Genomic DNA, 72089 nt, shown 5'->3' with positions numbered 1-72089 from the left:
TTTATAGACAATTTGTCTTACAGATGAACATGAAAGATTAAGATACTTTTATAACCCTTTACAGCGTTATACAAGTCAACAGTTCTTATTTTTAAGTCTTCTGAGATCTCATTTGTTCAAGGCATGATTCACAGGCAAAGCTTTCTGTGAAGAGCAAACACCAAATTTGTGAGTATTTTTTATAGGGCAGAGCATCTCTAACCAACACCTCCAACCTTGTCTCATTGATTGCACTCCAGGTTAGCTAACTCCTGATGCCAATTAACTTTTGCTTAGAAGTCATTAGCCTAGGCGTTCACATACTTTTTCCAACCTATACTTTGAATTTTACAAAGGGGTATTCAATATTGACAAGAAAACTACTGTCATTTGTGTGTTATTAGTTTAAGCAGACTGTGTCTGTCTAATCTTGTCACTTACATGAAGATCAAATCACAGTTTATGACCAATATATGCAGAAATCCAGGTAATTAGGTAATTGTAACTCCATAAGCTAAGTGATGAGGGCATAAAATATGATATGATGAAATAAAATATTACATTGAGACATAGAAGTGAACATGATTTTCTCCTCAGATAATAGTTTGTTTCCTTTTTTAAACATTTGGTCAATTAGCTCAGTAGGAGGTAATTAGGTTGAGCAGACCCTCTGTGAGGAGACTAGCATAAGATATGCAGATGCTATACATCCATTGTTTTGATCCTGTATTCCACTTCCTAATTGACTTCCTTTCAATAAGTAGTTTAAACACAAAAGAACCACTAGATATAAATTAGAGAGCCATATGTCTAGTTGAGAATCTTGCAGACAAAGACAGTATTTGAAGGGTATATAGAAATACGAACTTCAAAGAAGATTGCTTCAAATTTCATATTTTGGAAAATCTGTGCACCACTCCATACTGAGAAGCAGAAATCAGACCAGGGTTGTGAATTACGGGTATTAGCGCTATCAGTGTTAAACTATAATCACATGCAGGGCTGCCAAGAAGAATTCAGAGCCCGGGTACAACAAATTCATGGGGCCCCCCCTCATAGTCAAGTAAGCCCCAAAATTTTTTGCGCCGCCATAAATTTAGGTGTATGGTCATACATTCAGGAGCGTGGCTAGCCAAACGGCGGTGCAAAAATTTTGGGAGGTGTGGTCATGCATTTGGGGCAAACGTGCCATTGGGGTGTGGCTAACATCAAAACCACTAGGCTCTCAATTCGCCGGAGTGTCACATATGTTCAAGCACTCCTGACTTTCAGGACATCTACCACCACAGTGTAGTATACAAACAATGCAGTGTGTACACAAACAGTTCAGTCTTGGCCTACACCTTACATTGGGCACAACATTCACCAAAAATTGGTATTGTCCCTACTAGAATCACAACATTTCACACACTGTGCTGCTCTCTCCTACCTGTTCTTCTCACTTTCTCCACCTGTGGCTGCTGGTTTCTCTAGTTGTGGCTTGTCCGGATCCAGAAATGTTGAAGGACCTATTTTGAAAAAAAAATGGCTACATTTAGAAAATTACAGCCAGCCCCGGCGTTAAATCAATAGCACCCACGATTAATAATTAGGCCTTCCTCCAGCCCCAACATTAAAATAATACTATTCACATTTAATAAATAAACCTATTTCCCTTCCTGCAAACAGCCCCAGCAATACCTATTTCCCGCAACCATCACTGCCATTACATAATTCATAGTCACATTTAATAAATAGACCTCATTCTCCCTAAACTCACCCCAAGATTCAATAGCCCCCAAACCACCCCATCTTAAATTAATAGTCCCCACTATTAAATTGCCTCACCATCACCCTACAAACAAAATAGCGCCCATTAATTAGCCGCCACCTACCTCACACACACTACATTGCAACAAGCCCCCTGTGCCATCACACACACAATACTGTGCCCCTTCATCACAACTACACTGTACCCCCTTATGCTCACACTGCGACCTCCATGCTGCTTTTCCCCCTTCTTTTTTACTTTGTGCCTCTCTCCCACTTTTTTTTTATTCCTCTGTTCCTCTCTCCCACTTTTTTTTCCTCCTCTGTTCCTCTCTCCCACTTTTTTTTTTATTACTCTGTGGCTCTCTCCTTTTTTTCCTCCTCTGTTCCTCTCGCCCACTTTTTTTTCCTCCTCTGTTTCTCTGTCCCCTTTCTTTATAGTACTGTCCCTCTCTGTTTTCCTCCCCTAGCCTCTCCGTTTCTTTACTTACCTTTTGTCAACTTCTTTCTTTTCTTTTCTGCTCTTCTGTCTCCTCTTCTGTCTTCTTTCTTCATGCTGGCTGCGGCGCTCCTCACTGACTGACGGGCGTGACTTGATGACGTCACGTCCGGCAGTCATTATGAATGGAGGAGAGGAGGGACACGGCGCCGCGCGATCACGTGAGTATTTTTTTTTTATTATTATTTTTTTTTTCTTCCAGCTCCCAAGAAACCCAAGACCCCCCCCCCACCCCCCCCCCCCCTCCCCCCGCGGGAAAAAAAATAAAAAAAGTTTAAAAAAAAATAGCGCAAAAGAGAAAAATAAAAAAAATAAAAAAAATATTAATTAGCAGCGAGGGCCCGGCCCGGGCCCCCTGGTATGGCCGGGCCCGGGTAAACTGTACCCGCTCCCCCCCCCTCTCGGCGGCCCTGATCACATGTTGTGGGAAAGGTTTGTCGCCTTGTTATAATTTCCTCATGTTTGACATTTAAATGTGCGGGAGATTATGACCGGTTTATTGAGGGGGGAGTTATGTCTCTGGGGTATATCTGTGGAGAGTTATCCAAAGGGCAAAACTTTTGGAATATCTGTGAGCAAACTATAGTGACACCCAGGGAACATCCCTGCCCCCCTGTTAGCATTAATGTCACCCCTGTGAATTCTGTCCCATTTCACTTGGCTTAAAAACCTGTGTTGTGAAGGGACAAATTGTCAGCTTCTTGGGGATCAATTTAATTGAAGGACTGTCCATTTTTTCTGCCTACCCCAGGCATACAGATTATTATATGTAAGTGATGCTCTGTACTTTTCTCCCATTTGATTTTATAACTGTTTGCTATTTTTTATTTATATGTTAAATTGTTATCTAATTATTTTTTATTATCTGTAAGCATTGTACTTTTTGTATATTGAATCTAAGATTTAATAGTTCATGTCCTGATTGCTCTATACGAATCCATTGCCTGTTTAGAAGAGACAGATTACTTGGCTGGATTAACTCTTTAGAAACCAGAGTGTGAAGGGTTAACTGTTTAGCTACCAGAGCAGCGTGCGTGCAATTGGGCCTTATACGTAGCTGGTGACAGTTGCTGAGAGATGTGAAGCGTGCGTATGTGTTGGGAAAGGGACCAGCAAAATCTGTAGCCTTAGAGGAAGAGGAGAGAGTGAGATTTGGGCTGGAATCCTATGTGTTCCCTGGCAGTAAGCTTCCAAGTCACGAGTACACAGAGGGCGGGTTGTGACCAATAAAGGGGTTCAGGAGCAGTTTCCTGACAAAAAGAAGGTGATATATTGTATGACTGATGGAGTATATGATAAGATATCTAATCAGGGGGTAGCTAGAGGGGCTTATCCCTGACAGTATATATTTATATCCACATTAATAAAAGTTAGTTTAGATTCATCCTTAATAGTAGTGTATAGTGAAGAAACCTGTGTGAAATGTCCATATGAGGAGAAAGGAGTGGAAAAACCGCACTAGGTATAAATGACTAAATGCTGCCTCCTAATTTGTCACAATATTGCTGTTAAAGAAAACCACACATATTCTTGAAGGGTGCACTCGACACATTAGTATAGAAGCATCAATTTGGAAAGAAAAGAATGTTTATCTGCCACGACTTTCACTAGGAATATCACTGACTGGTATTAGCACAACTAAACTGAGAGGCGCGGAGTCTAACGCACCACCGGTGTTCAACAGGAACCCCCGCAAGGAGGTTTGGGCTTTGCTGCGTGTGATGCACAGTTCGCGGTTCTCCCAGATAGTTACCAGCGCAGTGAATGGAGAGTAGTCAAACAGGCAGAGTCGAAACCAGAGGAGTGCAGTACAAGGCAAATCATAGTCAGGAACAGTCCAAGGGTCAAAACCAGTGCGGGCAGTGAAGAACAAGGGATGATCCGGAAGAGAAGTCAAGCTATAGCCAAGGAGTCAATACACAGGAGTAACACAGGAACAACAATGCTGGAGCTGGAAGAACCAATACTCTGGCACTAGACATGTGTCAGAGGCTGCTTTATATACCCTAAGATGCCTCCTGATTGGGTTAGGGAGATTTTGGCGGTTAGACATGCTGGCTGCAGACAGGTGAACAGAGATAGCGTTCTGCTGCTAGGCAACAGGACATGGATTGCGGAGAGAAGGTGTCTGTCTCCGGCGCTTGTGGAGAGCGCGGAGACGGCACCTGACAGTATCTATGAGGCACTCCGAGGTAGATGGTTTTTAAAAATTCAACTTTTATTGGGTACATAGTAAAAGGATTGGAAAAGAGAACGAAATATTAAAAATAGTGAAAACAAAATGAAAATAAAACAAAACAAATGTGTACTGTGATCTAAACCTGCAAAATGAATTGCATAGCCTCACTATATTCCAATGAATATTTGGCAGCTAAGCCTATGTGGAATTTATTGGTAAACACTGTAAAAATTATTCTGTGGAGCTCTGCATAGCAAGCATAGTTAATACTAACAAATATGTCTCTGCATTTGTCAAAGGCTCCTAGATCTTAGAAGAAAAATTACCAAATAGGTAATAGGGTATAACTTAATATCCCAGTAGGTTTCTGAAAAAATAGTTCCTAAGTAGAAAGATCAGAGACCAAAATTAGGGTTTAATTATAATGAAGTTTGTGGATTCCAACCCCTGAGATCGTTGGATTTTGTGTATAACCCTGCCTAATAGCAAACTGGGGAGCGATTCAGGGAGGGAGTAGCAATCAACGCGCGTTTCGCTCCTAGGCTTTTTCAAGGCACCTTGAAAAAGCTTTGGTGTCTCGCCTCACTATACCTTGAAGCTGCTACTCCCTCCCTGACTTGTACCCTACTATCACAACTATCCCAGATATCTTCTGGTCTGGTACACGCCTTACACAGTTCTGCTAATAGTATTCACAATTATATATTTATCTAAATAAACTAACTTGTATTGCAGATTAAATGTCCATATAACAGTTATATCCGTGTTGGTTTGCACTTTAAATAATGTGTAAAATCAGCCCGTGCTGCTATGATGTACACACACACATGCTCCCATTGCCCAGCAGCTTTACACATGTACATGCCCCCTCTGCCCAGTAGCTTTACACATACACATGCCCCCACTGCCCAGCAGTTTTATATATACACATGCCCCCTCCCATCACATTACCCCTTTTCTTACCTTTTTCTCCCTTAGTGACAGCACAGAAACAGAAAGATTTTCCGCAGCTCCTGCATAGTGTACCATGTGCTGCAGCCACATGACCTGTGATGTCACAGGGTGAAGAGGATCTAGCTACTACCTACAGTGATTCTATGCAGGTAGCCTGCACGGTGTGTGCACAGACTGTCACATCACATACTACTCCCTGCAGCAGCACAATCCATTCATAGAATACTGTACTACAAGCTGTAGTACAGTGTTCTATGAATGAATGATACAGCCACAGTGAGTAGTATGCGATGTGACAGCCCATGCACAGATCGCACAGACTGTCTGCACAGCTGTCACACTTCTGGTATTACAAATGGAACCCAATAGCCAGGTAGTTCTGTAATAAACAGGATTTATTTTGATATAGAAATAAATCTCAAATGTCCAGCAAGCAAGTCCAAAGTATCAATAAGATAAATGTCTTGTAGAGGTATCAAGGAATTGTATTCCAAATCACAAGGGAGCAAGGTCCTGTGGAAGCATTTGGTTCAGACAGCCTTGGACTGGCCTGCCGGGCAGCCGGACTATCCACCAGTAGGCCCTGCGGGGTTGAAGCTCCGCCCCCTCTGCTGTAAGGGCGGAGCTTATGGAAACACATCTGAACGGGGTAGGAACATGAGGAACGTGAGAGAGTGCATTATAGTGACTCTTACACTGTTGTATAATCTCAGCTCCCCCGCCCCGCGAGTGCTGACTAAAGGTAGTGCAGAGGAGTGAGCGCAGTGCGTACTGCAGACCGACTCTTACGCGGTGCTCTATTACAGGTCCCTTTGAAACATATTAGGGCTCATTTGAATACATTGCATTTAGATGCAGAACTTACAATGAACCACAGCTACCGGGTCAGCAACCAATCAGGAGTCATTAACCAGCAGTCATTCAGCAGTTGGCAACCTGTAAGCAACCAATGACCAGTGAGCAACCAGCCAGCAACCATTCAGCAACCAATGACCAGTGAGCAACCAGCTAGCAACCAATAACCAGTCAGCAACCAGCCAGCAACCATTCAGCAACCAATGACCAGTGAGCAACCAGCCAGCAACCAATGACCAGTGAGCAACCAGCCAGCAACCATTCAGCAACCAATGACCAGTGAGCAACCAGTCAGCAACCAATCAGCAGTGAGCAAACAGGCAGCAACAATTCAGCAGTCAGCAGCAGGTAAGCAACTAACAACCAGTCAGCAATAAGTCAGCATTTATCTAACTGGCGCAAATAGACAATGTAAGTAAGAGTGTGAATATTTACTATGATTCTGTTACAAGCTTGCACTTACATGCAATGTAAGTATGAGAGTCCTTGTCTCTTTCCCAGGACCCCATAGCGGTCGGTCTATAAATGTATATATATATATATATATATATATATATATATATATATATATATATATATTTACCAGATGTCCTTGTTCTTTACGTTGTAGCTTTCAACACCCTATAGCAAATTAAACGCTTTTTTATACCTGTCTTACTAAATTCCCTCCCTTCCCAAAAATACTCCTTTAGTATTACTAATTCAGCGTTACTCAGCTCCCTCCTCACTGACAAACACACAACACAACGAATAATACAGCTTTCCAGAATATTTTTTATTGATTGATACATATTTTATCTATAGTTTTTTGTACATGATACATGTGAAACACGCCTAGTTTGCAATGTCCACTTTGTTCTTTAAAAACCACACTATAGTGCTATAAGTTGCCCTCCATGGGCTGACCACACCCCCTTGACTGGCCACACCCACTCTCACAGCTGGCCACACCCCAAATGTAGTGGGCCCCTATCACTGCATTCCCCCAGTGGGCCCTTCATGCCCCAGTCCGACACTGGGTTCAGACACAAACACAATACTCGAGCAAAGGCTGCATAACAGGAAGTGCCTTTTCTAGGCCCAAACAGGAAATGAGATCCAAGATGGAATCTTCCTGAGACAGTTCTGGCCATCTTGGATAAGGGCTATTGTAAGGGCAAGTGCATATCAGAGATCCAAGATGGAAACTTCATGAGGCAATCACAGCCATCTTGAATGAGGGCAAATCTAAGGGCAAGATCATAACAGCATTCCCACTGGACCACCAGGCATAAAAAAGCAAAAAATAATTGGTGTTGTGCAGCAAGGGCTCTGGCCTCCTGGTGAGTTTGGGCGCCATACGCTAGTACCCCCCATAATCCCCTGATGGCGGCCCTGCCTGGATTGCATCATACAAGTCTGCTGGTTCTGCATCTACACGCTATTCATATATAAGTCTACTAAGAATCCCCAGGCTTGGACTGCAGTAACTATATATTACTCTCTTGTGTGGCTTCGCAGTGACTACTGCAAATTTCACGAACATTGTTTCAGAGACATTGTTCATATCGTTGCATTGCCTCAGACTATGTAAACATGTAGCAGTATGTCTTCAGAGATATAGTTTATATCTGTGTTGCAACAAAAGACTGTTATACGACTCTATGATTCCTGCATTACATTGTGGCAAATTATTCCTGCATTACCTCAGAGCTTGTGCTTTTCCTGTCTGTTCTTGACAGCCAATGTCGCTATTTCTGTGATTTACTAACAGATTCTGACAATCTGTGGGACTCTATGGGGCATATTCAATTAGCTTTTGGATTTGCGGTAACGCGCCGGAACAGCCGCGAAACGTAATACACGGTACCGCAATAACGTGGATTTTCGTTCGCAGCCCATAGGGTTGCGAACGAAAATTCGCGTTAATGCGGTACCGTAATAACCGCAAGAACGCGCACTTTTCGCGGCAACGCGAGTTACCGCGAATCCAAAAGCTAATTGAATATGCCCCTATGTTTGAGTGGCTTTCATTCTATCCCTCCAGTTCATGCCATATGTGAAGTCACATCCTGTGATTTCTCTCCTATGGATATGTACCCACAGATCAATGTAACTGGCAAACATCGCTCCGGGTAAACATCTGCATAGATGATAAATCATACTATGCAACTGTACTGAAAATCAGAATATCTATTCCTATGCAGCCTTCTATTAGAGGATTATAATTTATTTTTTAGAAAAACTTCCCTTTGTATAACAAAATAAATAACATAACTCAGAATTACCTTTAAACTAAATCTTTTAGTTATTATTTTTAATTACCCTTACCCCTTACAATAACAAATTGTCCTTGCAATAACAATATGAAGTGGATATGTGCATTATTTCACATAATTTCAAGACCATATAAAAACTTGGACTACAATGTAGTAATTTCCTAACATATTTTTACAACAAAACCAGATATATTACATTCAGAGTATATTATTTTAATAATAATGAATATTACTTTATTTTTATTTTTTATGCAATATTCAATCTCGGTATAATTGTGTTATATTGTACTTTCAACATGTTGTTCAATAAAGAAGATTTCAGTAACGATCATATAATATAATGAAATAAAATGTGTTTCATTTGAATTTTGTGTATCTTAATAAAGAGGTTTTATAGGATGAGGCCAGATCATAATATAGGATGTATATAATATTTCTGTGTCGTGGGGAAGGAGTCTTTCTTATCTCCTGTAAGGGAAAACAGTTTGATTTTTTTTTCTTTACACAGTGCAGAATAGCCCTGGATATCAGTTGCATCATCTAAAATGTTAGAGCATATTAGCATGTGCTCTAACACTAGGGGGTAAATTTATCAAACTGCAGGTTTGAAAAAGTGAAGATGCTGCCTATAGCAACCAATCAGATTCTAGTTATCATTTATTTAGTACATTCTAAAAAATGACAGCTAGAATCTGTGTGGTTGCTATCAGATTCAGGCAACGTCTCTGCTTTTTCAAACCCGCAGCTTAATAAATTTACCCCTAGGAGCGCTGTGGGAGAGCTATTCTCTTTTTCCTGCTGGGAAACACTGGTGCATATGTTTCCATCATCACTAGTGTTTTAGATAGTCCCCAGAAGTGACTGCAGCAGTGCATGACAGAGCGATTAGCAGCATGGTGTGAGACAACCGCCGGAACATAAAAATGTATGCTTGTAGCCTTCTGGAGGGGTAAATGTCAATGATACATTTATGAAGCTGAAAGTGTTAAATGTTAAATTTGCTTTTCCTAAATTGTGGTCTTCCCAACCTGTTTAAGTTGGAAAAAAGCACAATGGTTCCTGCTCCATTTTTTGTATACTAGTCTTCCTGACTTTATTAAAACATGCTGCGGTATTGTTGTTGGCACTCCCCTTCTGCACATGTAAATCATATGCCTCAAAATGACAATATTATAAGCTAGAACAACAATGACTTAGTTATATTTGTGTGACTAATAAATTTGAGTCAGAAATTTTACGTATTTTACCAAACCACAAGAATACATTTAAATCACCTCTGAAATGAGTTGTTACATTGAGATCAAGCAGCAGCCAATGCAACTTTCACGACTGTGAAAATTAAGATTGCACATCTCTTTAGGAAGTCAGCACACACGGAAAATTTCCATGAACGCAGCTTGTAGAATTTATGGTCCGTTAAAGATTTTTGAATATTGTCAGTGTATTCTGGAATCCAATACCCTGTAGATATATTTCTTTGTACTATGTATATAGACAGATGCATATGTCTGTGCTCTAGAATAAAAACCCAAAGTAAAATCTTTCAAGGGAAAGTGATAACTAATTTTATGTGTATTTTCCTTTTTTTTTATCCTTGCAAGCACAAATTCAAGAACATAAAGAAAGACGACATAGTTTATCACATGCTGCAAATAAACAATCTGATAAAAACATGTGTATACATTATGGAAATATTAAACTTATACGTACTGCATTAAAAATAATCATGTAATGTATGATATTGAAAATGTTATTTTATAAGACACAGTCACACAAAACACATTACTTACTCTTTCGCCTTGTATTTTTGTGGCATTTTAAATATTATTGGCCAATAACCTGTTTTTGTTTTTTTTAAGAAAAGAAAAATCATTTCACAATACTTTGGTGTCCAATGTCAACAACATGTCAATATCTTAACAAAATAGGTTAAAGACTAGTGATTTAATGTTCATGAATTCTGTTTATCTAAAAGTATAGTTAAAAAACAACATCGCTAACATATCCAAGCAGTGTTATATGAAGTATGTTTTACAAAGATATTTATGTTGCAGAGGTAATGTCAACAAATAATGTTTTTAAAAAATTATATAATAGCATGAAAAGACTGGAAAGGAGTAAATGACTCAACATTGTGTTACAATAATTGTAGAGATGTTTATATGTTTACAGAGGCATTTATTTTGACAGCAAATTGTATTTAAATTGTGCTACTCTCAACTCAGGGCCCTTATTATTCTAAAGTTCAGTAGGTAAATTCAGGTCACACAACATGGCCAATAATTTGTACCTTACCTTATTATATGCTGATTGAAACAATTATTAACATGTTGCTTTACTTACATCACATCAAAATCAACATTGCACAAATTGGCTCTATATTGCTTCGTGTGTGGCTTCAGAATGAGCTCAATAGTCAACAACTCCATTGAATAATAATTATTTGACATATTGGGAAATGCAGGTTGTCAATTGATCAGTTTTTGTGATTATCTTTCAATTACATGTCCTATTTAATTTATTGATCCATTGTCCAATGATCTATTGATTTTATTGGCTGCTCACAGTAAGAGGTAACATTGTGTCCTTTGTCCAGCGTAGAGGACCATTAAACCTCTAAACTGAAATTTCTAAACCTGTGAAGTGAAAATTGTTCAATGTTAACATAACGGCTCCTCCCACAACCTTAGGGCAGTGTGCTGATAGGATATGATACAAGTCAAAAAGCTGAGTCTGAGTTGCTATGACATCACTGGACCTGCCTCTGTAATTGGATCAAAAAAACTTACACTGTATTTCTGCAACGCACTTCTACCTAGATGTCAGTGTCAGCCTGTTTATTTAGGGAAGCGCCTTCCTTCTTGCATGGCCATCTGCTGAATGGGGGGGCAGAAAGATTTTATCATTATTATTATTATTTATTTATTTATAAGAATACAGAAGTAACAAATAGATGATGTAATACACATAAGTAGAACATATAACTATGAGTAATGCTATGGGGACCTCACACAGAGTGCATTAAGAGACATTACAGGACATATGAGAGAGATGGACAGTAGACAGACGTGAGACAATAGGTAGAGAGGACCCTGGCTGTGAGAGCTTACATTCTAGAGGGAGGGGTGGTGAGAGACAGTAGGACCAACTGGGATAAAATGGAGATGGCAGGCGAAGGAAGAGGAGATGATGGACAAGATGGTCAGGAGATGGCAGAATAGGCGAGCGTGAAAAGGTGAGTTTTGAGTGAGCATTCAAACGATTGTTGGTTGGGGGAGAGTTGTGTGAGGCGGGGTACGGAGTTCCAAAGGTGGGGGGCAGCACGGGAGAAGTCTTGGAGGTATGTTATATATGTAGTGGCTCTTTAAATGCTCTTTAAGAGCCTCATTTAAAGACAGGAATATATCCAGCTCAAAGGTGCAAATTTGTACCTGGACAAACCATGTTGCAATGCAATGCAGGAACAAAATGGCTGCTATTGCATGTAGCATACAAACACTGGGGAGCTTTATGTTTACACTACAATGTGGAGTTGAGCTAGGACATGTCCCCCCCAACTCTAAATCTGTCTGCACATTTTAAATCCCTCCTACAGTTAAAAATGTTGTTTTTTTTTACCATTGAGCACAATTGCACCTTCTAGCTAACTTTACTGCTAACTCTATTGGGGGAATTCAATTGCCGGCGATGTGGCATGCAGATATCGCGTCATGGACATTGTTGGCAATTACAGTAGAAATCTCCGCTCATTTTTCCTTCATGAGGTGCAAGGGAAAATGAGCAGAGCTTTCTGTCAAAATCTCAGCTGTCAAGTGTCTCCGGAACATTCGTGAGACACTTTGTGGCTAATTAAATTCCCCCCTAAATGAAGTGTTTCACGTCTCTATGTTGTTTTGTTGGATCAACAATGGTATTTCCCATTGTCAGACAATAATTTAAATCCCTAGTGTGGTTGGCACCTGGAAATGAAACACACTAAAGGAGTGACATTGAGTGTTTCAGATGCCCCCCAAATATTGGCGCTCTCGGGTTCAAATGAGTTCAACTGATGTTAGATTCATCCCTGCATCAAACAATGGCAAAGTATGGGCATGTGGGAGACATGAGCACATGTGATGATTCTACTGCTTTACCAGCACTAAACAATAGGATGTGCAATTGTAAAAACAAAAAGGTAAACAATTTGTAAAAGATACACCCTTTCAGGTAGTCATCCCAAACAAAACTATTCATTTCCAATGGCACTAGAGCCTGTTAAAGTGATATGAAGATGAATGCATGCATGTCATCAGCACCAGCCGCTATTTATATAGCGCCACTACTTCCGCAGCGCTGTACAGAGAACTTGCTCACATCAGTCCCTGCCCAACTGGAGATTACCGTCTAAATTCCCTAACACACACACATAAGCTCACACAGAGAGACTAAGGGCAATTTGATAGCAGCCAATTAACCTGCTATTATGTTTTTGGCATGTGGGAGGAAAGCAGAGCCCCCGAAAGGAAAGCCGCGCAAACACAGGGAGAACATACAAACTCCAAACAGATAAGGCCATGGTCAGGAATCGAACAGTGTTGTGAGGCAGAAGTGCTAACCACTAAGCCACTGTGCTGCCCACAGATGGCAATTACTGTCATCTACTAATTACAATTAACAACATGCATGATAATTAAAAAATCAGTGAGTTACTATGAGGATAAAAAATGACTTGTGTTTAAAAATAGATTATGTTGTTTGAAGTTTTACATCACCTTTTCATATTGTTATACTATGTTGCATGTGTAGGTCTTAGAATTGCACAAAGCACTGGAAGTTATTTGTTAACCAAATACCCAACACAGTAATCTTTTATTATCTCTTTATCATGCAAGTTAAAAAATAAATAATTCATTAAGTCTTCTCTATCAATAAAACTGTCTAGTTTATGATCCATATGTTCCCCTCTTTATTTTAATTTCTATTGCCTGTTGAACTGTAATATTATGAATAGCTCCATATGCAACAATTACAATTTTTTAATGGGCTATATGGCATACTGTCTCCTATAAACTTTATCAGAATTTAGATTTCAAGACACTAAACTTCCCCTATATACCTATACATATCTGTTAACAAGCTTTGTTGCATCTTTCATCCCATAGTAATGAAATTCTGTGGAAAGGTGTCCACTTCATGTTCATTAACTAACTAAAATATATCATATTTGCCAACTTTGGCAAGTTGTGCTCCGGGAGATTGGAGGGGGGAGTGTGAGAACGGGGGGAGGCGAAACGCGTCATGTGCTCCCCTACACTGACATCACATTTTCTGACTTATTACTGTCACAATGACTTGCAAATCGCGTCCTATGCCCCCACCAGTTAAATAAAGAAGCAACCAGTAACCAGGAGGTTGCCCTGCGCTCCCAGGAGTATGGGAGGACTCCCAGAAATTCGGAAATTTGGGAGTCTCACAGACATTCCAGAAGGGTAGACAACTATGAAATATATTATGAATTATATACTAAGATCTACATTAACTAATAAAATTACAGATGGTTGCACACATATATGCTAGTATAAATAATATATGAGGTTTTACATTCACTAATAAAGCCTCATATATTTTGCAATGATATGCAGACTATCACCTTCTGATGAATCTTGAGCGGCAGCTGAAGACAATCTGGGATTGCATAAGAAGCCAGATAGCTACATGTTTACTTTAATATCTGTATTTTCTGTTGTTCTATGTGGTTGTCTAAAGGTACAAATGTAGAACCGAAACGTTGACTTATAATGTGAGATATGGAATTGAATGAAAAGAAAATGAAAGCAGAAATGGTGATTGTATCTTTTAGCAAACTGCCATGCCGTTTTCCGTTACTAATTTAAGCCAGCTAGGTCGCTGCAGGCTTTGGCCAAAATTAGGGAAAATTTGGACAGTTGTGAAGAGATCATTAGCAAATAGACTGTAAATGACTGTAAATGAATGTTAATGCTATAAATAATAATATAGGAGCAAAAACAGCTCAAAATCACATAATTTTACCTGATTTTCACAATTTTTAATTAAATCTAGATAAAAAATCAAATCATTTCAGGATTTTTGGGCAAAACCTGTAGCAAAACCAAAATACAAAAACGTTTTGGAACCAAAACCAAAACACGGGGACAGCGATCATCTCTATCTTGTACACACACAGGTATTTTCTAGTGATCGAGTCAGTAGAAGGGAAACCTGTCATTGTCACCGAGGACAGAGCAGCAAGGATAAGAAGAAATGCAAAGTCCTGCATTGTCTGTCAACTTCTATATAACACCTATAGACTGAGAGATGGAAAGCTAAAATAAAACACCTGTAAGTGGAAGAATGTGAATCCAGAATCTTTAGAGATTAAGAGGCTTTAAGGAGACATGTGGGAGCAGCTGAAACAACTGCAAGATAAGCAACTGCAGAAACAGAGGGCGATGAGATCTAACATTTCTGTAAAAGTCTGATTAATGACCTGTGAAACTTTCTGCCTTATGGGCTGTTTAGCATTAAATTGAACATTCTGCTGCCTATTAATGTGGATTTTTCCAAAGGTACCCACCACATGCACCCACATACTCCAATTGCACAAAACTGGCACCCATGCCATCAACTATTCCCACATCTGCACAATAATTGCACCCATATCATGGACACACCGCCTCCTCCACCATAACATATGTATACTACACAACACATGCCACAGCCAGACCACATAGAACAACATAGATCTACCTTCAGTTGCTGATCATGTGTCCCGTGATCTGTACTACTAAAATATTTATGATAAAGTACTTTTATACAGGTCTTGACATTCCCCGTAGGTTTTTAACAGACTTTATTATTCTTGTAAAGTATTCACTATAATATGTGTATTACATAAGTATAATATGATGGGGAATATTATATTTACAGTAAATTACCTTATGTTGACCAGCAGCCTCTCCGCTGCAGATATAATAGTTTTCATGTTTATGTTGTTTTCATGAGGTTTTGTTGTATCTCCTGGAGCTCATCAAAAGTGGCAATTGTCATCCTCCCATAGTCGTTAAATTGTTGAGGGTACTTCGAATTCCACGAATATGACAATAAAGTGCCTCTTGCTGAGACACCAGCGGCTGCACCCAGTACCTCTTACTTCTTGCGACTTGCCCACTCAAAAATTCATCTTGAAATGAACATAACCCCCAAAAACTGGCTATATTTCCCGCATTTCTCACTAACAAATTGCTTCCATATACCCAAAATTCCACATCCTGGAAGTACGTCTTTTACAGATCTGTGTTGCAGCCTAAATGTGTTTCTTTGTTTTGTTTGGTGTTTTAACTTTAATTAGTGTTTATTTTGCTTTGTTTTTAAGCACCCCTATGTATGAGACATAGGGCCTGATTCATTAAGAATCTTAAATGAAGAGGATTCTTATTTCAGTCTCCTGGACAAAACCATGTTACAATGCAAGCGGTACAAATGAGTGTTCTGTTTTGCACATAAGTTAAATACTGCCTGTTTTTTCATGTAGCACACAAATACTTGATAGCTTATTTGTACACTGAAATTTAAAGTTGATATGTGTGTGCTACATGAAAAAACAGTCAGTATTTAACTTATGTGCAAAACAGAACACTCATTTGCACCCCTTGCATTGTAACATGGTTTTGTCCAGGAGACTGAAATATGAATCCTCTTCATTTAAGATCCTTAATGAATCAGGCCCATAGTCCTCAAACTCCAATAATTAATAAAGTAATGGCTACAGAAGCTCCTGCGTGCTAACTTGGCTCATCCGCTGCATATGGCAGAAGTTTATATATAGTGTTGATACGGCTTAATGGTGTCTGTGTGACTATTGTCAGAAATTAGTCATGTCAAAATTGATGTATGCGTATTATAAACACTATATAAGGTATTACTATCACAAATATTGCTTATGTGCATGTATGCAAACACAAAGTAAAATCAATTAAGAGACACACGCATCTATGTGAAACTTTTTAAACTTTTTTTAGATGGAGTGGTCAGCATTCATGCATTTCCTGGTTTTGTTTCACGTAGGCATCTCATTTACCAAAGTTCCAGAATATCATTGTTATATTTATGTAGGTGAATCAAATGAACCCCATAATTAGGATGCTTGATTGAATACAAAGTTATGTCATATTGTTAAGTATGTAAACTTATTAAAACACATTAAACACACAAAGTAGTGAAGCATGTTTATATTTATAATATGTTGTATATGCTATACAATATATAATAAGTACAGCTATTACTACATTCATGCTGTGTCGGCACACATGCAGTGAATATAATACAGGGCAAAATGCCAGAGCGCACTAGAAACTAAAGACATACTAATTACAATAGCAAGAATCTAATATATATAAGCCTAGCGGCATGTGTTAGTGTGTGTGTGTGTGTGTGTGTGTGGAAAAAACTATTTTCTCAGAAAGGGCTCATCCAATTGACCTGAAATTTGGTATACTGACATTATTTGACAAAAAAATTATAATAGTGAAGTCAGTTAACTTCCATCATCCCCCCTTCCCCCCGGGGGAGGGGTAGTAAAAGCTAAATTTACCAGTTGAGGGCTCAAACTCTTGACCGTGTGGGTATTTATTTACGAGCTTGTGTTTGGTCATGGACAATTGAATGTCGCATTTTCACGAGTACGGAGAAGCAGTGATGTGAAAGTGCAGGTTATGAATACTGCCCTTCAAGGAAGACTGATTGAGCACAGCGATAAGGTGTTTAGCAGAAACGTTGTGTATCGAGAGGTTTTAGAACAGTAAGACGATGGAGATTAAGGATGTGGCGATGAAGATGAAGGATGAGGTGATGGAGAAGAATGATGAGGTGGTGACATGTGGACAAAACCACGTTAAAAAAGGGCGCTTACGTTCGGGAAGTAACGCTCTTCCCCTGAGGAGGCCTAGCCTAGCCCCAAATGCATGACAAGAACCTTTTTAACACCTTAAGTAGCTTGATTTGACTAGAATGCATGTGTATCATGCACAGGTTAACTTGTATTGGAATAAGATTCTGTAACATTCCCTTATAAGGGTACAGTATTAAGACGCAAGTTTCCAGCTGGTTTGAAAAGTGGAGATGTTGCTTATAGCAACCAATCAGATTCTAGTTAACATTAATTTAGTACATTCTACAAAATGATAGCTATAATCTGATTGGTTGCTATAGGCAATATCTCCTCTTCACAAACCCGCCGGAAACTCGCAGCTTGATACATTTACCCCCAGAGTATCTGAAATAAACATGAGATTTTAACTGCACATTTTGATCAATTGTGAATGCCCACCCACTGAAACAAGGTGATCTCATTCAGATGGATACAATCTCTCTGTTGCATCTTCCTACAGGTTACAGACAATAATGATAGGACATAGCTGAAAGCTATGCTAATTAAAACCCCCTCTGAATAAACGGCTGGGGTGCTGGGCCAAACGGAAGTCACAACCTTCAAAGGGTTAAACAAAAAAACTGGGATTTGGTACATAAACTGAAATTTGACAAATGCATGAAAAGGTGCATCACCTCTGTGACTGTGCGACTGACTTAATGTAAATCAGGACTTCAGACACTATAGCCATACCAATCAAAAAACACATTTATGTATTCAACTCTGCAATGTTCCGTACAATATACTATCTGCAATAAGCATTAGATTCTTTTGTTCACATTGTGAATGCCCATTTCGGTATGCATATTACTGCTTATGTTTGAAGCATTCAATTGTTTAAGAAGCAAAACTTGGTTTAGAATAAATTAATTCTACCAATTACTATATGACATCTAAAACATGTACATTTTCAGCAATGCCAGTTACCAATGTGTAAAGGTTACATTTCAAAAACACAAATCCCAGCTTTCATTTGAAATGTCTCAAATGATTTTGTTTAGACAAATGTTTATATTTTAAAAAATATATATTTTGTTATTTTTATATCTTTAGTTATAAAACATAGAGGTCACAAAGTATTTGTTTTAAAACAATTATTCTCACGTCACAAAAATGGACATTGACAGACAGCATAATTAAAATTGGTAACATTTAACTCTAGCCACTGGCTAATTAGTCTCTTTTAAATAAAGATATATGTATTTTTTTTAAAAAAACATAGAGAAGGAAAAACAAACAACCTGTATGTGTATTAGGACATTGCAAACAATTATGTATTACATTTGTGAGAAGAAGAAAACCCCCATGAGGGGCGCCGCCTCCACACCCCTCATAAGTGCCGGAGACGGACGCCTTGTTCTTCTCACTAGCGTCCCATTGCTTAGCAGCGGAATGTACTTCCAGGTCTCTTGACAGTGCAGCGCACGCATGCGCTGTGCATTGTGCATCGCATCCCGTTGCTAGGAAACGGGACGCCGTCTCTCACAGCTTGTCGGCGGTCAGCTGCATTCTGACAGGTGGAAACCTCAGGCTCCAATCAGGGAGCACCTTCCTGTATTTAAACCTCACTCTGGCGCCATTAGGGTGCCAGAGTATTGGTTCACCCTGCTTCAGCGTTCCTGTTTGCTATTGCTTCTTGGCTCCTGATTCGGCTTGTCTTGACTCTCCCTGTGGATTCCATTCGGTACTGCTCTGCTTATTCTGGTTTTGACTCATGGCCCGTTCCTGACTACTCTTGTGATTATATACGTTGTACTGCGCTACCGATGGTTCTGATTTGTACTGTCCGACCATTCTTCTCTCATCGCTGCACTGGTGACTATCTGGGAGGTCCGCGACCTGTGCACCTCACACAGCCAAGTCCATACTTCATTGTGAGGGTCCCTGGTGAACACCAGGGGTGCGTTTGACTCCGCGCCTCCCTATTTAGGTGGGATAATACCAGTCAGTGATAATTCCTGTGTTAAAAACTTGACAACAGTGTGAAAAAACAGGAATAAAATAATCCATTGCCCCCTGGTGGAGGCAGGACAGTTGCTGTTGAAACTAAAACAGAATTATACATGTAAGAAAGGACATTGTGGTCCACAAGGATATTCCCATTATAACAGGGAAAAGCGTTGGGGGCCTTTCAGAGCCCCTGCATCATGGAAGTCTGTATATTTTGGAAGCAGGTTTTCTAGAATGGAAACTGCTACTTATTGTATGTGTTGCCTACACCATGGATCAGCAATCTGTTCTCCCCCTCCCACTTACCACAGAGGTAGCTACGGCACATGACTGCTGGACACTCTGCCATAGTGGTGGCCAGGCAAAGCCACTATCAGGAGGCACAGGCATGGCCCTGCCTCATGCTGATTGGACACCGGCTGCCAAGAACTCTAATCCATCCATGCACATATCAGTTACATAAACTACACACCACTTCCTACCGCTTCAAAAAAATATCTTTATTTAAAAAGTTCATAATAACCCCTTTGACATTTTTTTTAATATCATGTTGTAATATTCTTTGAAGAATGCTCAACTTTGCCTAGTTGTAAGTCAATGTAGTTCAAAGAGACCCCTGGAAAATCCTTGTAAAGTATAACCTCCCTCCATGCCCAAATTAAGCCATCTTGCACTAAATGAACAAAGTTGGCGTTCACTTGATGCCCCTTTTGCTGACCAAGACTTCCAATTGGTTGACTAGTGTAACCAATCCTATGGAATATTAGCTACTTCTTGATTCATTCGTAAAGCTATGTTCATTCAGGTACTTCAGTGAATGAAGCTGTAAGTACATGACTCTCTATGAATGTTTGTACCAGCCAACTATTCAGAAGTACAGGGAAATTCCCCACAATCCTGATGTGTTAGCCAGCGAAGATATGTCAAGGTGACTCCACATTTATTCCTTTAGCAGTTGCCAGTGCTAGTGAGCTGGCGTGCATGTGGGAGAAAGTTGATTTTTTTTTTTATATATCTTTGGACATAAATGAAGTTATAAGAGTGAGTTGTTGTGTGCCTTGGAAAAATCAGTCGGAGCATTGGGCTACATCAGATGGAAGGAAAGAAGTTTTTTGTTTTTATGTACTTTTTAATAAAAAAAACATATTAACAGGGTAGAGTGGTATATATTTTTGTTGAAATACATTTTGTATTTTAAAAGGTGTTTGTGTCGGGATACAGGGGTCTTGGCAACCCTTTATCCTTTATTTGGGTACACTAAGTGGGCCAAAGTTGCCACTTCAGAAGTTTGATTATCTCATTATCCATACCTCCACCACTTAGGAGAGCCTGGAAGAGTATCAGCACTTTCCAGCATAGGGCTGGTACCATTTATGGAGGGGCATGTCATTTCCCTCTTTCGTCTGCCATAGAAGCACCAGTCATGCACTGACCATCATGGGAGGTAGTTTTCACAATGAAAGAAGAATCCCATATTTGGGGCTTCCCAGTAATATTGAGAATCAGCTCTATCGTCCGTTTTTGTAGGAACGGTCATGCTGGCCCTTTACAAAAAATATATACATTGTTGTCATGGTAGAAAATACTGCAGTCGGCTTTAAATACCTTTCTTTTCTTGGCAATTTTCACCAAATAATCCAGATTATTAATTCTGATTTGCATACTAGTATATAATTTGCATTTTTTTCACTAGGTTTTTGCAGTTATCCTTAGTGTCCACTTTGAACAGCAACTTGATTGTTAAGATGAGAAACGTTTGTCTATATTCTGAATTTGGTGGATAGATTTATCAATGGGGGTTTATAGCAATTTTGAATGCTGTCCAAAAACGCATATTAACTTATCTACTACTTGTGCAGTTATTAATTCTACAAGCTTTTTGTACAGGCCAGTGGTGCTTTTTGTAGTCCAAGACCCCCAAATCATGAGTTATATATCCTGTATGTGAAGGTCATTAGTGCACCGAGTGAGAAACCGTGTACAACACTAGCAAAAAATATTACACTATACCAGCAATTTACTTCTTAATATCTACTCTTGTAGATATGCATAAAACTGTGATCTAAGGATCAGAGTGAATAATGTTGACAAAGATTTTATCCAGTCACTTTGTTATTCCAATACACCTAATATGAAGTTAGGGAAAGAACAGCGAAATAGCATCAGCGTTTTTGTTTCAGAATTTATACTTCTTCCCCTGAGCTTTATTTAAAGAGTTCAATTGGTTTTGTTTGATGATTTCTATTCTAGCACTAATGAGCACCAGCAATATTTAGACTGCAATTTAGTAACTTATTATGATTACTTTTTCCATGTATTTCACATGCTTGTCATCTTCCGAAGCTTAATCAGTAAAGTTTGAGAAGTGGGATTTTTCTGCCTATGTATTGATCGCACTATTTTCCTCTGTTGTAAAATATAGTCTGAATAGAGTCTGTAATACAGGATGTAAACAGCATAACAGTGTAAAGCAAAATAAGAAATGCAGGATGAATTGCCAAGGAATATGTACCAATGGTATCTGATGGGGATTTCAGTAGACTGTATTTTTCACAGGCTTGGCGAATTGGACTTTGTCACCACCCTGCTCAATCAAGTGTGGGGGCTAAATACTGTGATATTGTGGGCAGCACAGTGGCGAAGTGGTTAGCACTTCTGTCTCACAGCACTGAGGTCATGAGTTCAATTCCCGACCATGGCCTTAGGAGTTTGTATGTTCTCCCCATATTTGCGTGGGTTTCCTCTGGGTGCTCCGGTTTCCTCCCACACTCCACAAATATACTAGAAGGTTAATTGGCTGCTATAAAAAAAAAATCTCTCTCTATCTGTCTGTGTGTATGTTAGGGAATTTAGACTGCAAGTTCCAATGGGGCAGGGACTGATGTGAATGAGTCCTCTGTACAGCGCTGCGGAATCAGTGGTACTATATAAATAAATGGTGATGATGATGATATCTAATCTACCCTTCCATCCCCTTGCAGCACCTTTATTAGTCTCTTCTCCAGAGACTAAATTGCTCAAGCTGCAAATCCTCCACAGCAAAACTATGGAAGGAGGCAATACCTGCTCCTACCCTATGGGCCAATCTAATGTTAGCATTAGGAGTTTGCCATATCAGGCACCTTCTACAATTATTTAATACAGTAATCAATTAGTGTAAATAGTTTATCTTTCAATGACAAACAACTGCAATAAAAAAAAAACAGAAATGTAAAGTTCAACCGAAGTCTGCCACTACTGGGAAGATTTATTCTGTACATTTCATATGACAACCCAACATCTCTTAAAGCTAAATAGTAAGGTCTAAACTTTTTTTTACCTAAAAATGTTAAGTGCCATTTTATTCAATATTTGGCTGAATGCCTATATCTGCTTTGCACGGTCACAGGTAAGGAGTGACAGTTTCCCGTTTATTTTTGTTAGCTTTTCTATGACTTTGTACTACTTTTGTGGCTTTTTAATTTTGATCCAAAAGGAGATGCCACCTCTTGTACTTTTCATGAAAGGCCTCTGTCTATTTTGTCCAGCCAGGTAGCAGGTTCTTAATTTTTGCCTCCACCTGCCTGGGAAATCCTGCAGAGGTGTGATCCATTCTTGTCAGATGTCACCCAATATGATTCCATAAACGATGTCCTTCTTTTTGCCGTATCTCTGTATTCAGCAAGTCATTTAACAAGGTGATGATAGATCATAAGAAGGCAGACTGCAAATTCTGTTAAATACATGAAGTCAAATACCATAGGCTTTCAGCCTTTTAATGCATACTTGGGGAGCCAAAATAAAGCTTTGGGGCACAAATATTTAAACATTTGTTTACAGATACATTGGTATTGGCTTCTAATATTGGTTTAATAAACCATATTTTTCAGTCTGCCTATATGTACGTACACTATAAACAAGACCAAAACTGTATTGGAATCTTATTAATTTTTACTGCTTTAGACCTTCATTTATTTATATAATTATTTTTTGAACTTCTACTATCTGCAACCGACTTTAAAGGTCCAACCGCAATCATAGTCTTTTTGAGGATTCCAACAGTTTCTAATACATACTGAGTTCTTCCATATGGCCCTTGTTATCTATTGAACTTTCACAGGAGAGCAGCCAGATAATCTTAATTTAAACATACAGTGAGTGTCTAATGGAGCCCACACACATGGCTGCTCAGTTTGATCACCTAATTACAAGCTCTGTGACCAGTGGTTCGGCAAACGACTTCAACTTGGTATGCGCAAAGCACTCTGGTGTCACTATTTCCAAGGAAGTTGACAAGATTCTCAGTATTGGATTAATTCAGAATAATGACCAGTAATTGTCACTTAAGGTCCAGTGAAATAAAAGTGTAAGGCAATTAAATGTGAATGACCATCTTGTAACCTTCAGAAATGTATATGTACATGCTCCAATACTATGACAGAAGTTAAAGTTCATCTACCATCCGGCATGAACTGTTAAGAAAATAAGTAATTCCTCAATGTTCCAGAATGCATTATGAATGTGCATGCCTGTATATGTTGTGTTCATCTATTATTTTCCTTCCTGTAGAATAAACAATTATGTAAATAAACTATTTATTATCTTTCCATCCAAGATATATAGTATAATACACTCTCTACTGTTGATTATAGGGGTATTAAAAGAAGTTTTGTGACCATTGTCATAAGATCGAGTTAGGGGTGCCATCTCCTGCGGTTATACGACTGTACTTCACTCATTTCATCCAGATAAATTACACAAGTCCAGTGCTTCGGTTTAAATATCCTGAGCTAGTTTTTTCACTAACATGAAAACAAACAAAGCAAAAATAAAATACTTGCCGTCTGGCTTCTAACTAATACACATGAACTCCCTGGCTAAAGTGAGGGACCTAGTGAGGGACCTAGAGCTGAACTTACAGATCATAAATTGCTGTATCTCTCGGGAGCCATCTGATCTCCTCCCCAGGTGTTGAGAGACTGAATGAGCTGCCTAGTAACCATTTAACAGCACCTCATCAGGTGCAACTCCTGATTAGCCAGCTACTTGCTAGCTCTCTGGAGAACCCAAAATGGGCCATATAGATGGAGCCCATCCTTCACTCTCCATTCATACCCCAGAGACCCTTATACCAGCTCCTCAAAGCTGAAGACAAATTATGAGAAAGTTACAACAATCTTCCTGCGGTTTTAAAACATACAGAAGCCTATGAGATATATATTTGCCTTTAAAAGCTTTCCCAGCACTTATGTAACATATACCCACCCTTTGTTTAGACCTGTGGAGCAGAACACTACTAGTCCCCAAACAATAAATTTAGGACAATGCATCCTGGCCTAGGCTCTATGGAAAAAATAAAATTTTGCAGACCCAAAAACCACCTACTTATTCTACCATTGGTTTCTTTATTCTGTGCCATCCATTTTAACAGAGCATGATCTGTGATCAACCTAAATTTTTCGGTCCAACAGGTAATACCTTAGTGTTTCCAGCGCCCACTTAATTGCCAGCGCCTCTTGTTCAATAATGGCATAATTTCTCTCATGTACATTTAATTTTCTGCTTAAATAAATAAAAGGATGCTCCTTACCATCTTTATTTTGGGATAACACTACACATATCCCTACAATTGATACATCTGTCTGCACAACGCAATCATTTATACAATCAGGCGTCATCAAAACAGGTTGAGTGCACAATGCTATCTTTAATGCCTGAAAAGTGTTTTCTGCTTCAGGACTCCACTTAATCATAACTGACATCTTACCCTTGGTCAGGTCAGTCAATGGGACAGCAATGGTGGCAAAATTGGGAATAAACCTTCTATACTACCTGGTGATTCTCGGGAGCGTTCTCACCTGCTTCTTGTTTAAAGGTCTTGGACATTTTTGTATTGTCTCAATTTTATTAAATTTGAGCTTTATCAGACCTCTCCTTATGGTGTTGCCCAGGGCCAGACTGGCCATCTGGCACTTCTGGCAAATGCCAGAAGAGCCGGTGGCTAAATGGGCTGATCTGGCTGGCTGCCCACCCCAGCAGCAGACTCTACTGGTAACATTTCTTTCCCCAATCAAGTGACACTCAAAGAGACCAGAAACCCCCCTCTGGCTCTGGACTTGGATGATTGACAGGTAGGCTGGTCCCCTGGGACCAGCCGCCATAGAGCGCTTGTTACAGATCCGTTTCTCCCCTCTCTGCCCGCCCCTTTCTCTACATAACAATAGTTGCTCCCCTCCATGAAATTAAGCTGTGCAAGGCCTACCGCGGAATGGAAGACTGTCTATGTGAACGGCATGAGGTGAGTACATAACAGAGCTGTCTGTGTTTATGTCTTAAATGGTAATGTCATGTGTGTCTGTGTGGTATAATTTTAAGTGGAGGCACTACTGTGGCATAGTGTAAACTGTGGCAGTACTGTGGCATAGTGTAAACTGTGGCAGTACTGTGGCATAGTGTAAACTGTGGCAGTACTGTGGCATAGTGTAAACTGGGGCACTAATGTAACATAGTGTAAACTGGGGCAATACTGTGGCATAGTGTAAACTGGGGCACTACTTTGGCATAGTGTAAACTGGGGCCATACTGTGGCATAGTATAAACTGGGGCCATACTGTGGCATAGTATAAACTGGGGCACTACTGGGACATAATATGTACTTGGGGTAGTATTGTGTGGCATAATAAGAACTAAGGTGGCATAATAGGATCTAGGGACACTAAATTGGCAAAATAGGAACTGGGGACACTATTGTGTGGCATAATAGGAACTGGGGGCACTAAAGTGGCATAATAGGAACTGGGGGCACTAAGGTGGCATAATAGGAACTGGGGACACTAAGGTGGCAAAATAGGAACTGTGGACATTAATGTGTGACATAATAGGAACTGGGGGCACTAAAGTGGCATGATAAAAACCTAAGACAATATTGTGTGACATAATAGGACCTGGGGACAATAATGTGGCAAAATAGGAACTGGGGACACTAAGATGGCATAATAAAAACTTAGGACACTATTGTGTGGCATAATAGGACCTGGGGCACTAAGGTGACATAATAGGAGCGGGGGACACTAAGGTGTAGCATATTAGGAAGTTATGACAATATTGTGAAGCATAATGGGAACTGGTTGCACTACTGTGGCAGAATATGATCTTGGAGCACTACAATACGGTATAATATGAATTGGTGGCACTAATGTGTGGAATAATATTAATTGGGGGTAAAACTGTGGCATAATATGAACTGGGGGCATTACTATGGCATCATTTGAAGTAGAGGCATTACTGTGGCATATTATGAATTGGGGCACTATTATATGGCATAATAGGAACTTAGGACACTACTGTGTGGCACAATAGGAACTGGTTGCACTACTGTGTGGCATATTATGTTACCTAGATGATGCTAGACATGTCCCTCCAGCGGCGAGCTGAGGCGCAGAGTATCCTTCTCTAGGACACCCATGCCTAGTGCCATTAGTAATAGGGTAAGAGGAGGATAGGAAGACATTACTAAATGACTTTGCGGAAGGTCCCTGATATAGGGCCAGAATGGAGTGAAGTATATTTCCCTGTATACCAAATTCAAGTAATACTTCTTTCATGTAGAGCCAGTGAAGCCTGTCAAAAGCCTTCTCTGTGTCTAGAGAAAGCAAGAAAAGCTCCTCCTCAGTTCCAGCCAGGAGGTCCACAACATCTAAAATACGTTGCGTATTATCTGACGCCTGGCAACCCAATATGAAGCCAACCTGGTCCGGATGGATTAACTGTGGTAAAAGAGGGTTCAAATGATCAGCTATCATTCTAGCATAGATTTTCAGGTCAGTGTTGAGTTGTGCTATTGGTCTATAATTCTTGCAGTCAGAATGATCTTTACCAGGCTTTGGGATAGTTGTTATTTGCGCTTCCAGCATTTCAGCTGGGAAGCAACCGCCCATCGAGACATTGTTATACAGGTTGGTGAGCAGCGGGGCCAGCTCTGACCTGAATGAAGTGTAGAAAGCATTAACAAATCATCCGGACCAGCGGTCTTGTCCTTCGGGAGGCATTTGATGACATTGTCTATCTCCCACTGGGACCAGGGGAGGTTAACTTGCTCTAAACTATTTGAATCTAGTGAGGGGAGGTTCAGGTGTTGGAGGAATGTAGAGAATGTACTGTCTATTTGTCCTCCTGCAAGTTATAAAGTCTAGCATAGTATTTAGCAAACTGGCTAGTTATGGTAGTGAGATTGTGAATCTTATTGCACTTGAAGTCACAGAGAGGTTTTTTTTTCTGTTTCTGCCTTGTTTACCTCTAAGTTTACAGGCCAGGAGCCTGCTGGCTCTATTGCCCGTGGAGTAAAATTTCTGTCGCAATTTAGTGAGGGATTGTGACAGGCCAAATAAAATGGCAACTAAACTCTATTTTATTATTCTTGTACTTTTATTGTGTGTATTTATTGTGTGTATTATGAAATAACCAAAGCAAAGCCGGGATATGTCTATATACATATATAAACTAGGCATTGTCCCAGTGCTAACTGCGCATGTACTGGAAAGTCCCGTGTAACTTCACTGCTTTGCGCCTGCGTAGAATAAGTGAAACTGTTTATTACTCATAGCTGTACCAATAAGAAGTTCTTAATTCTGTTTACACCTTATATGTTAGTAATATCCAACACCTTTAGTTTTCTCTCTATAAAAGCTGGTCCTGGACCGTCGGCTATTCTATTTAAGTATTGCTCCCATCTGTACTGCCGCTGAACCAAGGACTCTCTTGCTGTTGTTTCCAGTTCCAGCTACTCCATTGCTACTTCCCACTACACCATCTTTGCATTCCTATGAGACTGACCCTATCGTCATTACCTTCAGTGTCTCTCTGACTGGCCATTACCAATCTGCTGTATCAAGCTCCACTATTTACTCGACTCATTCAGCGAACCGCGACCTGTGGGATAGGAGCAGCGAAATCCATACCGTCTTGCGGGGGTCACTGGCGAAAACCTCCTACTCATTAGACTCCGCGCCCCTGAATGAGCTCTACCCTTTGGCAGATACAAGGGATCCACTAAATATCATTCGGATTCGTGACACAATATAATTGGGATGGACATCCTAAGGGGGCAATCCATTGATACCCCCAGTGGACATTATATATTTTTTTGCTTTATAAAAGCCCTCACAAATACTGCAGTGAGACCAGTAGTTAGAAGGAATGCTCAATGGCAACCAGTTTACATTCCACTGCTAGCTGCATCAGTGAACCTCAAGCAATATCGCAAACATGGAGGTCATAAAGAAATTACACAGACTGTTGAGAACTTCTGGGTGTTCAGAGACGCAAGTAGCCCCTATAACTCACCTCTCTTTCCAGTCCACAAACAAGACGGAACATATCGCCTCACTATCGACTATAGGGGATAGGGAGCTAAACAAAGTAGCGCCTCCTCTGGCAGCAGGAGTTCCTGACATAATAACTATTGTGGAGAAAATACAAGACACATCAGGAGAATGGCATGCTGTAATCAATCTGGCTAATGCATTTTTCTCTATCCCAATAGCACCAGACAGTCAAGATCAGTTTGCATTTACCTGGGAAGGAAGACAATACACCTCTCTAGTAGTCCCCCAAGGCTATAAACACAGTATCGAGAGATTTCGAAATGGTCAGTCCAGAGCTCAGCCGCAGTGTTTACCACTCCATTGATGACATCATGCAGTCAGGGAATACAGCAGACCAGGTTGCAGTGGATCTACAGACACTGATCAAGCACATGGAGAGCCGAGGGTGGGCAATCAACAGAGACAAAGTGCAAGGTCCAGCCCAGTCTGTGAAGTTTCTTGGGATGATCTGGACAGGACCAAAGAGAACAAAACCTGAGCCAGTCCGAGGAGCAATATCATAGATGAAGACTCCCACCAGTGCCAAAGAATCACAGAAAGTGTTGGGTGCACTTGGCTACTGGAGATCGTTTGTTCCTCATTTGAGCCTCATCTTAAGGCCTATATACAACGTTACCATAAAGAAATTAGAGTTTGTATGGACTGCCGAACAAGAAGATGCTTTCCAAGCAGCCAAGCAAGCAATCCAGGCGCATAACGCCCTGGGCCCCATCCAGGTGGATCAGCTATTCTATCTGGATGTGACTGACCAAACCATATGCTATACTTCCAGAAGAACAGCTGAAATATGCTTGGTTCATAGATGGCTTGGCCATACTGATATCGAATCACCGCAGCTGGACAGCAGCAGCCTACCAACCACAGACACAAGAGATCATCTATGAGTCAGAAGGTGGAGGTTCCGGCCAGTATGCAGAACTTAAGGCTGTATTGCTGATATTGGAAGAAACAGAAGGCTCAGTAATAATCTACAACAATAGCTGGGAAGTATTTCAAGATCTGGCAACCCGGATGCCAACGTGGCAACAAAACAGTTGGAAAGTCCATGACAAGGTGATCTGAGGAGGAACAAAGGTGTGCACTGAAATATGGAATCAGTGTAATCAGAGACAAGTGTCAGTGGGTCATATCAATGCTAACACTGGACTTGAAGAAAATGAAGTTGCTGATGCATTGGTCCAAGTCAAGACAGTAGAGCTGTCACCTCAAGAGAAGACAGAGCTGTACAACCTTCAGAGAATGGACTCATGCTCAATGGCACATATGCATGGGCACAAAGAAAAGCCATTGCAATAACCCAGTTAATGACAAGAGAAATTGTGGAAAAGTGTGAAACATGTAAACTCTTGAATTTTAGAAAGAAATTGACTGGTGATATTGGCTCATTATATAGAGCAGAAAGAGCTGGACAGGTGTGACATATTGACTTCATCGGACCACTAACAACAGGCAGAGGGGGAGTGAAATATTGTTGTACTGCAGTAGACACCTAATCAGGAGTATTAGTTGTCAAGCCCTCTGCCAGTACAGATCAAGGAGCTACAATCAAAATGCTGGAAGATCTGACAGTCCATTATGGAGTGCTGAAAGAAATCCGATCTGACAATGAAACTCATTTCACTGGCAGACAAGTCAAGCAATGGGCAGCTGATCAGGAAGTGTATTGGCTGTACCACATTTCCTATTATCTTCAAGCAGCAGGCTTAATAGAACAAATAAATGGGCTCCTGAAGGACCAGAATAAGAAAAGAACAACCATGCATACTTTGAAGGGGTGGGATAAGGTACTTCAGGATGCAGTGTGTCTGTTGAATGAAAGGTAAGAGGGAGGAGACATATCACCCTTTGAAAGGCTACTGACTCCCTCAAATCCTAGGCCCCCACTTGCTGTAATCAAACGTACAAAGAGATATTTAGACATTAATTGTCACCATGCCATTTCACTGTATTCACCTTTTACACAAACGTATGGGGAAGATATACCTCCAGTGGAATACATGGATGAAGGAGTAGTTGCTTTGTTTTTTGATACAGGTATATTACAGGTAGAAGACATTGAGATTCTGTATTTCATCCCCATGCCAAAAATAAAGAAAACATGTGAATGGGAAGATAGAGCTACACAAGATGAGACAGGGGGAATTGTGTCTTACTCTCACAGTTCATGCCAACCTCCAGTTAATAGAGAGAGAGCCCATAGGTTCTATACTGGTTCTGCCCAAAACAGTGCATATCTCTCAAAAGATTGAATACTCAATACCTGGTGGGAAGGTTTGGATGCTCCCTGCAGGCAGGGGCGGATCCAGACTTTTGCTATACCCCGGGCGATTTTTGGGGGGGTGATTTAGGCCCCGCCCCCTTTCTAATTTCTAAGGCTGCCGGCAGCTGCACAGTATGTGCAGGTTCGTTTGGCAGTGAAAGTGTGCTGCCCCGCTGCTCTGATTGTGTTTAAAACACAATCAGAGCAGCCGGGCAGCACACTGTCACTGCTGAACGGACCTGCACAGTGTGCAGCCGCCGGCAGCAAGCCCCTGCTAGGGGGGGCGATCGCCCCCCCCCCCCCCCCTGGATCCGCCACTGCCTGCAGGACAGCAGACAGAGAAGTTGAAGGGAGATATTGTGGCTTAGGGTTAAGGACAAACGTATTGCGTGTTACTGGAAGGTGATGCTAATCCTGTCTATTTTCCTTCCTACAGGTTGTACCCTTGAACCACATAATGGCAAGTGATTAGAAGAAGCCCTTGGCTACATATCGGAATAATTTGTTTGACTATCGGGATCTTGCTGATAATGATGGGCACTTCTGCTAGAGGAGAACTGGTGGCGAACTTGTGTGGGACAGAGGAAACATTGAATACTGTTGAGAAAGAATACATGATGAATTTTTCTCCAAATCATGTGACATTATGTTTTCTTCCAAGGTGTTACTAAAATAAACTGTAAAAATCTATGATGTTATACACCCATAAAAGTAAGAGTGGATTGTGACAGGCCAAAAAAAATGGCCACAGAACTCCATTGTATTATTCTTGTACTTTTATTGTGTGTATTATGAAATGCTATAGTAACCAAGGCAAAGCCGGGATATGTCTATATACATATATCAGCTAGGCGTTGTCCCAGTGCTAACAGCGCATGTACTGGAAAGTCCAGTGTAACTTCACTGCTTTGTGTCTGCGTAGAATAAGTGAAACTGTTTATTACTCATAGCTGTACCCATAAGAAGTTCTTACTTCTGTTAATACCTTATATGTTAGTAATATCCGGCACCCTTACTTTCCTCTCTATAAAAGTTGGTTTTGCTGCGACACAAGTTGCCTCATCCTGGACCATCGGTAATGGTGCTAGTCATTTGTCTATCCAGCTCAAGAGAGAAAGAGAGAGAGCGGGGCCCTGGATAATTTCTTATTAAACATATTTCTAAAAGAACTATCAAAGCTAAGTGTATGATTATTATATTTTACTTGTTTGCAATAAAAGATTGATATTTGAACTTTGTGGTCACAACTCTTTAACTCCTTGCAACCTGAAAGAACCTGTAAAACGTTTCACCGCAAACAGGGTTGATTTCATGCGGGCTATGAAAAGTGTATTGAGCTGCTTCCTGACATCATTTATTTCTTTTTGAAGAGCTTTAGAGGAATGCGTCTGGTTTTGTAACTCCCGAATACTCAGAGTGGAGTCTGTTGATGTGAAAGGTTTTTTAGGCGGGCGCCTATTTGGATGGCTGAGCCCCAAAGAACTGCTTTTGAGGCACAAAAATGAGTGGAAAGAGAGGAATTTTCTGGATTACTAATCTGAATATATTGTGACAATGCTTCCGAAAGAGCGACCCTGGGTTCCAAGGAGGTAAGTAGGTAGACCGGCATGCGTTAATAGTGCTGGTAAGTTGGAGTGTTCATTTATCTGTCAGGACCATATCTATTCTAGAGTATGTGTTGTGGACCCCTGAGTGGTAGGTGTATTCTCGTGCATGTGGGGAATGAACACGCCAAATGTCATATAAGTGGTGTTCTGCCAATAGTTTGCAAAAAGCAGTAGAGTGGCCGTGGGTAGGATCAGGGCCCTCCGATCTCTGGGGTCTGGTCTTATCTATTTTGGGGTCTAGGGTTAGATTAAAATTTCCCAGCATTATGAAATGACTTCTGAGTACTTTCTGCATCTCATCACATAGTGAACTGAGAAAAGGAATTTGGTGGGAGTTGGGTGCATATAGGGAGACTAAGGTCACCAGTTTGTCCTCTAGGGTTCCAACCAAGAATATAAATAGTCCGGATTTGTCCTCTATTTTTACTTGCAGGCTAAAACAGACACGGGCACTAAACAACACAGCCACACCATTCCTTTTGAACAGACCATGAGCAAAGTGTCTCAATGGGTATCTTGAGTCTCTCATTTGGGGGGTGCATGGGACGAAAAGTGTTTCTTGCAAGGCTATGACATCCGCTCTACGCTTTTGAAATGGGGTGAGAGCCAAATGGCGTTTATTAGGAGAGTTAAGTACCTTAACATTCAGAGAATAAAACCGAACCATGGGTTATGGAACCTGCAAGGGGAGATTTAGAGTTCAAGAGCCTGTCCTGATTTTAGGACATGATGTTTGAGTGAACAAAATGGAAGGGTAAGGGGGTTTGAGGGGAGAAACAAAAAAAAAATGAACAGACTGTAGAAACGGGGTCAGAGCATTTGCAACAGAGGGAAGCGTGTGGCAAACTGGGTCTCATGTGAAGGGGTGGTAGAGTAAGGTCCCACCCGCAGGTCACCCACATTAGGAGAAAGGGGGAAGCAACAGTATGGCAACAATAAAAATAATGTAACAACAGGTAGTGTTACTAGTTTATTGTAGGTAGCAGGAGTAGTATATTAATGTAACGTGAGCAGTATGCCTATTGCAACCTAACTTAACTTGGCCTGTGCATCAAAAACTTGAACATTTGTCATTAACACCACTAGTATTAATACTTATCTAGTCAGAGGTAGAGGTTGTAAAAACGTCAGCAAAACAGTGAACCTCAGTCTTTAGTAACATGAGTCCAATCTGGTTGAAGCGGGGGCTTGCTTGCAGCAGGTCTGGGAGGAAGAGGTATGTGCCATTCCTCTAGGAGTTTAGTAACAGCTTCAAGAGATGAGATGACATAAGTGGAGTTTTCGTATCAAACCAACAACTTGACTGGGAAGCCCCATTGGTAGGAAATGTTGCTTGACCGCAGGGCTGTCATGAGTAGGGTGTCCCTGGTGGCGTTCCCCGGTGCAGAACGATGGCGTGGGAGGCAGTGTAAACGGTCAATAAGAAGGTCCTTAGTGTCAACAGAGGGTAGAAACTTCTTAAACAATGGGACAACATAGTCTTGTAGATCTGTATTTGAGGCAGATTCTGGGATGCCTCTGATCTTGCTGTTGTTCCTGCAGGAGTGGTTTAAATCTGCAACTTTGTCTTTCAGAAAGGCGACTTCACTCTGGAGATTGCTATGTGAGGAAGATAGGTCATTATGGGAAGCGACCAGTTCCCCCATCTTTGTCAGAAGACAGCTCAGAAAACAGATCGGCCCGAAGGGCAGTTAGAATCTGATATAGAGTAGAATGCAGAGTACGAGCTGTTAGAGGGTGTCCAATGCTCCTTTGGGTCCCAAATCAGGGAGGAGAGCTCGTGGAGGGGGGACCGCTGGTTCCTGGGACCGTGCCGATGTAGGAGAGCTTCTTGATGTAGAAGGTGAGCTAGACGTAGATTTAGCCATTGGTTGAAATTTAATTGGAGATGCCAAGACAGTAGGATTGATCTTTTAAGGAGCCATGTCTGACTACCCAGTGGGTTGCACCTATAGGTTCTGAAGACAGACTCTAACTGATAATCTGTTGCTTAGGGTGCCACGTGGGGGGTTGACTTATATGTTAATTCAAAAGACTTCCATTAGAGTGTTGGTCACCCCTAGGGGTGTACAATATGGAGGCCCGTAGTGTGGTAACGGTTGGGCCTATACGCTGATATATCAGTTATTCAGTTGTCAAAGCAACACCTTTTCCAATATGGCTGGGGTCAAACGCAGAACTCCCCGTAGGATACTGCGTGTTTAGAATTACAGTTGGTGTCTGTCCCCGACAATATCCTGATTTCTGAGCTGGAGTGTTTTCATGTACCTGTACTGAGTTTACCACAAGAGGTGGTTGCGTGTTGCGGCTGAATAACCTTCTCCGCACCGTAGCGTGCTATACGCATAATTTCGGACAAAGACAATCAAGTTGTTAGATATTAATTGAAATGACTTTATCCAATTAGCTGACTTGATGTCCCATGATATCTTCGTATTATGTATGTGAATTGGCAATTACACAATACCACTTTTCATATTTTATATACTAAATGTTATTTTAAGAATCAATTCTTTTATCTGAATTTTCACACATCTGCATAGTAGCACTTATCTGTATACTAAATGCAGTTTATTTTCTGTGTATATATAAATATACATTGCTACTCCTCTTGGTCTGCACACTGTAATTCTCAGGACCTTATATAATCTTGTGCATATGGACAATCCCACTATGCTGCAATAGTTGCTCTGTACAAAGGACATAATTTACAGGATTTATAAAATGCTTAACGGTTGATGTTCTCACATGATAATAAGTCCCCACTTTTTACAAATCTACTAATAAATAAAAGACTCGAAACCAGAACTTGGCAAATAAAAAGAGTCTATTAAAACACAAACATTGTTGGGTGGAGGAGAAAATGATAAGTAGTTTGACTAGGACCAATGCTTCTTATTCACAATGAGGGTCATTTACTCTCTCGATGATGGGGAACCCTTTCATCCGGGCGCACCCTTTATCTTTAAACTTAGGTATCCCTTATCCCAAGGATCCGGGAATCTGTGTCGCTTCTGTGCAACCAACAAATTCGTCCCCAAGGGCGGTGCATGTACTGAGTTTTCTTTGAAGGGAGTCGGATTATATCACTACATAAAATTAAGCTAATGTGCGCCCACCAAGCATAGGATGCCGACTGCTCAATGTATTCCGGAAGATGCTACCATCAAACCAGCTGGTGTGTTGGCACTTGGGGGGGGGGGGGGGATCAGCTGTGACAAATTGACAGTCTTGTGACAAGCTACTTTGCTGCCACGGATCCATTCCACCCCTTCTCCATTCTAGATCCCGTTCCCCTCTCCTGCGCTGCACAGAATCAGTCCCATGTGCTTAGGAACCAGAAGAGGCAGACAGGAGAGTCTGCCTCTGAAACCTACAAATGGTAGAAAGTAAGTGACTGGGTGCAGGGCTCTTCCTGTAATGAGGGTGGATTGGTTATTAATCTAATGGTGAGGGTGGGTGCTAATCATTTAATAATGGATGGGAAATATTATTTTGTTGGTGGTGACAATTTATTTTTATTGTGGGGACAATTCAATTTAATAGCGGGATCATAATAGCGACTAGTAATTTAAAGTGGGGTGATGACATTATTTAATCAACGCTAGGGTGTTTTGTCGGCTATTACTTGAGCGTGGGGCTGAAATTGGGAAGATGGAGGGCTATTTATTAAATGTAAATGCCTAATATTTAAAAGGGGGCATAGATATATTTGGGGATATAGATATATATATATATATATATATATATATATATATATATATATATATATAGATATATGTATATTACAACTGCTGAACACTGATTGCCTCTGCTTCAATCCACCGATCTTCTGCACAGCTGGTTCTGTGGGTCTGAGTCTTCCTATCTGCAAAGGTGCAAGAGTTTGTTGGCTGCAGGTATATATATTAGTGTTAGCATATATACTTGTTAATTATACAGGCACCATTGTAAAACTCAATAGCAATGCTTACACTTGTACAGCAATAATTCAGTCCCAACAGCAGCAGCCTCTCGTGAAACCAACCCCATACTCCAGTGCTCAGACAGCTCATACCTGCAGAGCTCATCCTCTACCATGTCAAGTGGTGTCCATATAATTAACAAGTACCATAGTGTATTTGCACATATACTGTATGGTCCTACAGGTCTGCTGGTTAAGGATCATACAAGAATAACAGCAGATTATTCATCTTTTAGTCGTTGTTGAAACTTATGAACTGTGGTGGCAGGATATATAATACACCAAACCACATCAGCTTCCACATAGCATTACTACATCCCCAACCCACATAACATTACTACACCCCCTGTCGCATAACTACACCCCCCAGATAACTTTAATATCCCCACCCCACATAATATTAATATACCTACTGCCCAGTTGACTTTAATACCCCCCCCTCCCCTCAGGCAATTACCTATCCTTACCTAGTGTGCAAAGAGAAGGAAAGTGGTAGCTATACTGAAGAGTAGAAGGAAGGACTGGGGTGGAGAAAGAAGGGGCAAAAGTGAAACTAACTACTCTTTGATCAGCGGTGCAGTACATGTTTGGCAAGTCCAAGGGAAGGGACTAGCTACCAGGAAGAAGACCACCGGCAGGGCCAGCCCCCTTTAGGCCAAGACGGACCCCGATAATTACCACAATGTGGATCATCTCTGCCTAGATCGCCTAACGTGTGAACCGTCCCTGCTCAAATATGTATTGTTTCACTTAAATTTAGGTGAAAGCGACTTGATTCAGATTGTTGTTCTGGGTAGTAAACAACAACCTAAATTTTTATTATCTCAGCTCTGTGATCATGTTTGTTTGGGTCATGGATCTGTGATTTAGGCAAGTGAGTTTTCAGTTGCAGTATGTTGCCACCATAGGGACTTAGGTTGAATGCAAATTGTGTTTCTGCCATATAAGACACTTATTTACTTCTGCACAAGTGCACAAAGTGCTAGTTCCAAATATAGTGGTGTGACAGGGTCAGATGTAAAATAAGCGTATTATTTAGCAGAAACGCGATTTTCGATCAACTTAACATGAGCCCCTCACTCTAACCAGGAACATATTTGACATAGGTCATACAAGGTTTGCCAGTGTGCTCGATAAATGCACAGATTCATAAATTCTTAAAGAAAAACTGACATTTGCTTTTTACCTTCTTTTTACTGCCAAGTGTCTCAGTAAATTACTTTATAATGCTGGCAACTATACTATGTTACATTCTCTCTCCAGAGCAAGCAGTACTTTGTAATAAGCAATTAAAAAGCAAATATTGAACCTGGTGACAGGTATTCTATCATTCCTGCCCAGAAAATGGCACCCATCTCTGGACCGTCAGGCTGCCACATAAAAAGGAGAAAAAAAAGCACACGTTATCCAAAAAAAAAAAAAAAAATGAAATATACTTTTGCTAGTAGGTTAGATTAAAATGAAGAAAAACAAATCTATTGAACACTGCTCGTATAACTCTTCTATATCCTCTTCTTGTACGAATAAAATATTTTTTTTAAACCTTGCTAAAATACATTCACAAAATATACAAAATATGTACAAGCAATGAAGAAACATCCTATCAGCTTCAGAGGTGAATCTGCAATCAGCCAATCAGAAGCAGCTAGCTAGTGATGGCTACCCTCATGATCATTAGCGTGTATTTGTACATGTCCTCACGCACCAGCAAATGACACGTCTACTGACAGACGTATGTGCATTTTCTACCTATGACCCCATTTGGTAGAAAAATAACAGTTACACTCATTTGAACAGACATCGACTTTTTTTGAACAGTTTTTGTAAATATCCACCAATATCACACCAATGATTTAATATGGCAGAGTTTAAAGGACCACAAGGTTGATGTACACCAAACAGCCTTTCATGCTAATCACTGGTATGTTGGAGGTGATCTAGAATCTGCAAAAGTTACATTAATAAAATGTAGTAAATATCAGCCACATACACACAACAATCCAAAATAACTATATTATCACTCACCAGTTTAACATAGCATGCTTAGTTCAATATAGGAAGAGCGTATTTAATCAGGATCAATAGAAATGCAATTCTTGAGAGCCCTAACTTTATTGCATGTCAAATATACTTTCAGTGGTGTTTGGATTGTAAATGGTGTGTAATAAGGAAACAGGTAGTTTTGCTTTAGTGTCTGCACCTAATGGGTTCTCCTTTAATTACCTGCATGTTTGTAAATGTATTGCTATTGGCTTTTAAGGCAGTAGAAAGAGTAGCAGTAGTCTTGAACCAACAGACTATATAGCTGTGGAAGTTGTAAGAATATAATGCATTCTCTGGTTATCATTTCATTTAGCTTGGTCAGGTTCCAAGGCTATACATTAAAGGTAACTAAAAAATCCAATTAGCATGCCAGGGCTGCTCTACAACTGGTTTCATTTGAGAAGGATCAAAGATTTTTCTTTCCTTAACCATTCTGTTCATTAACAATAGAATACCAAGTTTTACAACCGGGCCTGGTGTTTAGAGTCCTCGTGGATTAATCAAGGGGAAAGTTAGAAAAGATAAAACATTTAAAGCACATCACAAAATAAAGCATAGCATGTTCATACATTCTTCCTGTACTGATAATTACAAATGTATGTCTAAAACAGGCAGTTTGTCTAATGATCTGTGTGTTTGGCCAAAAGATGAATACAATCCTAACGCAGAGCCAGGGAGGAACTAGAGGAAAAAAAATACACACCTTGCATTTTATTGGTTATGACTGTACAAAGAATGCATGCCGCAGATAAGCCCATGTAAAACAAAACATATTATTGCAATGTAATAAAAACTATTAATGAGATCATTTTATAGTGATGTAATTCATATGCAACATTATTATTATTAGTAGTAGTAGTATTTTCTATATATTCCATACTTTATGTAAGTGCTGTCATCCAATGCCTTGATGAACAAAGAATTATTTTTCCTATTCTGTGATACAAATTGAGACAATATTTAGCTACGAGAATTAGCTTCAAGGCCTAGACCCTGTGGTCTCTGCAAAGCTCAAGTAAATACAGACTGTTCCATTAATTCCATGGGGCTGATTCAATTTGGCCACGTTATTCTAGGAATAACGCTGTGCTAATTGTATTACCGGTAATATGGTAATTTTAATCCGGATTTTTGCTTGCGGCCCAGAGACCCGCAAGCAAAAATCAGCATTAAAATTACCGTATTAACAATAATAGTGCACAGGTCGCGTTATTTCTAGAATAACGTGGCCGAATTGAATCGGCCCCCATGAGCGATAAGTCATGGATCTACAATGACTCTCTTAGTGAAGTATTCAAGCTGCACACTATGTTTAATACCTTGAAGTATGTTAAGTAATATATTCACTCTGTGTATTTTAAAAATGTTTGCTTAACATTCACAGACGAAATGTACCGTAGTGGATGTGCTGGGTTTACCATGTATAAATGTAAGTAAACACTTAAGGGAAAAAAGATTAAAAACATGTTTTTACTGCATTTAATGTAGCGACTCATCAGAAAGACTGTATGACTTTATTAGCTAATATACACATTTTGCACAAAATAGAGAAAATGATAAAACTATTATATATGGAAAGTTTTCATAGTCATATATTCATACACAGGGTGGACAAATGATTAAAAAAGGAATATTTGCCAATGTGTGAATTAGAATTTAACTAGATTAAAGTTATTTCTACCTCTCCAACCCATACAACCACACACGTGCATTAAAGGTTGGTATATCCTAAATTATGATGAATATGATAAATATTTTTATGAATGCAATAAACTATATATTATATAATATGAAAATTCAAGTGCAAGACACAAATCCACGCCTAAATATGCATCCGATACTTTGCCAAATCGCACATTTGTGCACAGCTACACTGCAGGGCATTTAAGAAAATGATTTCAAAAAAAGTGTTTTGTTGCCCATAACAACTAGAGAAATGAGAACATCTGATTGGCTGGTATGGATAACAGTGCACTTTTTTTTTACCTTTTTACTGGTTTTCATAAATGTTCTGCAATATACATAAAACTGCCTATTATCCATCTGAGCTGCTACTATATTACCTTTGGAAACCTAACAAAGACCGTGCTTCAAGTAGCTACAGCAAAGTCATGGCTACTGGTATCCCACTGCTGACACCCTCATAAAATCATTGATATATAGAATTTAAGCTACACTGGCTGCTTGACCCAGATATTCATATTTTAAAGGCCCTAAAGTGGGCAATCTCCCCATAAAATATTTGGCCTCCTGATCAGCTGACCACATTCACTACTTTGTTTTCAGCAGCACCACCAACAAAATAAATACATAGCTAATCGCACCTACTGAGCACCATGATCTGACCATTGTACAACATATTTTTGCTTATATTCGTATACAAAATTATCTTTACCCATTAGGACACTATCCTGTTCTCATTACCTATCAGAAAGTTTCCAAAGAAGGCAATTCGATCTGTGTCTCCATGTGCACTCTGTTTTGCAAATAGTCACACAAACAGGTCGAGGGGTCCTCCACACAAAGGACCATGAGACACATTACGTCGAAGGGGGAAGTAACCTGCGGCCGATTGAAGAAAGCGCCTTGTTATTAGTCACTGACCACAATGCTTTCCTGCCGACTATGACTCGCCTGCAAGGAGGAAGAAAATAATTTAGTATCAAGAATATATGAAAACAGAACATCGACATTACAAAGGGAGGGAGGGATTTTGTGCAGCAAAAGAGACAGAATATCTAAGTGCGAAACCTATATAATAAATCTAGATTACCTCCCCTATGGATCTTATTGGCTGCTAGAAAATGGGCAGACAAATCTTTAACCCCTAATAGATAAGTGTAATTTAAATACACACAAACGTATGACACTTAACTGGGTTTGCCTATAGGGGTGTTTCTTGTCACCAACTGTTGCTTACGGTGAAATAATAGTCCCAATTAATGCGTATATTTTATACCTATCAGTTAATTTCTCAATATTCAGTAAATGCTTTGTTTTATTTTTAAAATTATGTTTAATCACCTAGCAGTAGAAGATAGATAGATAGATAGATAGATAGATAGATAGATAGATAGATAGATAGATAGATAGAATATTTATATACATAGTTCATTATACACTTGTATTTGAGACAAGAAATTAATAAAACAATTAATTTGATGAGTCCTTCTATGACAACAGAATAGAAACATTAAAACAGTGAGCTAGTAACGGTCCTTTGGCACATTTTCATATTACATTGGATGCTGTCCTCTTCTCTTGATCCTCTGTTATTTTTCCCAGCTGGACCTTTACAAATAAAACACTTGTATACTGCTTCTAAAGCATTACACGCCAATACAGAGCAGCAGTAAAAGAGGAATAAAGTTTTTTTTATCTTCATTAAAAAAAAAATGGAATACCATTGACCTGCAATGTGTATTGTGTAAACAGTTTGTGTACTATATATTTATTAGATTAAGTTCGATAGATAATATATAGCTTGAACTACAATAACAAAATATTACTTCTATATAACTTTTCCTTTTACCATAATTTGCATCCTTACCAAAGGATGTACATGTCCACGAGAACCTTCTCACATGATGTTTGGCTACACTAATTTACTGAAATATATATATCATGTTATTTCATTCATAGCAAGACTTTTTACACACTAGAGACATTTATTACTCTGACAGTTTTCTCCTGTCTCCTAGGCGTATCATGTCATCTTGACCATATAAAAACTTTCTTGTTAGAAATGGTATTTATTTATTTTTAAACATCTGTGTTTAAGTAGATGAGAATAAAAAAATGTTTTGACTGCATTGAAACATTTATCAATTTAAATACACTTTTAGCTTTGAAGGTTTGATCATTATTGTCCTTAAAATTCCCCCACCCCCCTAAAAAAGAGAGTCTGCCTTGGTGTTTTTATTGAATAGCTATTTCCAAGTAGATTAATGTTATAAATAGATTATATATATATTATACCGGCCTATCACTAATGACTGAACTACAATTATGGCCTTCCAGAAGTTTGTAATGTACTTGGGATTATGTTTTCTCCCAAGCAAGCAATGTACACAAAGTACATGCTCATTACGTTTGTAAGTGTACCGTGTATGCGCTTACTTGTAATTTAAGTTATTATTTATATAGCTTATGTATATTAAAATGTTGATAATATAACTAAAATTTGAGTTACATATTTATCACTGTAATATATGTGATTCCATGTCTGTATGTGTTCAAATGATGGGGCAATCTCTTTATGTACATCTTATCACTATAGCAAATTCACTGACTAATTTGTATATGGCAATATTTATATCTAAGCCAATTGCTGGTATATTTGAAGCTGGCTGTTGTCTGGAGTAACCATCTTATTAAATTTGCCTATCATACAGGGTAAGTACACGCATAGGAGGGGATTTACTAAAGGCACCAGTTTTACTTCAATTATGTGTATTTGTGTTCACTTCCAATGATCAATAAGCTTATCAAGAAATTTTAAAAATGAGATTTATATTCTAATAACTTGATAGGGTTTTGAAATTAATTATTTGATTTAATCTGTCCAATTTATGCAGGGAAAATCATATAAATACTATAGCTTCAATGTTCAATATGCACTATTTTTAAAGAGCAAGTAAATATGTGTGTACATAGTAATTCAATACATAACTGATTACCATATCATGTAATTAACCAGGGACACATATTAATGAACAACTAAACCCGAAACTGATATTTTCAGATATGAACCATGCAGGTTAAGTATTACCTCCCACTAGAGATAGCTGAAGCTCATTCTTTATATTCATTCATATATTCATATGTCCTTATGGGATCTGATCCAGGTCAAAAAGGTGACAATGTAATAATATGAGTTGCATCGCCACTGCTGCCCCTGTGCGTGAATCTGCAAATCCACATAGTACATTGTTGCAAAGCAAATCTACAAACAGGTCAGTCATTCTGTGTCTGCTCTGTTATATAAGCACCCCACCCCCCTCCCCAGACATGGCAGCCTGCTGCAGAGGTGTGAGGCTTCCCCTGGACATTTTCAGTTAAGTGTAAGCAATCTAGTGATTTCATGATATATATTAAACTGAAACAGAATGGTTACTTGTGCAACAAAAGTATATGCAACAGTAGTAAGTTAAAATGGAGGTTTTTACATGGTACCAGTTGATAATGTTTGCAGCCTTGCAAGATGCAATATATATATATATATATATATATATATATATATATATATATATATATATATATATATACACATATATATGCCGTATATACTCGTGTATAAGCCGAGTTTTTCAGCACATTTTTTATGCTGAAAAAACCCCCCTCGGTATATACTCGAGTCAATAAGTTTTCCCAGTTTTTTGTGGTAAAATTAGGTGCCTCGGCTTATATTCAGGTCGGCTTATACTCTAGTATATACCGTGTATATATATATATATATATTAATATATATATATATATAAATATAATTTTATTTTTTATTTTTTAATTAGTTGGCTAGATAACCTCATACCATCTGCTGAAATTATACATACCTGAATATAGTGCATGTCTTAAAATTCAGATAGGGAATGCATAGATGAGTGTGTTGAAAATCTAAACAATCTGGATATTTGTTCATATTTGCAGAAAGTCTGAGAGCCCTAATATGTATTATAACTCCATACATCTATATTATTTCAATGGTTGTAAGTTATAGAAATATGTAAGCACATATATATATATATATATATATATATATATATATATATATATATATTACATTTTTTTCTCATCTAAATTGTTCTATATAAAAAACAAAGAACGTTTTAAAAATATACATATAATGGCTTGTGTTTAGGTGAACCTAAATTGCATTTCTAGCATATATTATGCAGTGGTTTGTGTACTTGCTTGTGAAGCAAAAAAAAGGTATTATGTGGCACAAACTCTATTTGTGTTCACCTTAAGTCCCTTGGGTTCTAATTTGTGTTACACGTATTTCTTACCTGTTTATGGACAACAATAGTATTATATATATTTGGTAATAATAATCTATCCATATTTATTATAGCTTGACTGCAAAGTTGTATTTTTAAGATCACATCTAAAAGTGTCTAACCATGCTGAAAAACTAAATTAATAAATCTATACATAAAAACATAGGCTTGGGTGAAAAGTGAATGTCCCATTTGCAAAATGTGAGTCGTTGATTCTGTATTACCTAATGGCTGAATAATACAAATCATACACTGTTTTGATTAATAGACTATCGATGCCAAACTCTTTAGAAAATACACAAGTAATTTGTATATTTTATTTTATCATATGGGGATAATTTGTGATGCCAATTATAAACGATGAACATAATAAACGTTTATAGCATCCTTACCATTGGTCACTGGTGATAAAGATGTAACACAGCGCGTACATAATTCCGATAATCTATTATAGATAATATTATTATATTCAAATGTTATAAGTAGTTTTAGAAAGTAAAAGTCATGATCTTCTCCACTAACAGTGCAACAGTAAGAATTAGGCTCTTAGTTCCAAAACTGTGAGATACAAATACTCTGTAATAGACAATAAAGTGCTCGGGTCAGGGAACCTTGTTGGTTCGGCCATATAAAGGTACATTTTTGTTATATATTATTTTATTTAAAAACATTAATGTAATCCCCTGTAAGCATTAAAACTCAAGCACAGGCATTTTGGTTACAGTGACTTGATCATTGACAAGACCATTACAAACGGTGAAGTTACAGAAAATATGTCTTTATTCAAGGCTGTAATTCTGCGCGGGGGCTAAATAAAGGCGCAATGTGAACCCGATTTGTCGAATAAGTTCGCAAACTGTTGTGCAATCAGTTGATAAAAAAATTTGTATATATATATATATATATATATATTATATATATATATATATATATATATATATATATATATATATATATATATATATATAATTCTCCTAACCTGATTGGCTGTTGGATACAAGTACAGATCCGCCATGCCGGGTTCAGAGCACATCTATGATCTCACACATCTTACATGCACAAGACAATTTCAGATTCATCATGGGCTACATTGCCTAGTGCCACAGGTGTATGCCAACTAGTGCTTAATATTAGTACGAGTAACACGTCAGTCGTGGTGTACTACATTGCGAATAAAGTGACGAAACTCACGAGCGCTATAAAATATTTAAAATGTCTGTTATTATGAGACATATGCAATGTGTTGCCCCAATTTCTTACATTAAAGGTCCATAGAGTATTTTTTCATCTCCTGCGTTATAACTAAACTAAAACCATATATCCTATTTCTTTTCTTTTTCCACACAAATGATAATGCGTTAGGTGAATTATATGTAAATATGTAATATAAAAACATTCCATGTCAAGCACATTTTTATTTAGTAACCAAACCCATTTATGCCCCTAGTAGTGACTGTTGTGAGCACAGATGAGTGTAAGTAGTAAGGAGAAAGATGATTATGTTGTGCGAGTTAATCATCTCCAGATTTACTGTAATCACGTATCTGTAACCGGCGCTGCTCACTAATTATAGACTACACAGTGTTAACCCTTAGATTTAGGACTTCAGTATCCAACTGAAAATCCGGAGTTATAATCACATGGCCACGATATTACACAAGGTTTCCTTACCATATTCTGATAAATAATTTATTCCAGAGATTAATGGTCCATAGAATATATCTGCCCTATACAGTGTCCATTACAGGATAGGTTTATTTGATAGATAGATAGATAGATAGATAGATAGATAGATAGATAGATAGATAGATAGATTTGTAGGGTTCTTACAGCTTCACTCTTAAAAAACAATTGCACATAGTAATTACATGTAACTATGACTAACTCTGTAATACTTAAAGCTTCTCTGTAGAGATTTTCAGTCAGTTGACGCAGATCAGACAGTAATGTACAGTGTGCTACTACTGGTAAGGATCTTGGTGAATTGTTTTAGCTACATACAATAATGTCGTTCAGTTGTTTTCTTTTTATAGTTAATGTATAGCAGATATAGAAAGGCGCACTCCCGTAGGTGTAAAGATGTATACTGAAAAAGTACATTTAATCCACTGCGTTAAGATAATAGCTATACGGTTTCAATAAAATATTTGATATTGATGTGAACCTGACAATATTTATATAGATTTAAAATAAATAGAATTAATTATTATTTCTAAGTATTAAATACTCTGGTAATATGTATGTATTGAAAATACTCATCCGTTTGTCATCCTACCTCTCCACGTACCCGAGGTGACAATTACATTTTAATTACTTAATAGTAACGTACTCATTAAAAAAAAATTTTTAATGGAATATGGACAACACCCCCCCTTCCCCCCAATACCCTTGCATCGTGCAAATGTTGAGTATAATTAACTAGTAACCTACAAAGTGATACCTGTAATATAATGAAAAACATCAACTGGAAAGCACCGACTGAATGAGCCTAATTGAGATCGAATTTCAGTCCTTCTAAAAGGTTTTCAGGTAAATAACGCCTTGTTCCTGATCAGACAATAGCTGCCCTTTCCAAACCACAGTCATGAGCAGACAAAAATCTTGAATATTGTTGGAAAACGAAGCCTTGAACTTTGCCCAGTTGTAAAGTTGAATGAATGTCAAAGTGGATGAATTTACAAGCGGTATATCCTTGACTTCAGCAGATTAAAGATTAATCCGAAACCAGTGTGCAGTACAGCAGTGTTATTTAAACATATAACTAGTGATATCAGGGCGGAAGTATTGTTCTACAATACCATATATTTAAAAATTCTAGAGGCTACACCAAGTTCATTACAGGAAGCAGCGTATCATCCAGGATATAAGAAAGGATCATTAAAAAGAATTGCATTATTACCGTATTAAAGTCACAAACAATCTGCTAATGACAGAATCTAAGACTACTATCATTGAAGACATCTAGCGGAAGCTTTAGGTAATTGCACCATTAGTAATTCCATCAGATACTCACAATCCATCCTTATGTATAAGGTAGCATTGTTACTCTTACCGTCATGTGTGGGGATAAGGGAGCTTTATGTCCACTCACCAAAGCATGAAATACCCACCCCATGTAATACTGACTTTCATACAGAGTACGGAGCCTAGGAATTATCAGATAGTCAATCTGTACTAGGAAAAACAAATACCTCACTTGTTGGCAGAGCCCCACTAAGCTTGAAGGACATGCATAACCTTACATTGAGTCTTTTCAGAGCAGAGAAGAGATGGTTATATGAACTTTGTGATCTCTTTATATCTCTGATTTATCCTAATCATGGTGTGACCAGTGTAGGCCTCACACAACCTTCTCTAGGCAGGGAACCTCTTACCAATGCCCTTATATGTACGGTTCATCATCCAGGGGCGGGCTGGGCTGGGGGGCAGGGGGGTATCTGCCCTCCCGAACCGGTCCCATAATGGGCTACCTTGGGCTGGGCCACCTGCATTTTTTATTCTTAGGCTGCTGAGTGGAGCACTTCTGTGTAAACGCTGATCTGCGTTCAAACACTACGTGCTGTCCTCTGCAGCATATGATCACTTCCATCTTAGTACACTCTACTGCACTCTGATTTACATTATATCGTTATTTACCGAGCAGCCTGAAGAATCCATGATCCTCTCACAAGAGAGATTAAATGGTCCGCCAAGCCTACTTATCCTGTCCTGTTTGTGCAAAAAAAAGAGGACGTTGGATAAATTAACTCATTTAAATAACATGATATTGCATATGTAATCTTAATGGGATTTTTTAGATCTCTAGTTATGTAATAGTTTGCAACAATTTTGTGTGCACCTTAAGGTGTGTAATCCCATATTATGTCCCATATAGTTAGCTTCTACAAATTATTGCTGTGAAAATATCTACAAATTCAAATATGAACGTTTTAACCAATTTCATATGTAGTTTAACTGTCTCACTACCAATAATACAAGGTAGTGCAAACCACAAATTTGAGGAAACCACAATTTGGGGGGATTTAGTTTTGCTAGGTTTTAGTTCTATATAGTTTGTAGAATTTTATTAAAATCATATACACACATTCATATAAAACATTTCATTACATCACACTACTCGCTGGTAATAGGGTATATTTCATTCGGGTTAATGTTTATCTATTTTGCTACAGTACTCTCTAGACTTATATAATATGTACTAGAAAATTCATTGTATTGTACCTGACCGGCTACTCTGTATCTGTGCATCGCTGCCATGCTATTCAATAATCAATGAGCTGCATGTGTCGGTTATATTATTTACTAATGTGTCAGTCTTACTAAATCAGATGCACTGACAAACTGGATTAACATATTTATTTATTTTCCTTTCTCCTTTGAGAATAAAATATTAAGTCAACCAAAAAACGAACTTGAAACAAGCCATTTTAAACTGGAAATTGATATACACAATATTAGTTGCTAATCGCCATTTGTAACAAAATACTAGTTTGTATAAAATCCACGAAGTAGTTCATTATTTAATGTTTAAGCCAAACGATAAGCATCTTAAGTTGCCCTGATGTACAATCAGGAACATACGTATTTTAAATTCTGTTATTCCAAAATAAATCTCAAACTGAAATGAATGGTAGCAAGAATAGCAATTGCCAACCATTTATGTAATACCACGTTAACCTAACCTCAGAAGAGTTTTTGATAAACATCGAGATATACCCAGTTCTCTCATACCAATTAGTGTTTAGCATTCCTGAAAACATATCTGGATTCGGATTCTATGCTGGTACACTATTAGATAGATAGATAGATAGATAGATAGACAGATAGATATATAGATAAATAGATAGATAGATAGAATGTGTGTACACATATATGTCAGTTGGAGCAATCATATATATCTGTGTATAAATGTGTGTGTATATGTCTATATATATATACACACATTTACACTTCATGGGGGTACCGTCATCCATATCAATATTGTGCATGATATCAATCATCATTTCCTGTTTTCTTTAGACTTTTTTTCACATTAATTAATTCTGGAGTTGGGTTCTATGAAGAACCTGTGCACGTTTATGTATGGCAGAATGCCCTTTTTTGGAGCATGATCACGAATATAACACAGAGTCCAAATGTGACAGTACAGCTTTTCTGTTTACTGGATTTCGGATTAGGTTTCATGCTAAACATCCCAAATCATGTGATACTGACACTCACAAGCTCCTGATGCCCATCTTTAGAATCAAGTGCTGAAGCAATTATAATTCCATCTGGCGTGTGCATCTCAGAGGACTGGCTGAGATACCAACTCTAAAAATAAAATTCTGTACAAAGAAAATGTGCCAAATAGGTCATTTCTAATAGCAATCACTGTGGAGTGACTTGGTCTGGAAGGGACATCTGGACTATAGTCATTACTAGATCAGGTAGCTCTGAGTGGGGAATTCAGTTATTCTGAGAGCTATGGTTGGTTCTTTACTTTTTAAGAGGTCTGCTTTGTTATAGATTTTTTTATATCACATTAAATGGCCGAAGGTCTATACAGCTATGTATTTTAGGAGAGATGACTTACTTGGAAAGATGAAGGTAAATAATAATTATTATTGTTATTATTATTTACTCATTCCTGGTCTGCACTTCACAATCTGTGTGTACCCAGAGCTTTCAAAATATATATTTAGTTATAAAAGCCTTTGTTCTATTCGAGACACATCAGATCATTTTTGGTTATTTATAGAAATTACTCTACAACCTGCTGAATTTGCGATACTAGTTATGAGTTTCTTAATTCAAGTCTCTTTGGAATGTTGGTGGAATACGCCGCATAATTAAGGTGCAGACGCTAATAGCAGGGTGTTATTGGAGAATACATACTATCATGCAGAGCATTGTAAGCTTACAGTAAGTATACTATCAGTGTGTATTTTTGCACACACTCCTTTAATCACCTTTATGTGATCTATATTATTTGTATGGACATTAATCAAATAACAAGTAACTATTTTTCTTGCAAGTTAAAAGTGGAGATAACTGTATGTAGCTGTGTCACTGAACCAGAGCATATTGTTCCATTTCTAATCCCCCCCAGTCTTTGTTTCCGACAGGTTTTCAGCCATCCTGGTCAATAACCATGTCTGAGGCCAGACAAAGCATAGGCTCCCAAATTGCAGAGCTGGGAAAAGCCTTTGAAGAAAATCACTTCCTTACACCAGGGGTAAGACAAAACATATCTGTTAAACTTGAACTTCAGACGAGTGCACACGAGTGCACGTATACAGCAAAGGGATAGACCAACAGATACGAACGATAGATGGATAGATAGATAGATAGATAGATAGATAGATAGATAGATAGATAGATAGATAAATAGATAGATCTTAGGTAGATAACAAATAGATACGGTTAGAAAAAAAACAAATTAGTGTAATAAATTCACTCTAATACACGTGGAAAATTGTATACATATTATGTAGAATATCACACTTGGAGAAAAATCTATTTACCTCCCTCTCTATCTCATATCTATATGAATATATATATATATATATATATATATATATATATATATATATATATATATATATATATATATATATATATATACTTAGCAATAACAGCTCATAGGGAAGGCATGTTTAATCGAGGAAATATATTTAATCGGAATAATATATTTAGTTATGGTAGAGATGTATAATAAAGTTTACCTCTTCTGTCTTCTCCTAAACAGATGAAGGACTGGTACCAGAACTCACTGCAGGCACAAAAGACAGTTTTGTGCAGTCAGCCTACAAGGAAAGACATATCTTACTGAGAATCTCTGGTCTGGGGCAGTGGGGAAGTGTCACACTGTTTAATTACCTCGTGTGTAGACACCATTTGTACAAAGCAAGGGTTTTTTTCCTGCATCATTAATGATATTCTTTAACTTAACCAATAACACGCAGCAGAAGTATTATGGAAAGGTCTGTTTACAGAAGGATATAATAAACGTCCCTGTATAACATGGTATGACGTAAATATGGATTTTAATTAATTAAGCCATCAGGAGTACATGATTTGCCATAGCTGGCTCTTGCTTAATGCAAAAATACATGGATCAAATTCATGCCTTGTATGTCTGGAATAATAAAATATACACGATGCTTGGAAATAATCCCAGATTTTCAATTGTTGCTGACATTGTGTTGCGTGGAAAAAAAAGTATTAAAATATATTCAATTACTTTGAGTCCCATGTTAAAATTTTCATATGTAAATTGCTGATACTTATTTCACAACACATTTTTTTTATTTCATGTACACTAACAAGTGTTCAGCATTATATATATATATATATATATATATATATATATATATATATATATATATATATATATATATATATATATACATTACATATAATATATATTGGAGTGTCGTTTAATTCTCATTTTAATTCTCATTCTTTTTTTATTATTTTGCATTTATGCCATTTTACGTGCACAATATCAACCGAATATGTTGTTATAATTGTTGTTATTCATTCCTATTATTATTTGATTTTAAAAAGATCAGATGCATACTACATAATAAAACGTGATTCGCTTCTAGGAGATGTTTAATCAATGAGTCAGTTTATGTACCAGAGAAACAAGGAATTGGGGTTTAGCTATCCTTTTTCCAATCCAGCATTAAATAATTTTCTTTAGTGGACTATATTGAAAACAGTCCTTAAAAAACAATTCTTCTGCAGATGAGAAGCTTTAAACCTATCATAGGGGACGTGAAATATAATTTGAAATGTGTTAATTGTTTAGTTGTGTGTTAGGGAGTTTACCACACTCTTATAACATGATTCCCCTACTAATGACTTAACAGAAAACAAATGACTTCACTGAAATGGTAACAATTAACCGGATGTTGTTTTGATGTCTATTGAGGGAATTGAGTATAGTCAGCAAGTTTGATGCATTGAAATATCATGTCATTGCTGGATATGATTATGGTCAGCACAGACCACGTTTAAAATCGCTTAGATTATGAGCCTTTGGAACATATTAATGTAAAAATGTTATTCTCTTTTTGTGCAGTTAAATATTGTTCCTTCATTCGACATATCCTCTACAATAGACCTTATGGTCAGATATTAAAGTATATTACAATGCGTTAATAAGACACACATTTAAATAAATTGCTGACCGGATCTCCACTCCCATGAATTCATTGTTATCTGGCTGATAAATCTCGGATATATGAATATATGTTGCCCCAATATGACATGAGACACGTATGTCCAGTCCTGTCATGGACGCCGGCAGGAATAGGACATATGTGTGGCCTCTAACAGATGACCTGGGTGTACACGGTTTCTTCTGGTTAGTAAGAGGCTCCAGGGCTTAATTGGCAGAGCACATTTTGGCTAGACAAGCACTTTCAACTTGACCTTGGCCTCTATCCCTGCTCAGCCCTCACGTAGAGCAGATCTGCCCACTGCTCAGTGCTGAGGCTGACTGTGATACAGAGGGAATCTGCCAGTGTCCTGTATCTTCTTATACGTCTGAGTGCTGGGATAAGCTAGGTCACAACACTGCAAACTAAACCTTCATCTAATGGACACATCACACTGTGAAACTCGAACATAATAACCAGTATAGGGTATTATACTATACTATTATAAAGAACAGTCTGACCACACACTACTGTTAGACAGGCTTCGAGTTTTCATTAGTAATATATTTCTACAGCCAGGTTATAGTGTGCAGAATCTAAAGCTTTTAAACAAAAGACGACAGCGAGAGTCAGTAACCCCCTATCTACTTAATATAAACGATATAGATGTACTCAATACATATACTATATATACTATATCCTATACCCTATACCACCAGAAGTAATTACATGCTTGTATATATTTGTATATAACTGCGGGCACAAACAGACAGGCGCCAATATATGTATATATGCGAATGTGTGTGTATATATTTATATATAAGTGTGTGTTTGTATGTATGTGTGTATGTGTGTTAATGTGTGGGTGTGTGTGCATGTGTGGGTGTGGGGGTGTTTGTGTGTGTGTGTGTGTGCATAAATAGGAAAGACAGATAATGGCTAGATAGATAGATAGATAGATAGATAGATAGATAGATAGATAGATAGATAGATAGATTTGTCTACATATACGCTATGATCTCGTGTATGGGAGATATATAAGAATATGTCCAGATATTGACATTAAAACATCGCTATATTTATTAATGCTTTAACATTTCTATAGTGTTTTTTTTTAGCATGTTGAGTCTACATGTCCTGTAAATTTGAATACATATCTTTATAGGTAGATGTAAAGAGATATATCTAATAATATTATATAAACCATTATGGTGTATTTTGTAGCTAGCTCTGAAACCAGTGAGTACCAGCGATTGCTCTCCGTTTAATCAACAGCATGTGACATTGTAGCATATAACTACTTTGACTTAATAATCCTTGGTGTTTGGTGTTATGACAATATTGAAAGCTCACAATTGAACCTCATAATAAAATGACCGTCTGTGTAGATGCATGATGCAATAGGCATATTTTCTTATCACGGTTTAAGCCAGAGGATCTCTCTGAGAACAGGCTGCAAATTAGCTTTTTTTTTTTTTTTTTTAAACGTGGACGGAATGTAAAATTATATTGGGGGAAAAAAAATAAAAAAATTGCATCGTTTTCAACCACATTCCTCTAAACCTATGTAGACAATGGTCCGAACCCGCCTAGGATAAAGTCATTTCTGTTTTATGTATTTAGAAGAAGAAGTAGAAAGAAAAAATGAATTATCTGCATTCTGGTCCTCTGTGGTTTATCAGCTGCTTTGCATATCACGTGTCGCGGCAGAGCCAATCAGGAGCCGCCCTGCGCGAGGCTGGCGCGTCAGCCCTGGTTAGTCTGAGAGATTTCGAATCTCTTTTTTCAGTCTTTGGGGCTTTTAAAAAAGAGCCACTAGTCTCAATGCTGGCCGGGCTATGACAGCTTCAGTGCTCCTCCATCCACGCTGGGCCGAGCCGGTGATGTTCCTCTACGACAACAGCTTGGATGAGATTAATAAAAACATGGAAGGTTTTGCAGGGAGCAACTTTGCAGCGAACCAGTGCAGGAATCTAATGGGACACCCAGCATCTCTGGCCCCCAGCAGTGCGTACCCCACCGCTGAGGTGCCAGTATCTGGCATAGCTGAACCTGTCAAGCAGTGCAGCCCCTGTTCTGCAGTGCAGAGCTCCTCCAGTGCCAGCCTGCCCTATGGATACTTTGGCAGCGGATATTACCCCTGTAGAATGACACACCACAACACCATCAAATCCTGCTCGCAGCCTTCCTCTTTTGCAGACAAGTACATGGAGACTTCAGTGTCTGCTGGAGAAGACTTTCCTTCTAGAGCTAAGGAGTTTGCTTTCTACCAGGGATATGCCACAGGACCTTACCAACCGGTGCCTGGTTATTTGGATATGCCTGTTGTGTCCACTATTGGGGCGCCAGGGGAGCCGAGGCACGAGCCTTTACTTCCAATGGATAGCTATCAGCCCTGGGCCATTACCAATGGATGGAATGGGCAGGTTTACTGCCCCAAGGATCAAGCCCAGCCAACTCACCTTTGGAAATCCACTCTACCGGGTAAAACACCTGTCTTTATTCCTAATAACTGTATTTCCTACAAGCCAGTAGTACAAGGAGATGTTAGCATATAGTTTTAAATTCAAGAGATAATCCACTAACGCTTACGTTCACTGATGTGCTCATATTCATGTAAATACATAATATATTTTATATATATATATATATATATATATATATATATATATATATATATATATATATATATATTTAAATAAGTAAAAAGATACATGGACAGATAGATAGATAGATAGATAGATAGATAGATAGATAGATAGATAGATAGATAGAAATGTTATATTTGCGTGTTACGAATAGTGTCATTTTATTTAATTCTCTAAATTTAATGCAATCTTAATCGCAGCATTAGTCTCTTATTTTGTTATTTATTAATAGTTAAACCATTTGTTAGAACAGGATATCGTGTTTTACATTTTTATTTGCTGCTGTTTACAGTGTGAATTATATTTTCTCATGTATTATTCACTGCCTTTACTTACCTGAACATACGTTTGTCTGGTGTTGATCTGTTGATCCTGCTTTATATTCATTGATGGTACAGCAGTTTACAATTCCCAGTGACCTGTACTTTCCCTTTCAGACGTAGTTTCCCATCCGTCAGATGCCAATTCCTACAGGCGAGGCAGGAAGAAGCGTGTACCATATACTAAAGTCCAACTTAAAGAACTAGAAAGGGAATACGCTACAAATAAATTCATCACTAAGGACAAAAGGCGAAGGATATCTGCAACCACCAACCTGTCAGAAAGACAAGTTACCATCTGGTTCCAAAACAGGAGGGTGAAAGAGAAAAAGGTTATCAACAAACTGAAGACCACAAGTTAATGGTCGGATTGCGTTGGAATTGGTGCAGGTTCTTGTCTTTGAAACTAATCCATTCTGCCCAAGTAAACAAAGGTCATCTCGGGGACCTCTAAAAATGGTTTAAATAAAACTGCTTTATGGGGGTGGGGCAGGGGGGAAAAATTGCATTGTAATTATTTTCAAAAAGGCCAAGACTCACTGCTTGTTGGAGGCTTAACAGCGTCATTTCTATTTGAGGAGTTCTTGTCAACATCCAAAAAGAAACAGAACCTCGATGCAGCATAATATGAATTTTTGATTAATAGAAAGACATGTAGCCTTTAATCAAGAATCGATTTAAATCGAGAATATCAGACTAATAATTGCGCTTTGAACCTTGAAACCAGACTGCATGTTGAGTGACTGCTCAGGTAATTTAAAGTTGTATCTTTTACTGTATGCTTACACTATACATTCTGATATAACAGGAGTGTAATTATATGTCGTTGAAGAAGTGTACAGATTTCTTGTTTGGTGGGGTGGGGGGCTGGTCTCAATCCTTCAGAAAATTTTCACGTATAAATATATTCATAAGTCTTTACAGGCTTTTCTTAAAATTTGTGCGTAGTTTTAATGAATAGAAGTGTTCAATTAGAGCCTTATTTGTTGCCTCATTGAGTAACATTTACATTTTAAAATAATTTGAACTAATGGAATTGCGAAAAGAATAATTAATAAACCGGTTTCAAGGGTGAATTCCATCTGCGAATGAACAAAATATTCTAAAAACCCGGTTGTGTACAGATACCAATATTACAGTATGGTAAAGACAAAACTATAAGTGTACGATGATATTTAACGGTTGAATTTTTAGGAAGGTATAAATTAGCAATTATTTTGTTTGTTTGTTTTTTATTCGTAATTGGGCCGCATTAGATAATGGTAGCCAATCATTTCCAGCACTTTTAAACTAATCAGTTATTTGAAGATTTGTTTCGTCTCTACTCACTCTAAAATGTTATCATGTACATAATAAATTAGCGCACTGTGAACATTTATTGGTGCACCCTCAGTTTTTATTTAGCCTGATCATGTAAATAGATATTGTGGTAAAAAAAAAAATATAGATCACTGTGAATAAGCTGAACTCATTGTATTGTGTGGAACAGTGACATGAAATTAAATGTATTCAATTATTGTAAGCTAGATTACCTATATGTTGATATAAAACTCCCGTCAATACAGTTGGCAGTAATACACATATCAAATAATTAAGCTGAATTTGTTCATGATATTACGTTGAAATTGATCAGAAATAGTGTTCTCCCAGTGGAAATGAAAATCAGCTGTATCATGAGAGATTTAATAGTTATGGTTATTTCAGAGTTGTCTTTTCGGAAAAGCTGTGGCGATTGTTGAAACAATTGGATGGGAAGGCCTTAAAACTTGACCTTGACGAAAAGAAAAAAAATTGTGACCTTGACTTGTGACAGCTCATGAATAGTCATCACTGGGATTAGTAGATCAATAGCGCCATCTGGTGTTCAAAAACATTTCTACAACGCTACTGATACTTTACATACAGCATTGGTAGTTGTTAATGTATAAACTTGTAACCAACTAATTCATACTAATTACAAATGTTATTGAAGATTATTTGGTCATAGTGGTTTACTTGCATATTATAAATTCAATTTAGTTGGCAAAGATGATTGTTTGAGGTGATCTACATTTGTTTACTAGAACATTGGGCGTTTTTGTTTAACTGGTCAATAAATTACTTTCATTTAAAGGAATATTTTATTTACAATTTGGATCATCAAAGTAACAACCATCTCAAAATGGACAGTGAGGCATTTATTTTCATTTCTTTAGTATAAAAAGTCCTAACTTGGATCATCAGCATTATCACGACCTTTTGTATTTGTTTTTTAAGTAAATGTATTGTTTTTATTTCAGTAGAGCCTGGCATATATTATCAATCGTATGTTCTATATAAAGTATACAATTGTACTAAATATTTGTGATTATTAAATACAATTATTATTGTACAGCATACATACATGGAGTAATGTTTTCAAACTATTTATCTACACTTGGGTTAGTTCTGAAAATATAACTGCTTCTACATACAAAAAAAATATATTGATGATCAAATTTATTTTTCATGCTTTAGTCAAATTCACAGCTTGTTATATGTCATTTTAAACAGAAAAAATGTTTCAATAATATTAATATTTTTTTTAACATAAAATCTCTTTCCTTCATTGATTAGCAATATACATGTTATTGGAATTTGGTCATTTAAATTTCAGATCTTTATTTATTTTCTACTAGCTGTTTCAATGTGCAGTTTTAAAGCTCGTTTCAAATAACAGCTTTTGCTGATATATTTTAGCACGAATAGAGAACAATTAGACATGTAATACAGGAAACGGAAATATTAAAAAGTGGTACAAGTATATCTAATATCGAAATAATATTTAATCGTAGGTATTTTGGCGCATATCATAGCCAGGAATAGAAAAAAAAAATCTATGCTGCTTCTTGAGGCGTTTTATTGTATTTTCCTGTGCGGTTTATATAATATTTATATAAAAGAGCGATGTCAGATATTACTTGTCACATAACTTATCATCCCAAATCTCCCGAGTCCACTAATGTGACAATCCCCTGTGTAACTTTTTATTCTGCAAATATATTTAACAACCAGGAAAATGTGTCACTCTGTCCAGCACTTCGCAGGGGAAATTAATATTTCACCAGGGCATCCTTGGGATAGCATTAAAAGATTACTAAAGGTTCAAGTTTATTAGTTATAAAATACCATGCTATTCATATAATTACAGACTAAACAACTGTTGACATTTTACATATGCCAACGAGTTAATAAAACATTCTCGCATATGATTATCACATACAGGAGGAGCGCTGGGAAGTGGGCGAGCGGTTTTATTCAGGGTAAAGTGGTTTATGAAGAAATATTAGAGTAACCAGTTGTTTGCTGTTGTTCAAATATTGTGGGATAGTGAGTCGGTGCTGTGTTCTTGGCCCGTCGTTTCACATTGTGCAAAGTTCCTTTTCATATCAGGACTGTCTCCAGGTTGTATACATGATAAGCGAGGTAATTAAATCGCACCTAGAATATAAATGCACATCATAAACCACAGTAATTAATGACGACAGCTGAAAGGCTTGGGGTTCACATTAGGCCTGTTTGTATTGTGGAGTTGAATTCTTTCTTTCTTATCCCCTTCTTTTATCCACTCTCAATCCCCATTTCATTTGTCTTTCTCTCTATCTCTCTCTTTCTCTTTCACACGGTCTCTCTCTCGCCCTCTCTCTCTAACCCTCTCTCCCTATATATATATCGTTCTCATTCTGTCTCTATCTTTGTTTCTCTCTCTCTAACCTCTCTCTCTAACCTCTCTCTCTCTCACTTTCTCTCTCTATATATATCTCTCTTTCTTATTCTGTCTCTCTTTGTTTCTCTCTCTAGCCCTCTCTCTCTCTCTCTCTCTCTCTCTCTCTCTCCCTCCCTCTCTCTTTGTCTCCGTCTCTCTCCCTCTCTCTGTCTCTCTCTGTTTCCCGCTCTCTCCCTTTTATATTGCTCTCTCAGTTTCTCTCTCAGTCACACATTCTCTATTTGTCTCTTTCTCTTTCTCTCCCTGTCGCTTTTTTTTATCTCCCGTTTCTCTCATGTATTTATATACAGTAGAGTGATTGTTGCTTTTTTTTTTTTCTGATGAATGTTTATTGTTGGTTGCTCTATTTTGTAAGAAAGCGATACCGCAGGAATATATGGCTGCGCGGGCTGGTCACTGGCCAGTCACTTCTGCCCCAATTCTGTTGTATTTCAATCAGCGATTGCAACGGGGCTCTATGGTGATCTACATGGTAGCGTAGATATTTCAGTCCAGTATTACTGGTTATCTGACAGATAAATAAATGTCAGGGGAATACAAGCAAGTATGTACCGGCCTCTATGTAACTTCTTGCTCATGTACCCTGGCAGAGATGGCAGACAGCTCACTGTGCTGAGTACGAAGGAGAATGATGTGTGCCCAATCTGTTTATATGCTGCAACGTCCCCTTCTGGAGATATAAGGTCAATACAATACTACAGTGGCATATATATATATATATATATATATATATATATATATATATATATATATATATATATATATATATATGTGCATATATATATATATATATATATATATATATATATATATATATATATATATATATATATATACATGTGTGTGTGTGTTTGTATACATGCACACACACACACGTATATATATATACATATATATATATGTGTGTACATAATACATATTTACTCACGCTGCACACATACACACTTCCAAAGTGCAATGATTGCTTTTGTCATTATGAATTATTAAATTACTATAACAAGCTGATACACTTGTTTTTGTCCCATACTCACTTCAAGTAGAAATGGAGCCAATTGTAAATATGTGAATATATATATATATATATATATATATATATATATATATATATATATAGTGGCTTCCATTCATGCCATTTTATTGCAAGACCATTAATATTAAGAAGCATTAGTATTCTCTCTCTAATCAGCTTGGCATGAAAGTCCTGTTAGCAGGTTCTGCATTGGTCAGCACTGTTAGAAATTACTGTGTGTGACCAAATGTACACAGGTAATAATACCCTATAACATGTTAATGCTGCCGGTGATACATTCCAAAATAAAAAGTGTATTTTTCTCTTGTAGGCCAAAGGCCCGGATAGATGTTTTGGTTTTTTTTATTTTTAAAAACACATTTAGTTATAAGTATATTGTTTTTTAACCCAATCCTCTCTAAAATTAATTTTAAAAATATATAATATACCTATTTCATTGAGTGATGTTAAATGGTGTACACTAGTCTAGCTCTGCTATATACTGTGGGTCTTGTAATATACCAGTGGTTATAAAATCATTTTTGCCTGCCAGCTTAGAAGCAGCAATTTAATAATTAACAAAGCAGAGAGATTTGCTTCTCATTTCATGTTCAAAATATATTATTAAAATGGGATGTCCATCTGCAAGTATATGTGAAAGCACACTATCCATCATAAAATAAACATTTGCAGAAAACATCACATAGCTACCAAGGTACTGTATTGTCAAGTCATCTATTTATTTCAGTTGTATAACATTTGTAATAGTCACACATCAAATGACGGCAAAATTATTTTAATACAAAAATATAATTCATCACAGTGTAAAAATAAAAAAAAAGGAAAAATCATAGATTATTGTTATTGTATTTTATTATAGTCCTGTGTCTGACATACTAAATAGCAGTATTAGAAGATGAATAATATACAGTTCATTGTTTACGAAAATATTTATAATCGATGTATCATGAGTGTGACATTCAATACATATTTCAACGACTGTGATATTGCAAATAGTGTGGGGAAAAAATCTAGAAAAATTTCATTGCTGGAGAGTGTTTTGCTATTTTGCTGAAATCATTACATGACATTCAGTTCTGGCCTGATTCACATTGTGTCCTAATCAAAACGTTTGTGCTTTGCCCAGAAAGACCAGTTAGTGCAGAAATATTGCCAGTAATAAATTGTTATAATTATACTGATTAGAAGCTCGAGTACATTCCAATATCTTATTTGTGAAACGTGCTACCCCTAGTGGAATAAGTTTAAATAGGAGGAAACTGCGAGTTTCTTTCAACATATATTTCACAGGAATAAAAATACACCTTGGAGGTCAAGTTCAAGGTATTACATGCCCTTGCAATTACTTTCTGATAAATGGAGACAACGATAATTCTCTGTAAGACCAGAAAACGCTTGATGTATCATACAGGGCTTTATCCCTCGAGTTCAGTGCTTGTTCTAGTCGTGTTGTGTTCTTTTCTCTCTTCCATTCATCCAAGGCATTCCCAAAACAAGGTTTTTTACTTACAATGGCTTATTACTGTCCCATTTCTCTGCAAGTTGGGGGGGGGGGGGGGGGACCTGAACAAATCCAAACGCTGATTCCATAGGTGCAGCTTTAAAATGCTGGTTTTGTATTTCAATGGCTGGTGTGGCCACATATGTGGAAAGCAGACTATTCACTGCCTGCCAGACGGTCTAGACTGCACGTTTTCACAGCCCCGCAATTGCCTGCAATAATCATAGACTTGCACCTGTAAAGGACCACTAAAAAGAAACTACAATTTATAATTCATGTATTAAAGGGTTTGCAGTTTACACAAATCACAGTCATCTGTTATTTAAAAAAGAAAAAAGTTCAGAACATGTATTGCTAAAAGAAAACAAAATGCTAATAAGTTCTTAAATGTATTAGTAAAAAATAAAATACAGTGTTAGCTAAAATGTGTAACGCTGCAGTGCTTTCTGATAAGTCCAAGATTATATAAAGGAGATCAGCATACATCAAGAAAGCAATAAATAAATAATAATGTGAGTTATCTAATACAATACAATAATTACGTGTAGTTGCAGTGTATGTGTGTATGTTCCTATATGTATATATATATATATATATATATATATATATATATATATATATATATATATATATATATATATATATATATACAGTGAGACTATACTATATATTTGAATATAGTACTTAGCATATATAGTAAGTATACTTTATTTCAGTGTAAACATATATGTGTATTTGAATGCACATTTAATATGGCGCACTTATTTAGTGCAGAATAACATACATCAAGACATAAATTGATGAATGTGCGCTATGTCTGTGCAATGTATATATTCATACATTAACTGGGTGTCTGTAGACATGCATGTGTGTTTGTAGTATTACGCATTTTAAATTAATGCATCAAGTGTTAGATACATTTATTTGATACTATGCATCAACAATGTGATTTGTGTTTTATTGTTCCAAGTTTTGAACACAGAAATCCTGATAAGCCTGGTAGTAGTTGATTTAAAAAACACAGATTGTATTGTGTGTGTATGTGTATGTGTGTGTGTGTGTGTGTGTGTGTGTGTGTCTGTATTTATGTATGTATATATATATATATATATATATATATATATATATATATATATATATCTATATCATACACGCGCGCACAGATATTTGTAACATTATGTTTAAGAATGATAATGTCTTCGTAAATGCTGCCGCCTGTCCTGTAAATACATGATATAAACTAGTCGTGTAGGCATATGATCATTTGCTTGCTGTTTCCGGTGATTTCGCCCGGAGTTAGTGTATATGATCAATGTATTTATCAATGACTAAAAGCAAAGCATTTAAACAAAGAGGTCTTAAGCACAAGGAGCTTCCTCGCTACCAGTAACGGCACATGCTGTAGCATGCATTCCCAGTGACCACACAGTAACACAATACGTAACATTTCCTCCATCTTTATTATGATTCTGGAGATGATGAATAAAGAGAGATAGTTTGAGTATATATCTATGTACATGCATTACAGCCCAGTGGAATAATACAGCTCCAAGGCCAGACTATCCTTTATTGCTAGTTGAGGTCTGTGGTTAAGGTCAAATACACAATAGCCAAGCAGTGGTTTCAAAAAAATATTTGCTAAACAATATTGACGGGTTTACACAAGAAATACCTCGAGGTGTGCATCATGCAGCCTTACCGGAATGAAATGTGTCTTTATATATCTATTAACTCTTAATAATTTATCTTTAACCTTCTGTCCATTTCACATGGCATAATGAGTCCTAAGCTGTCACATGCAATTCCTGCAAATAAAAGCAACAGTTACCTGCATACAAACCTTACTGAGAATGGTACACAGTGATATCAGTGACTGTTAAGAAGTATGTAACATGTGGAGAGGACGTCATTGATGGCATGTAGGTGGCGTCTCCTGTGAGCCCCTGGCCAGGCCAGCCATGTCTGCTCTGACACAAGCTGAAGTTGACTGCCAAAAGTGCCATAAAACCGCAGGTCAGTCTAGAGTTCCGTTTACTTCTTCTTGACGCGCCGGCTTCAATTATAGCCTTAAAAGCCCCAATACAACTGTGAGAATTTGTTTTCCTTTCCAGAGGCGGGGCGAGCCCTGTCTGTAGTGGCGCCTTTGTCTCAGTCACAAGAGACTTATCGATATCTATCTATCTATCTATCTATCTATCTATCTATCTATCTATCTATCTATCTATCTATCTATATATCTATACATCTATCCATCTATCTATATCTTATTTATATTTCATATCTAATTTATACGTCATATCTATCTTACCTATACCTCTTATCTATCTAATCTATAACTAATATCTAATATATATCTAATATGCAATCTATATATCACATCTATCTAATCTATATCTAATATCAATCTAACCTGCACCTCATATCTAATCTATACCTCACATCTATCGAATCTATACTTCATAGCTATATAATGTATAGTTAAAATATATATATAATATATACCTTATATTTAATCTAGATCTCATATCTATCTAATATCTATACAATGTATATCTCAGATCTATCTTGGCTCTATCTATCTATCTATCTATCTATCTATCTATCTATCTATCTGCTCAATCTCTCTCTCTCCTCTACAGACACCAGTCTCGTGTGACTATATGTACATTCCACTAATTTCTGTTATTGCCCACTCGCTCACACACAAACACTAGATTGTAGAAATACATATGATGACACCCAGTCACACAATCAGATTTAATCACATGAATCTAATGCCTGCATCCTCGCCACATGTATGATACAGGGATCACACTGACTACCATACCAAGCTGCTGAGCTATTAAACCATTGTGTGGTGTGTTGCAGCTTTATGGCACAGTCCAGTGTAGTGTAAACCGATCAGATGTGACCCTAGGAAGGAAATACTAAGCTTCACATTGGTTTGCAGCAGTGGGGGAAGGGGCATTGTGCCTTCTGTTTTAGACGCACTGCACATTCCCTTAGATCATGGGGTCTCTCTCACAGATCAGTTACCAGACAACACCACCTTGTACAACACATGGGATGTTATTTATGCCTATATATTTCAATAATTCGCTAGTGTATCTATGCGTTTTAACTTAATTACACACAGTTTCTGTGCATGCCCAGTGTTATTTTGGCACATATAGTCTCTAATGTTCCAGAAACATCAAAGTGCCAGGGAGGGGGGGAGGGGGGTTAAGACAAAGCCTTTATTTTGCACTAATTACAACTGATATTTAAATATAGCACAACGAATGACTTTATTGTGCAATGAAGCCCTTGCGTCCTCACTCCATGCGCTGCATGCTCAGGACAGAGAAGCATGGCTGTAGGAAAGGCTCTGTGTAAGCGATGTGGAGAAAGCATGTTGCATTTCAGATTACATGCGTCTATGAACCTAGCAAGTGACGATCTGTTGCTTCCCTTGAGATGGCTACAAAGAAAAGGGCCCATAGTCTCAGCTTGTCAATTTCAACATCTGATCACATGACCAGCACCTCCCTGCTAAGGATGGGGATAGATTTCCACGTCAGCTTACGTCTTCAAATTTCTACTTCACAGATCTGCTTCAAAGAGGCAGCTGCATTAGAGAATCATGTTAAGCTCAGCTAATGCGGACAGCCCGAGGTAGCCTAATGATGGATTTTGATGAGCGTGTTCCTTGTTCCTCTAACATGTATTTGCCAAGTTGCACTTACTACGTCTCGGGTCCTGATTTCTCCAGCCTTCCTTCTTTCCTACCCCAAACCCCATCTTCTCGTCCCATGCCCTACTCCTATTCTTCAAACCTACCCCAGGTGCAGCCAGTGAGAGAGGTTACCTTCAGGGAGTATGCCATTGACACCTCCAGTAAGTGGCACCCCAGGACCAATCTGCCCCACTGCTACTCAGCAGATGACATTATGCACAGGGATTGTCTTCCTGCCTCCAATACTGCTAGCATGGGGGAGATGTTCGGCAAGAACACCTCTAATGTCTACCACCCCAATGCCAACGTATCCTCCAATTTCTATAGCGCAGTGGGCAGGAATGGGGTGCTGCCACAAGCCTTTGATCAGTTCTTTGAGACAGCCTATGGCAGCACGGACAACCAGCCGTCGGACTATTCTCTGGACAAACACTGCGACAAAGTTCCAGGAGCGTCAGCGACAACTTCAAGTTCGGAGCCCTGCAGAGAGGTGGAGGAGAAGGAGAGGAGAGCGGAGAGCAGCAGCAGCAGCCCTCAGTCATCTTCCGGCAACAATGAGGACAAAGCCAATAGCTCCAGTACGTATGAAAGCAGCGCCTTCCCTGTCACAGGCTCTGCAATCTAGCGCACCGCTGTTAAATTTTTATATGCTGTTTTATAAGCATATAAGGTTTATGGAGGGCCTTTAGATTTCCCCCAACAAAACTTTGTTATAAAAGGCGAGATCACGTGTTTAGCACTGAAATTGGCCGTGAAATACCAACGACCAATGGATGCCTTAAGACAATCCTTCCCCCTTTTCCTTTTAAAACTCTGGGGTCGGTTTGTAGAGAATATAGTAAGTAAGAATTTTCGCCAATAAAATAACACACACAAAGTAACCCTGCTTTCTTTGATATCATAGTGATCTTGCATGACTTGCCAGCAGGGCTTCCCTTCCACTGCTGGGGCTGAAATAGATACACAGGTGATGCTGGGACATGTTACAAAACATTGTATGATCAGGAGCTAAACACACTTCTAGTTAGAGAATAGGCTTAAAGTAAAATATAACCTAATAGCACAGTGACTTCCCAGGACAAATAATTAAATTTAAACATGGAAGTGGGGAACGTGTCCTAAAGCACATGTAATAATGTATGTGCGTGTGTGAATATATATATATATATATATATATATATATATATATATATACATGATGTCTGATGTGTTTGTATAGTGGTTGTTCAACTGTTGTGGTGCTAAAGTTCAAATTATAATGTAAATATTTTTGGGGAAAGCTATTCTGGAGATACAGTCTATATATTCAACTAAGGTGTTTGGAATACATAATTCCTATGTTACTCAAAACGTGTAAATTAATAAAATTGAATATATATTGCTATATCACTTAAACAGTTGATCCCTATTATTGCATTATAACAAGAATCTACTATATAAATGGAAGCCGTAATCACTTCTCGTGTCACAGAGCCCACTAGTATATTACTTTTTAACTATTTATACCCTGAATTGCGTGCAGTGCTCTTGAGTCTCTTAAACCCTCGGGCTACATTCATTCTGTAAATGGCTTATATTGGAAGGGATTGTAAATGACTGTAGGCTGTCTTAACAATATGGTATTTATTTTTGTTCCACAGGTGGACAACGTACCCGTAAAAAGAGGTGTCCTTACACTAAATATCAAATTAGGGAACTGGAAAGGGAATTTTTTTTCAGTGTCTATATTAACAAAGAGAAAAGGCTACAGCTTTCACGAATGCTGAATTTAACCGACCGGCAAGTCAAGATATGGTTTCAAAATAGGAGAATGAAAGAGAAAAAAATTAACAGAGACCGATTGCAGTATTACTCCGCTAATCCTCTCTTATGAGAGTAACTGCGTTTTTTTCCGGATCTACTACATACTTATGTTCATGACAAGGTCAAACCACAAGGCTACATGTATGTGGATATGCATTTAACTTACAGGACAATGGGAAGTAACATTTGTTCATGAACTATCCTTGTTAAAGGGACATTAGCTGTCTCTAGTCTTGTAGCCGGACGTGATGGCGAGGATAAGGGTAGCAGTACTCTTACAATTTCCTGGCTGCATAATATGCTTGTATGCAGCCATCACCAGTTATTGACACACGTTTATTTGTGTGTTAATATCACAGGACAAGTGATGTTTTCAGTACGATTTTGGTACAGTTTCTAAAAGGACCAGCTGTAACCTTTAATATTTGGTTATATTGTCCGTAATATTGCTTTGAAGATCTTTTCTGTTTATTCTCACCTTTTCACCGTATGAAACGACATTCATGTTAATATGTAATATTTCAATAGTTTTATTATTGCAATAAAAAAAAAACAACAATAGGAACAAAAGCAAAAAAGATAGAAGTTATATGGTTTGCTGGTTAGTTTAATGTCCAAGCGTCCTCCTGTGTCAATTCTTTGTTCACCCGTATCAGTTATTGCAAATTTCACCTATGTGGTCTATGAAATATGCACTTTGTTTGCTAATATCAATCTCTGGGACTAAATTGTGGGGAACCACAATTTAAAACCAGACAACTCGTATCTATTGTTATGACCTGTTTGAATCAGCAGTGCAGCCAGACAATGATTAAAATAATACCATACACAGGAAACAATCAATAATCAACAAAGTATATATATCTTCTTCATACCAAATAAAGTCAGATAGATTATTTTAACCTAAATTTATGTGCCCACGCTATAGTTTATGTTTAGATTAAAACTCATTTAAATATATATGAAACAACCAAAGTTATTAAAAGCAATTATAACAAAGATATTTGAAATTATATATTAGTTTATGGGACATGATCATCTATTTGTACGGTCTCCGTTTGAATGTATGTTTCGTATGTTTTACTAAATAGTGTAAATAAATGTCACTTGGTATTTCGTTTAAATACCGTTTTACACATCTGGTCTGATAATTTTTACATTTTGCTAAAAAATGAATCGTTAGAATATGATTGTTCTTGTCATGTTTGCAGCATCTCTGAACTGTTTTCTTGAGTGAATGAGATTCTTTGGCACACATCACACGCCTAAAGATCATGTTATGTCACTGATAACTTAGAAATGAATATTTTATATGTATATAGTTTGTTTAATGCAAATTTAGTGGGATGCATGTATACAGCAAGAGAGCGCACAAGACAAATAAAGTTGATTGAAAGTATAATGTTATATTGTGTTGGCTTTTTAACAAAGATTTTACATTGCACCTGCAATGCATGATTAGCATGCTGTAGATTATGTACAATGTGCAGTAATAGATTTCTTCACTAAATGCTGATTCTGCAATCTCAGGATGAGGCGGGTCGCTGATTGAGAATTATTGATTTTTAGATGGATCCCATGTCTTGTACATCACTATTGTCTTAACATTCTATATTATAGAGGCCCTGTTGTAGATAAAGGACTAATATGTCTTAAGACTACTATTACACTAAAAACCTCCTGCTCTATCAAGATACATGTATTTGCTTTTTATATTATGTGTAATATTGACCTATTTCTATTTGGGTTTTTAATACAACCGTACTTCTTTATTTACTGCAATTTTCCACTTGCTCATTTTATTTTTGCCCAAAACTCTTTTCTAAATATTTTTTTCCCTAATAGCTCTCTGGCTTTGAACTTCTGTTCAGCTATTGTTGGACATTGTACATAACCTTGGGAGGAATGTCTAGCATTCTATGGTCCCTCTTTTGTTTACAGATTTCTTTAGTGTTTATATTCTTCTACACGAGAAATGTCAAACATTGCTCAGGCTGACGCATATCTCTATTTGTATAGGAGTTTAGTGTGTGTTTTTTATACTTCTGGCAAATACTAGGTCTAACAGCATCAACAGCATTCTAAAAAAAGAAGTGAGGTTGAATAAGTAGGAATTAGATAGGGAGAAGAATGTCAATGAGACGTTTGCAGGATATTTCCTTTTTCGGATAAATATTAACTGGTTTCCCTTGCAAATGCTCTAGACCCTTGAGGCCTGCAGTTTATCCGCCAGAGTCTTTGGTCTGACCCAATAAAAGCACATGCTTTGTGTTGCTAAGGCAATTCGGTAATAAAACGTGTCTGTGATTTGTGATTTGCATATTTGGAATGCGGGGCTGTAAACTAAACACAGGGTATGCAGCGATTTCTAAGAAGGTGATATCAGTGCTATCCAACAGTTGCATGAAAGGACATTATAACATCTCTTTAGGATAACAACAAAAACTAGAATATAGCTCCATTTTCAGAGGAACAGAGTGGCCACAAGATGGCGTTGTATCGATCAATGTCAAAGCCGCTCTGTTTAGGAGAATCCAATGCTAGAATCTTGGCCTTTGTTCTTTCTTTATCAAGCGAGAAGACTCTTCAGAGATATAACTTGTTTTGTCCTTAGGAGGAAAGTCTGTCAGTCACTAGTTGATTGAAACAAGCTGAATTGCTTGGAAAGTACAGCCAAAATCCTGAAAAATAAGATTATTGTGATGGATGAGGCAGATAAGGTAAGTAATTGATTACACTGCATTGATAGGGTAGGGTAAACCCTATGATTCTGATAGACTGGTTATCCTAAAATAGTTTTTGATCACAAAGCAATATGTGGATTATTTATTTAACATAACATCTGGTTCTCCAAGTTATATCTATTTCCTAAAGACCGTTTATGTCCATCTACTATATCATTTTCTAAGCTATGCTTACTTTTGAAATAAGATGGTATCTACAAAATATATGTATAATACACACACACACATATATATATATATATATATATATATATATATATTTGTATTGTATTGAATATTGGCAATATCAAGCACAGATTTCATTAAGGTATGTTTGTAGAGCTGAATTATGTATTTTGTCTAATAAATCTGAGGGGGTATATAGATAGACAGATAGATAGATAGATAGATAGATAGATAGATAGATAGATAGATAGATAGACAGATAGATAGATAGATAGATAGATAGATAGATAGATAGATAGATAGATAGATAGATAGATACTATATTATTACTATGGGTTCTTTAACTTTTTCTAAACATATTTAAAACATTTAGATGTCTCATGTATTTTATACAAGGTAAACGTTCGCAAGCATAAGAATCTTTATTTACACATATATAATACAATACTGATTACATTACATGCTTTGAGATGGGAAGAAGACCATGTACAGAACTGTATAAATGCAGTGAAATTCGATCAGGGTAAGAAACAGTTAACGCATGCTCATCAGTTGTTAGCAATTTTACATTCTTAATAATTTACTTTAGTGTTAAGGCACAGAATACACTTCTTAATGCTGGCATACAGTGCTATCACAATATAAAATGCTTTAAGTACTACAAAACACTGTGGACTGCAGAGAATCTTGATAAATAGAATTTATTATTTACTCTTGTGAACTTTATTTCTTTATAGCTAGTCCAGAGGAATGTCTTAATGCTGTAAAGAGGCCAATACACACAGGGCCAAAAGTATTGTCTGGCCCTCTATGAAATATTGGAAAGAAATGTATGAGGATAATTAATAGCTAATATTAAACTAACTGAGCAAGGAAATGTATGTTGATAACATTTTACTGCCCTCCCAGGCGACATTGCATTAAGTTGCTGTGCATTTGACATTCAACCATAAACTTCATAACTTAGCACTAAATGAATAAATACTAGGTTTGGAAAAAAATATATTATTTGTTTTTATTAATGGTAACTTGGATACATGGCATACACTACGGGCCAAATACCATTTATATGACGTTCCACAAACATTGGGTCCCATTCTGAGCAATAATATCTAAACTCAGATTAAAAATAGGATCTGTCACACTTTGGCCACTTCATATTCCTAAAAAAACTCTCTTCGCTTTTGTCATTAATTAAAGTGTTTTCCTGCAGTATAATCTGAACTCATCTTTGCGTATTATATTACTGATACATGCTGACCCTCCAACCCTTAATGAATCTGCCATTTAAAAGATACAATACACGTCTGTCATATAATTATTTTTATTTCAAACTTGTAAAATAATACTTATATTAATTTAGATTCAATTTGAGCTATTTGAGTATGAACGTATCTCTTCTAAATCAACATAGAGCTATTTTTTTAAAATATGTATAGATTCAGCATTAAGTGACGTTTAAGACGTTGAAGAAAAACAATATATACAGAGTTTACCTGTATGATGTCATTTGAATGCACGATGGGCTGTAAGAGATTGTTAAATGCATAATTTCCAATGTCAGTCTATGTTATGCATTTACATTACTTATTGTTACTTGTTTAGATTATGATTAGGATATTTACTTTGCTTAAATAAAAACATAAGTTTGCGTTATGTAGATCTGGGTGTTTAAGTATTTTTGCGA

At 37.7% G+C, this 72089-nt stretch overlaps 2 protein-coding genes across 2 annotated transcripts; both read left to right on the top strand.

The window, feature by feature from the left end:
- Window positions 1-54533: 54533 nt before the first annotated feature.
- On the top strand, window positions 54534-57982 carry HOXA13 (homeobox A13). Its single transcript, XM_075211262.1, has 2 exons — window positions 54534-55215; window positions 55817-57982. Exons 1-2 carry the CDS (start codon window positions 54570-54572, stop codon window positions 56059-56061), a joined length of 891 nt encoding a protein of 296 aa, XP_075067363.1. The 5' UTR covers window positions 54534-54569; the 3' UTR covers window positions 56062-57982.
- Window positions 57983-65573: 7591 nt separating this feature from the next.
- Window positions 65574-68884, top strand: HOXA11 (homeobox A11). The gene is made up of 2 exons (XM_075211260.1): window positions 65574-66268; window positions 67331-68884. Exons 1-2 carry the CDS (start codon window positions 65614-65616, stop codon window positions 67561-67563), a joined length of 888 nt encoding a protein of 295 aa, XP_075067361.1. The 5' UTR covers window positions 65574-65613; the 3' UTR covers window positions 67564-68884.
- The last annotated feature ends 3205 nt before the right edge of the window (window positions 68885-72089 follow it).

The sequence above is a fragment of the Mixophyes fleayi genome, chromosome 5 (genome assembly GCF_038048845.1).
Source record: "Mixophyes fleayi isolate aMixFle1 chromosome 5, aMixFle1.hap1, whole genome shotgun sequence".
Taxonomy (NCBI): Eukaryota; Metazoa; Chordata; class Amphibia; order Anura; family Limnodynastidae; genus Mixophyes; species Mixophyes fleayi.
This window is presented reverse-complemented; position numbering and strand designations above follow the sequence as displayed.

What these genes read in the sequence shown, in the direction of transcription:
- HOXA13 (XM_075211262.1), top strand. Translation starts at nt 54,570, where the DNA reads ATGACAGCTTCAGTGCTCCTCCATCCACGCTGGGCCGAGCCGGTGATG. An exon ending in TTGGAAATCCACTCTACCGG is followed by an intron (nt 55,216 to 55,816) that starts GTAAAACACCTG and finishes TTTCCCTTTCAG; the next exon opens with ACGTAGTTTCCCATCCGTCA.
- HOXA11 (XM_075211260.1), top strand. Translation starts at nt 65,614, where the DNA reads ATGCGGACAGCCCGAGGTAGCCTAATGATGGATTTTGATGAGCGTGTT. An exon ending in GGACAAAGCCAATAGCTCCA is followed by an intron (nt 66,269 to 67,330) that starts GTACGTATGAAA and finishes TTTGTTCCACAG; the next exon opens with GTGGACAACGTACCCGTAAA.